Source organism: Desmodus rotundus, chromosome 2 (assembly GCF_022682495.2).
Source record: "Desmodus rotundus isolate HL8 chromosome 2, HLdesRot8A.1, whole genome shotgun sequence".
NCBI classification, from domain to species: domain Eukaryota; kingdom Metazoa; phylum Chordata; class Mammalia; order Chiroptera; family Phyllostomidae; genus Desmodus; species Desmodus rotundus.
In genome coordinates this window covers 119,366,565-119,427,512 of record NC_071388.1, presented here as the reverse complement: position 1 = coordinate 119,427,512, position 60,948 = coordinate 119,366,565, and the positions used below count along the sequence as shown (strand labels likewise).

General features: G+C 38.6%; 1 protein-coding gene across 6 annotated transcripts; it reads left to right on the top strand.

Annotated features, from left to right (window-relative positions):
• Positions 1 to 6,120: 6,120 nt before the first annotated feature.
• Positions 6,121 to 32,178, top strand: INSIG2 (insulin induced gene 2). Of its 6 annotated transcripts, none has more exons than XM_024569672.3 (6): positions 6,121 to 6,259; positions 14,837 to 15,215; positions 24,697 to 24,821; positions 28,744 to 28,910; positions 29,117 to 29,216; positions 30,302 to 32,178. In XM_024569672.3, exons 2-6 carry the CDS (start codon positions 14,972 to 14,974, stop codon positions 30,341 to 30,343), a joined length of 678 nt encoding a protein of 225 aa, XP_024425440.2. In that variant the 5' UTR covers positions 6,121 to 6,259; positions 14,837 to 14,971; the 3' UTR covers positions 30,344 to 32,178. The 6 variants fall into 6 exon arrangements, with proteins under 6 accessions (XP_024425440.2, XP_071076750.1, XP_053774569.1 ...); XM_071220649.1 differs by lacking the exon at positions 30,302 to 32,178 and adding an exon at positions 29,897 to 29,923; XM_045203070.2 differs by having other exon boundaries at positions 6,226 to 6,351.
• Positions 32,179 to 60,948: the final 28,770 nt, after the last annotated feature.

The following is a 60,948-nucleotide window of genomic DNA, read 5'->3' as shown; positions in this document are numbered from 1 at the left end:
CTATCTCTGGAGCTCACCATAGGCCTCTGTGCTTGGCACTGGATCACCCAAAATGCTTATTAAGGACTTGGAATAAGATTTTGATGGCATGATGGCATGTGGATGCAGGCTGAAGTTAACACAAAGCCGAGAGGGCTCATCACTAGGTACAATGGTGGAATTTGTACCAAACAGACCTTGATAGGTAGTAACTATGGACATGGTTTAAAAAGAAATTCAGTAGGAAAATCATAGACTCTCTTAGGTAGGCATCCACTCCTCAATCTCAGTGGAAAATATGGAAAAATCCAAACACCCAAAATTTGACCCACAACCATAAAAGAACAGGATATAGAAAATGTGATTTGTGCTTGTGGAGAGTATTTGTTTTTTAAATTTAATAACTTAATACAACTTCATAATGAGAGGTAGCTGCCAAAAGTGCTACTGTGAATGGATGTGTTAAAAGGAGGATCCAGAACAAGGGATGTGATGATGCAGCTCTGTTGTTTTCTCTGGAAGTGACTCTAGGGAGGGGATATTGTCAGATTAAAATTGTGATTTTCTTTGTCCATAAGAAAATAACAATTATGGTCAGGGGATGGAGAACCCTTCATATAGAAAATGACTAATGAAATGAGGTATATTTAGCCAGGACAAGAATCTGTGGTGAGTACACAGGGGGAGGAAGATTAAAGAATTTTAAGGGTAATCATGTGAAATGGAGTCAAGGGGTGGGTGCTGTAAAGGAGCTGAGTACAGATGAACCCCTAGGAAAACCTTTCTCACATCTGGAGTTATGTAAAGATGAGAATTACTACCTCAAGAGGTGATGAATTCCTAATCTTGCAGGCATTCAACAGAAATAAGGTCATTTGTCAAGAAGAATATCAAAGGGATTAATAATACCCACAAAACTATAACCTGTTTTGACTTCATTAGATGTATTCCCTATAACAAAAAGTACTTTAATGATGAGGAAATGAGGGCTCAGAGAAATCAAGTAGCTTGCCCAGCAGAGAACATAGAGTAGACTGGAAACCAGATCTGCCTCATTCTAAACAGGGCATCCTTTCCCACTTCCCAGCCTTCCTAAAATAGAACTGAGCTCTAGGAGAGGACATTGTATCAATCTTTCAGATAACCGAGGAGCTACTGGATCTACTGGAGCTTAAGTGTCTGATAAACCCTTTGAGACTAGTAAGCATCACTAGGACTTTCCGAGCCATCATTGAGCTACACCTATTGTGTCTCAGTTTGGAATGTCTTGTATGGTTCTATCATACTTCAACACTAAAATTAATTTTATAAATCTAAGATGTTTCTGAAAAGTTTAAGTTTTTTTAATTCTCTTTAAACATTATCAGAGCATTAATTTCTAGCCTTTAAAAAAATCAATCCTCAAATTAAAGAAATTAAATTTAAAATCACTTCAAATGATTAATTTCTTTGGACAATTCTTTCTTTCTTTCCTTTTTTCTTTCTTTCTTTCTTTTTTTTGTTTTTGGCAAATCTGAGTCCCAGAAGAAATCTAAATTCAAGCCCAAGAGTTTCTATAAGTATGTTTTATGCCTATTACATCACCTAGCTTTATATGTACTTCTCTTGGTAAGTTTTTAACTATTTGATCTTTTGGGTCCTCTATCTATTATTGGATAAAATCCTATGCTTTGTGAATCTCTCTCTCTCTACACACACACACACACACACACACACACACACAGTTGGCAAATCAGAGGAAATTCAATCTGAATGAGTGTCACAGAGATGAATCAGCATGTGAAAAGTCTTTTAGAGAACACCTTATGTTTTTTGACCTCAAATTGTGTGGGCCCTTGTAATAATAGCTAGTGTTGCCTCTTTATCTTTGGTCTCTATTATCACCTCTCTGACAAATAGTTTATAGTCTCTAAACTTTCCAGTTGTCTCCTCACCCTGATGTTTTACACCTCTGTTTTATACCTGGGGGACTTTGTCTTAGAGCTGTTCTGCATGTGTTTGCTCATCCATGGTGACCTTGTTTGGGCTTTGTTTAGTTTATTTGTTGCCTGATGATACATACCAAGCCTTACAGGGACCATTGACTTTATATACATTCAATTTATTGACTTTTAGTCATCACTGCTTCCTCACAGACTCAAAAAGCACCCCAAAAGGGGTGCACCAAGGTCACCCTTTAAAGGGGAATGCCCTTTTCACTGCTGTCTTCTTTCAGAGCTGTGGAGGTTCAACCTGTTCTATTCCCCATCCAGCCACAACCAGTCCCCTACTTTGGCCATGTTTTTTCTTTTTTCTTTTTTCAGATCAGCATTGATCTGACTGATAACCACAGATTGCAGCAATGCAACCATGAAAATTCAAGTTAGTTTGCCTGCTTGTGACTAGATTGATTTATAAGCACCTCTGTTACTCCCCCCACTGTTTTTTCAGTTTGTTTGAATGTGGTATAGAGTTTATCATTGATTTAAAAATTAAAATCAGGTCAGCAATAGCAGAAAACATTTAATGAATTTACATCTCAGATAAGCATCCCTATTAGGAAATTACCTCACAGTTGTTAACTACTACTGAATGGTGGGTGACCTCAGTATAGAGAGTTACAAGATGGTAACTTATACTGAATATTCTGGGTATATTATCAAGGAAATGTATAAAAGGTTTATCTACAAATATACCAAGAATTATCCATTATCATGTCAGAGTCTGTTAAATTAACAGAAAAAAATTTATTTTACATGAACTAAATGATTTAAAACATGGTCCTTGGTGAAAAAAATCACTGGATTAGGAATCAAAAAATCTTTTATCTATTTTGACCCAACTACTAGTAAACCTTGGGCTAACCCTTCCTCTCTGTGAGCCTCGTCTATCTCGCATCACTGACAAAAGGTGTAAGATGGTCCTGAGCTTAAAATGACAGCCTCTTTTCCCTGCTAGAGTCCATTCATTCCTGCAGCTAGTTGCCCCATGCACTTGTAGCCCAGCAACTAAGTTGTGTGTCCATTAAGAGTCTGTTGTGATTGTTGCCAGTTGTGTCCTTGTAACTACATATTGTAATACAAAATTTGTAAATTGTTGAACTGAAAATATAAAAGGGAAGTTTTATGTCTACGACAAATAAGTTAAAAGCTATGGAGACCTGGTTATGGTAAATGTTACAAAAGAAACGTGCATATGTATTAACTGTGAGCTAGATATTTGTATAAGACTGGACACAACATTTAGAAGGGTTCACTTCATAGGCATTTTGGACCCAATCAGTCTAAGACCATTTTAAACAAAATTAAAGACAGGAAGTTTTTGTATTTACTGAGCTGGGGTGTGAATTTGCAATGCCAATTTGCCCGAGGGCCAGCTTGTGGCCATGTTTCCACAGGTACTTATTTTTTATGCTTTTATTTCTCTCAGTTCTGGTCATTCTCCGCTGTGGGAGTGGTATACTTCATATTACTCAAATGGTGCTGTTCTTTGGGGTCCTGCCTTTTAAATCTGAGGCCTCTGAATCCCAAGTTTAGCAGGCCCAACAATTTTATATTTGTTTTCTTGTCTGAAAAAATCTATCAAAGCAGAATTTCAATATTTTCCAACCAGTAAAAGATTTCATGGTAAGAGTACCTTCCTTGCTATGTTTACTTTTCTAGGGTCCAAGTTCCCTTAGATTTGGCTTCATAATTCCTCTTCACTTTTTCAGCTCTTTGATGATACTTAAAATAAATTCCAAGAAACACTTGTTTTCAGCGGGAGGGTTTTTCTTTATAAACTGTTCCACATTACATGCCATAGACTTTCTACAAGCCACATACATGATTCTTGTTGAAAAACCAAACTGGCTTTTGAAATTGACACATCCCTCTGGAAGACGTTGGTACCAGGTAAAACTTAATGATTGCCATAACTCAAACTCTTCCCGAAGTAAAACTAAAACTACTGAACTCCTTTGCATTACCTAATTCTGTCCCCAATATGCTAAAAGACCTCATAAATTTAGGTGGCCTGATTGTTGGTAGGTAATGATTTCATTTCACCTCCATTTCTTGATTTTTTTTCTAACCTTGTCAGCATTTTGAGAAAGCTAAATTTATATAAATCATCTAATACAGTGCTTTCCAGTAAAACTTCACGTGAAGATAAAAATGTCCATGTAGGGCTTTTGCACACTCGTTATGTGGCTAGTGTGACCGAGGAATTTAATTTTAAATTTATTTTGTTCTAATTAATATAAATAAGCTGCACATGGCTAGTGTGTGCCCTACTGGACAGCACAGATTCTAAGACAAATTTATGATCCTGTAGGACAAATACCGGTTGTAGAAGAAGGCTTCATAAAAATACGTTTGTAACCATGGTAGAACCGCAAACACTACACTCAATCCTACTTATTTGGCTTTTAGTCTTTGTTGTGGTATTCTGATGAGGGCATCCATATTGACAGGGACACAAAAAGTCAAGGGATTTTTGTCCTTTTGAGGTTACAGGATGGACCATTTATTAATCTATTCATCCCTCAAAAGCTATCACCTGAACACCTAGCACATCCAAACACTCGGCACTGGACCTCTGAAGGAAAGCAAAACGAGGTTCCTACTCTTCTGCAGTTTTCAGTCTAGTTGGGGAAACATGCAGTAAACAGTTAATATATAATTTGAAATTGAGACAGGTGCTACAAAAGTGATAAATATCTCCATACATTTTTTTTTCCTGGATGTTTTTGAGTTAGGCATCCATCCAAGTCCAAGATTCTTAGAAGCTTAGTAAAGGCTTAGTAATGAATTCAACCCCTACACAACTATGTAAGCCTAACAATATCTCACTTCAACAAGACAAATAAACATGTGGGTGTTTGTATTAGTTAAGTAAAGAGGGTTTTTTTGGTTTGTTTTCTAGTTTACCTCTTGTCCCATTCAGTCAGAAGACCAAACATGTAGGGTTAAGGGAAAAAACTTTCTCTGAAGTCACAGATTTACCAAATCATAGATAATTTTGCCTCTCAAAAGGTCCCTAGAAATAATCTAGACTAATCCTTTATTGTATAAATGAGAAAGGAAGCCTAAAAATGAATTTACTGTACATGAATATGCACTTGCTGTCACAGCACCAGGTTTTAAGAATCCTTCATCAATGTTCTATACCATATTACACAAACTTCAGAGTAGGTAATCCAAATTAGTGCTGATTTCTCGAAGTTCTTAGTCAATTTACATTCTGTCATCAATTAATTTGAGATTTTAATGTTTCCATTAAGCTGTATCTTTTCGGGGTGAGTCTTTTAAATTCCTCATTTATTTAATATGTAATCAGCTCAGATTTTATTTATTTACTTATTTTTTACTGGTAGTGTAAAAACCTATAAAAGAGAAACTTAAGAGCTATAGGAAACATTACAGAAACAAGGTCATATAAATTTAATTTCTCCTTCAATTTCATAAATAAATGTACCCCTAAAAAGGTCAGAAACATAAAAATCCATCTTATCATTTACCAGTTCAAAGTAAAAACAACAAAGGAATTTCACCAATTGACACTTCTTTGCAAAGCTTTTAAGCAATTACTCTAGGCCCAAATTTCATCTAAAACTTTCCTCAAGCCCACTGTAACCTGACCACATCCATTCCACATCACTTTATGAGGATTCATTGACAATCATTCAGCAGATTTGACCAGGTAACACAGTTTTCATAGGAAGAGTTTGAGAGGTTTACAGCAAAGGAAAATACAGAATCTTATAGCTTCTTAATTATCAGGAGCATAATAATATGGATGTGGCCAGATTACAACGGTCTTGAGGAAGGAAAAAAAGGTAAACAGCAGAGCCCAACAAAAGCACAAAAGTACAGTCAGCATCCTTAGTGGGAGAACTCGACGGCCTGCACCTCAGAGCCCTCCATTCGGCTGCGAGGAGAGAGAGATGCTGACAGGGGCGCCTTCCAAAGCGCCTGCGTAGGTCAGTGCACACTACCTCACAGTGCTCACAGGGTCTGGGCACTCGTCACAACTCACGACGGCGTAGTCTGCGAGTAAGAACTGATCTGGAACCCTCCCACTACCTAGACCGCCCACGCCAACTACAAAGCGCCAATTTCGGCGGGACCGGAAACCCTTTTGCCTCGGTACACCGGCCTACCAACTAGTCATTTTAGAACCGGAAGCTCTTCTGCCCCGATCTTCCCGGCGCGTCTGCGTAGGCTGCACAGGCGCAGTAGCGCTCAGGCGAAGTTGTGGGAGGAGAAAAGGAAGAGGCGGAGGGGGGCGGGTCTGGTCCCAGAAGATGGCGGAGGCGGGGGTGAGTTGGGGTCCTCCGGCGAAGCGCCAGTGATTTGATCCTGAGGGAAGTGGCCCGAAGAAGTGGGTGGCCTTCGGGAAGAGGAACTGCTGGTGATTTTGCATTCTAGAAACTCTGCTGCCAAGGTCGGGGAGCCAGGACTACAGATGGGGCCTGAAAGCCGAGGGGTTCCACTCACCTGGAGACTGGTCGGCGAGGTTCAAGGGGACAGCGGGGTTGGGGAGAGGTAATAGGAGTGGCCGAGACTCCCCAGACAGTGAAAGAATGTCGTAGAGGAAAGAAGGCTGGAGGACCGCGGGAAGGGCGACCCTGGAGATCTGAGGGGGTGGAGAATGTCGGCGAGCTGTCTAGCATAGAGCTCAGGACTTGGGAGGCTTGTAGCCAGGGAGACTCAGGTTTGGGAGGGTGGTGGATCCAAAAAGGTAGATATCTACAGGATGGCAGTGTTGACAATGGGTTGAGTAGTGGGGCTTTGGCATTTAGGATTGGAATTGGAAACCTTTGGAGAAGGTGTGTGTATGCCAAAGAGAATTCTTGCCAAGACCCAGAAATCGGTTGGTGATAACTCTCACTACGCTATTTTAGAGTTGGTCAATGGAGATTAGCTCTTTGGAAAAGGGAGGAGGCAGTGTGGATGATGGGGCACGGGGAGAGGGTGCTAAAAGAAGTGACAAGGACCAATGCCCAGTTAGTGTTGGAAAGAAGTTATTAAAGTGTTAGCTAGATCTGAAAATATACCATGAAGAGCTTACTATTTTGTAGGATTGATGAAGAAATGCGTTAAGAATGAATTGATAGACTTGACAGCTGGGTCACTGGAACTGACCCGGATCAGTATTGCAGTGGAGCTGAGGATTGCAGGGAAGGCACGCTCCAATCCTGGATGCAGAAAGAATGAAGGCAGCCAAGCAGCAGATTGTATTTCCCAGCCTTTAGGTTTGAAATAAGCCACTTTGTGAAAATGAAGAGGATGCTGATACTAATAGCGTTCCCACAGAAAAAAAATCAACCATGTATTCTTTCTACTTTCCACGGTCATTCTTTCTCTGGACATTATGTCCAGTAGTGTGTTTTGTTAGAGTTCTCAGTAGATATCTGATATAAAGTGACCAAGCTGTGAATTGGGTACATTTGGGAAAGAGGTTGATTCTTTTTAAACTGACAATTGTTGCTTTTACATATGGTGGGCTGAAAAGGAAAGGATAAAATGTAACTCAGAAGTTTAAAGACAGCTTGTTTTCATTGTTATCAGGAAATTATTCCCAAACGGTGTAGGAACATTTTTAGAGAGTGAAATTTGACTTTTAAAAGCAGGAATGGAATGTAAATTCTGCTTGGTTAATGGTTTCTGTGTTTGAGTTTTAATGTGGAGAGGAAAGGTGAGTTTCAGTGTCTTCAAGGCAAACATTTTTCTTCCTGGAAGTTTTTAGTGTGTGTAGCCTATGACTCACATGTGTGTGCTTATATTTAAGAAGAGTTAAATTTTTTATTGATTTAAGTGTGTTTTTCCTAATGCTAATGCTTATTCTATTTTGGGAATGCCATTCTAATTAAGAGACATATGATGAAGAAGATGTGAGGTAGTAATTTAATTTAACTGTTGAATAGCCTCTGTGACCTAAGCACCTGAACAGACAGGGTAATCCAAGGGAGCAAACATACTTCTGTGACTACTAATCATTGGATGGTGAATGATCTTGTTTGATTTTGGGGGTTGTTGCAATTGTTAGAGGCAACTGGTTCATAAGGTCACTAGGAGATTTTGTTCGTGTGTTTGTTTTCAATAGCCAATTGCCTGAAATTGTTTTAGTGTCAAATGCCAATTTTGATTTTCATTCACAAAGTGCAGAATCACTTGTAATGCTCATTTATTTATCTAGAAGTAATTACTATCACTCCACTAGCAGGTAGTCATATACCTGGTATAATGTGTTTCCAGTTTTGATGATTTGTTATTTATCTATCCAAACTATTGGAACTGTTTTTCTTTTTGTTCAGTAATGTACTTTATAGAAATTGTAGGTGAGGGCTCAAGGTAGAATTTTTCATGCCCTCTGGAAGTTTTTCTTTGTCAGTTGAAAAAAAAAAGCTTATTTTGGTATTAACAGTAGTTTTATCAACATGACTTTAAAAACTGTTTCTTGTGTAGTGCTTAAATTGTTTCTGTATGGTGTTCGTAGATGGAGGTAAGGAAGTGAAATGGGAAGTGCTCTGGACATGGAGTCAGAATGCTTGAGGCTAATACTTGATCTCAGAAAGTTACTTAACCTATTTTATTTTATAAAATGGGGATTAAAAATACCTGCCTACCTACCAAGATTATGGTTGAGGATCTATTGAGATATTATCCTCTAAAGGGTGTCTTTATACCGGAGACTTCTTTCCTGATCAGCAAAGTGTTTCTCGAGTAATCAAAAATTTTCAAATATAGATCATTTTTTAATTTTGGAGAATTAAATTTATCATTGATGTAAGTAATATTTGAAGCTATATATATGGTTTGTTTAAAGAAAATAATTTCAACACATAATTGGAAAACCAAACTTTAAAACAAACAAACTAGGGAATACTTATTCTAAGAGATTTCGCTTTAAAATAATCCACTCCCTTTTTTTAGTATATGTGCTACCGAAGCGAGCACTCCACTCCCTTTTTTTTTTAATCATTGATGCTATTATAGCTGTCCCCAATTTTCCCCCACTTTGTCCCCTCCCAGCCAGTCTCCACCCCCCAGCCTTCACCACAAAAAAGCTTCTATGGTAATATTACATATATTTACAAAAAAAATCCACATCCTATAATTGTAATATGACTGAATATTTTTCTAGAGAATTTTGTGTTAGGATTGTTCACCTGCTCCTAACTAAGCCAACTATACTCCCTTTCCCATCACAATGGTTAGTACCAGTGGTAGGCAACTGGCTCAAAGAAGCCCTATAATAGTCTCTTATCTGAAGATTTGAAGTTAAGTTCCAGAGAGCCAAGACTATATCATTATTTAACAAAATCTACTGTTTAGCTAAATTTTAAGTATGTATACTCACAAAATTATAATAATAAATAAAGAGTACAGGAGACAACAACAAAATAAAATAACCCACTCCCTTAGAATGTGACTAATATTATAAACAATATTCTTTTTTAGTAACTTCATTGTTCCACAGTAGAGAATGAATGGTCTAGGGGAATTTCTTATCCCTTTGATGAATCTGGCCGTTTCCAAGAATTCATGTTTGTGGTAGCAAGATCCAGTAGAACACATTCTTGATCTTGTGATTTCACATGACCACATTGGGTCTCATTTGCTTTGCCAGCAAAATGAGAGAAAAGTCAGATCACTGGTTCTTAAGTTCTTTTTGAGTACTTGATATACATTGCAGAGCTCTCTTCCCAGAACAATGCACATATGCACAACTTTTTGTTTGTTTGTTTGTTTTTGTTCTGCATTAGGTTCACATACCCCTTGGAATAGATGATCACCCATTTCACTGTCATTTCTTAAATTTTAGGATACTGTGATTCTAAAGCATTTAACTTTTATTTTTGTCTACAGTAATTATATACTATTATGTAGTCAGAAAGTTAGGTTTTTAGACTTACAAAAAATCTTAAAAAAACTCATTCAAATTACCATCAAAGAAATGACATGCTATTTTTAAAGCAAACTTTTGGGGTGAAGGAGGAAACTATAAACAAGCACTACCAGGAAAGGCTGAATCAACAGCTATGGTAGAATAACATAAACAGTTTAGAAAGTCTCTAGCAGCCTTGAAATAGAATGAGGAAAGAGTCTCTAGCAATCAGTGGCTCTCAGTGGAGAGTATTGCATCTTTGGGGCATTTGGAAATCTGCAGGGACATTTTTAATTGTTTCAAATTGGGGAAGAGGCATGTAGTGGCATCTAGTGGGCACAAGCCAGGGATGCCCAGTGTTTTGCAATGTTTAGGGAGGTTCCACACAGTAAGGAATTGTCCAGCCCAAAATTACAAAGCCTTTTGACAGCCACTGGTGAGTGATTGTGAGATGGGGCCTACCACAACTGAAATAACTGCATGAACAAATGATTTACTAGAGCAGTTTGGGTAACTTAAAATGTATATACAGTTCAGCCTTGAACAACATGGGTTTGAACTGCATGAGCCCATTCATATGCAGATTCCACCCTCCCCCACAATAATAAAATTCATTTAGCCCTTGGTACTATGGGTTTTGTGTTCACAGATTCAACCAACCATGGATCGAAAACAGTGTTTCCAATCCTTGGTTGGGAATCACAGATGTGAGAACTGACTGTATGCATTGCTGTATGCCATATTATATAAGGAGGGTAAACATCGTGGATTTTGGTATCTGTGGGCAGTCCTGGAACCAATCCCTTGTGGATACTGAGAGCCAACTATAGTTAAGTTTTTTGGAGAGTCAGAAATTATACACAGATTTTCAACTGCAGGTATAGCACCCCTAACCCCTGTGTTGTACAAGGGTGAACTAGTTGTTTTAACAGCAAAACAGGGGTTTTGCTGTGTCTGCTGGAAGTTTGGAAAGTAAAGAGTCTACTCTTGGTCTAATGCAATATGTAAAATTGGCAATATGATTTTTTTTCTTTAAAACATTTTTTTTTACTCCTTGATCTAGTACATTTAAAGAAAATTTTGCCCTGGCTGGTGTGGCTCAGAGTGGACTGAGCGCTGACCTGCAGACTGAAAGAAAATTTCAAGATGTTTGTACATTTATTCTTATGGTCTTTGTGTTATTATATAGTCGCCTACTTATATTGTCATTAGTACCTTGAGAATATATTATAGTTGAGATTGTTTTCTAATGTCTACCTGTTAGCAGCAGTGTTAGACCTTGGTTCCTGAGTTCAGCAAAGAAAGAATTCAGAGCCAAGAACTCTAGTACAAGAAGTTTATTTAGAAAGTCACAGAGGTAGAAGAAGTGAGCCAGCTGGGCTACGTGGACTCAGGAAACAAGTTTGGAGGCAAAAGAAAGGCCCTTGGAGCTTAGAAAAAAGAAAGCAAAGGTATATGCCTGAGGGAAGAAAGTGGTAGAGGGGAGGCATGGACTTGCTCCAGAGAGAGAACATGCACTGGGTTCTGTGTCTTAGGGGTTTTTATCTGTTTTCTAAAGGTGGGAGTTTTAGGGGAGGTCTCAGGGGAAGACCTCAATAGAATATTGATCAACTTTCTAGGTGTGTCCTTTCAGCGTCATGGTCTCTACTGATTGGTCAGTTCTGGGGAAGGTTTCGTTAGTCATTGCGTCTGGTCCTGACATCATCTATGGCATTGAGTCATCTGGTTTTGCTGCTTTTCTGGGCCTGGAGCTGAAATACAGCTGTGGCCAGAGAGACAGAGTTTTGGTCAACAGACTCAAGGCTTTGTTCCTAAGATTATTTGATGCTTCTCGGAACCTCCTTGTCCTGTGGGCTTACTGCTTAAGTGAGTGGTCCTGTAAGGGAGAAGGAGGCAGGTGGGTCAGGGTGCTGGATGTGGCCAACTTGAATCAGCTTCTGCCCTGGCTGGTGTGGCTCAGTGGATTGAGTGCCGGCCTACAAACCAAAGGGTCGCCAGTTAGATTCCCAGTCAGGGTGCATGCCTGGGTTGCAGACCAGGTACCCGGGTCAGGGTTGTGTGAGAGGGAACCATACACTGATATTTCTCTCCCTCTGTTTCTCTCTCCCTTCCCCTCTCTCTAAAAATAAATAAATAAAATCTTTCTAAAAAATTTTTTTAAAACCTTATTAAAAAAAAAAAGAATCAGCTTCTGTCTCAGTTTCCTCATTTCACTTGCCAAGGAATTTTCCTAGCTTCTTACTACCCTGCTTCATATCCATCTTTTCAGTAACCAAATCCTCTTCTATAGAGGAGGTGCCTGAGGAGTTAGGCTGGAATGAGACTCAAGGTTTAGAGAGGAGAGAAGAGGCTTTGGAATCAGTCAGATGTAAGGAAAAATCCTAGTTCTAACATTGCATATCATGTGCAAGTTGCTAAATCTCTTTGACTTAATATCTTCATTTATAAAATGAGGATGATAATACTTATGTTTAGGGTTATTTTGAAGATTAGAGTTACTGTATGTCTGGCATGGACTAGGCCTTCTGTAAATGGGTGCTATATCAGTAGTGATGATGATGATGATAATGAAGAGGAAGAAGAATTCTGTAGCTGCTGAACACCTTGCTTAAGTGACTAGAACACATGACTTGCTGACATGCTGCATACTATAGCAAGGAATGGTCTGTGAGACCAGGTCAGGAGGAGATGTTTTCTGGGCATTTTCAAATTGTGTTCAGAGTCTACTTTTCCATGAATCAGCTGTAACGTGCACCATTTTCTCTAGTCCTCTAAGCTGTGTAGTGGTGTCCAACCTTTTGGTGTCTCTAGGCCACACTAGAATAAGAGTTGTCTTGGGCCACACATTGAATACATTGTGACACATAATCACAAAAAAATCTTACAATGTTTTAAGTAAATTTACAACTTTGTGTTGGGCCATATTCAGTGCCACCCTGAGCCTCATGTGGCCTGCAGGCCACAGGTTGGGCACCCCTGCTGAGAGTTTAGTTATGCTATAGACTAAGTAGGTTTGTGAGGCCTGGCTTGAGGACAGAATTCCTCCCTTGAGTGTTGAATACAGAACTTTGGGTGTGGCAGAGGCTTAGTAATAAAGTGTGTTGTCTGTTTTTATCGAATGAAACTGATAAGCTGTGAAAATTGCTAGTACTTAACAAATATTTTCATACCGATTATTTCTAAAGGCAGTACCCTTTCCTGCCAATTCACACTTGGGTTTTGTTCCAAAGTTCATTTGTAAGGTAATTTGAAACTTGGAAACTCAAGAAAAAACACATTGTACTTTCCCAATGTGGTCCTGTGTATAATACACACCCACGGTTTTAGCACTGCACATGTATAATGCACAGGAATCAGTACTACCCATATAGAATAAGCATCCTTATTTTTCCCTTAAAAATTTTGGGAAAAAAGTGTGCATTATACATGGCAAAATACGGTATTTTAAATGATGATCAAGTGTTCAGTTTGCTTTCCAAAAGGCCTGTTTAGCCCAGGGAGTTTGATTCAAAAAGAATTAACCCAATTTCTTTAAACAAATATGAATATATAGAGCTCCCACTGTGGTCTAGGCAGGTACCTTTCTGGATAATACATAGGCACAGCGGAGACTTAATAGTGAATAAGACCTATATAAAAGTTAATAGTTTATAAAACACTATACATATTATTATAAGATAGCTATTAGAAGTGCCATCCTAACCTTTTAAATAAACTGCTTGAGATTCAAAGGAAACATCATTTATGTGCTGACTTTTGTGATGATGCCCAAGATATGTTATTATTGGGTGGGATAAAAGTAAGTTATAAAAATAGTGTGTAATGTATTTTCCCATTAAAAATGATAATATTTATAGAAAACAGACTTTGGGAGGAATTTCATGATTAGAATGAGGGCTTTGGAGCAAGATGGCATGGGTTTGGATTCCAGCTCAGCCTCTTATTAGGTATGTAACTTGGTTAAATGACTTAACTTTTTTTTTTTTTTGGATTTCTTGCCTCACCTATAAAATGGACATAATAATTGCACTTACCTTTAGAGTTATTGTGAGAGTTCTATGAGTGACCATATGTCAAGTGCTTCGAACAGCTCATAGAAAGCCTCAAATGTTGTCTTAAACAAAAAAGAAAGATTACTCTGGTTAGAGGAGTGAACATATACCTACGCTGATTATACTAGCAAAGTTCTAGGTTTTAGAAGTCAGGATCTACGTAGATAAAACTCATTAGAATCTAGCTTCTTCGTTAGAATCTAGGTTATCCTTATTTCCTTAGCTTCCTTTCTTCTGCTTCCTACTCCAGCTTTCTCACAAAAGCTCCCATGATTTACAACAGGGGTGGATTGAGTCGAGGCTGGGGTGGGACACAGCTGTGACTCTGGAGAGAACAGGTCAGGTCTGGTTTCTGTGCCTGGTATATGTGTGGGTGACTGAGTGGTGGTCTACTTTTGGTAAGACACTTTGTACAGAAAGTCAAATATATATGCATTAAACATTAAAACACATCATTTTGTCCCCCACTAAAGGTTGTCCTCATGAGCAAGTCACAATTTATTGTGAACAATTCAATATTTTCTGTCAGAATGTGTTAATTTTCTGTAAAGTATAAATTTCTGTGAAGTGTAAAGATTTAGGTATAAGAAACAAATCTGAATCTTGATCTTTCAGATTCTAATGGAAGTGTCTCATATAACCTGTTCTAATTTTCTCTGAGGTCGGGGAAGCTGTTCTTACTATTATTCTTGCTTTTGTCTCTTAAGTTATTCTTATTCTGTCCTAGTAAATGTTAAGTGTTGCACTTTTAAAAAATTACATCATTCATATAGAAATTGTTTTAAACCTCAGAGAGGTTTAAATTGTTTTATTTAGTAACTAATTTAAACAACTATATGATTGTTAATTCATTATTTGTCCTTTTAAATTAATTAGTATTGAAATCAGGAAAATTATATAATCATTTATTCAGTATTAGACCCACATTGATTTTTTTTTCTTATCTCTTGCAGGATTTCTGGTAGGTCCTATTTTTAGGACAAGATGTGGTACTATTGAAACGCCAATCCACTTTGATTCACAGACACTTACCTTTTCAGCTGGGAAGCCTTTTTTTTTCCCCCCCAGCTTACTGAACCTATGAAACTATGGCGGAAGGAGAGACAGAGGCACCTGGGCCCAAAAAGCGTGGCCCCTATATCTCATCTGTGACTAGCCGGAGTGTAAATTTGATGATTCGAGGAGTAGTGCTGTTTTTTATTGGGGTATTTCTGGCATTAGTGTTAAATTTACTTCAGATTCAGAGAAATGTGACGCTTTTTCCACCTGATGTGATTGCAAGCATCTTTTCTTCAGCATGGTGGGTACCACCATGCTGTGGCACAGCTTCAGGTATGTGTAGGTTATTTCTGTAATGCTTAGAAAGAAAATGGGGTGAGTGTGGATGTTGTCAGAGCAACAGTTTGTTAAAAAATCAACTTTATTGAGGTATAATAACCTAAATGTAATAAATGTACCTGTTTTAAATGAACAATTTGATGAGTTAAAGCAAATGCATACAGTCATGTAGCTACCACCATAATCCAGTGATGGGACATTTCTATTACCCACAGATTCTCTTGTGCCTTCTTATAGTTTACTTCCCACCTCTGGCCTCAGGCTTCCACTGATTTTTCTATGACTAGTTTATTTTTGCATGTTATAAAATGTAATATGAATGGAATCTTGGAGTATGTACTCTTTTGTGTCTGATTTCTATCTGACCTGTGGCTTTAAAAAATATAATCCTAAAAACCTCATTCCCCTAGGGATGATGCTTTCAACCTCTTAATTTTGTTCTATCTTCAGCCCATCTCATGTAAGTCTTATTTTAAGTTATGTTGATGATCACCACTGTTTGGTTTGAAGGGTTTGGTTTTAAGGGTGTATTATGGTCTTCTTGCAGTAGATAAAAATTGGAAAGCCAGAATAGTTTTGTTCAAGTTTACAGCTTCATGTTGTTATTTTCTAGGTTTTTGTATGTTTCTTTCTTTGACATCGTGTTTTTAAATGTACCTTATAAATAATGAATGCTTAAAGAGATCAATAAGGTAAATTCTCTTTGCTTAAAATCATTATTATCTTACTGGATACTTTAGATCCCTTTTTGGTGGACAGTATGTAATGGATAAAGTTGTGCATTTCAGAAGCCCTATTGATGATGCTGATCTTTTGTAATGGGTAGCTCTTTAGCTTTTTCTGATGACTGAGACCAATAGATTAATGATATTTTATACGATAAGGTAATGGAAGCCATACTTGTGTGATAGAAGGGAATTCTGATGAGGGAGGAAATTGCTCATTTGAATTTCTGTTTTGTGTCTCCTACTTAATATACACGAATAATTTACAGTATAATGTAGATCCTTCTTGACTTACATCCTAGAGCTGGAGGTCGAAGGGTAAGGAGTTAGTTGTGAGATGTTTTGAACAACCTTGTAAAACCTACCAGGCAATTACATAATTCCATTGCTTGGATGGAAGGGCGTTGTCATAGTAAGGTTTCAGTGTAGTTTATGTTGATGTCTCACTATTATAATATTCACATCAAAGAGAAGTTATGAAGGTGATGATGATTCTTAGCTTCCACAGGGTTATTATTCTCTGAGAGGATAGGTAAAATAATCCAAACAAAGACAAGACAGCATAAATGATAATTTTTCATTCTCTGTTGTAGCATGTATACTTTCCTTTCTTTCCTTTTCATTTGGAAAAGAGGAAAAGTTTTCCCAACAACGTCTTCTAGTGCTTTCTTTATTTTCTACTGCAGTGTAACTGCCGTCTGGCTACCAGTAGAAACTTTTGGTGACTTGGCAGAACATGTCTTTTAAGAATAGACAAATGGAAGGTCAGAGGAGGGAAATAATTACTTACTGAATGTCTACTAATGTGCTAGACCACATCCCTTACCCCCAAGGATCTGCAGGACAACTTTGGGAGTGAAAAGTATGGCAATGTGCCTATTTTGGAGTGATGAGGAACCTGAAATGATGAGAGAATATTTTTTGTTTGTTTTTAATTTTAATATATTTTATTGATTATGGTATTATAGTTGTCCCATTTTTTTCTCCCCTTTATTCCCCTCCAACCTTTATCCCCCTCCCATCATCAGTCCCCCACCTTTGTTCATGTCCATGGGTCATATATATATACGTTCTTTGGCTTCTCCATTTCCCATATTATTCTTAATCTCCCCCCTGTCTATTTTGTACCTACCATTTATGCTTCCTGTCCCTTTACCTTTTCCCCCATTCTCCCACTTCCCCCTCCGCACTGAAAATCCTCCATGTGTTCTCTATTTCTGTGATTCTGTTCCTGTTCTAGTTGTTTGCTTAGTTTTTGTTTTTTTTTTTAGTTTCGGTGGTTGAAACTTGTGAGTTCATTGTCATTTTATGTTCGTGTTTTTGATCTTTTTCTTAGATGAGCCCCTTTAACATTTCATATAATGAGGGCTTGGTGATGATGTACTCCTTTAACTTGACCTTATCTGAGAAGCACTTTATCTGCCCTTGCATTCTAAATTATAGCTTTGCTGGATACAGTAATCTTGGATGTAGGTCTTTGTCTTTCATGAATACTTCTTCCCAGCCCCTTCTTGCCTGCAAGGTTGCTTTTGAGAAATCAGTTGATAGTCTTATGGGAACTCCTTTGTAGATAACTGTCTCCTTTTCTCTTGCTGCTTTTAAGATTCTCTACTCTTTCATCTTGAATTATGATGTGCCTTGGTGTGTGTTGTCCAACTTCTTTGGGACTCTCTGAGCTTCCTGGACTTCCTGGAAGTCTATTTCCTTTGCCAGATTAGGGAAGTTCTCCTTCATTAAGTTTTCAAATAAGTTTTCAGTTTCTTGGTCTTCCTCTTCTCCTTCTGGCATGATTCTGATGTTGGAACATTGAAAGTTTTCCTGGAGGTTCCTAAGCCTCTCCTCATATTTTTGAATTATTGTTTCTTCATTCTGTTCTGATTGAATGTTTATTTCTTCCTTCTGCTCCAAATTGTTGCTATGAGTCCCTGTTTCCTTCCTGTCAACTGCTGGTTCCCTGTGCATTTTCCTTTAATTCACTTTTTATAGCCTTCACTCTTTCCTCTATTTTGCAACCATACTCAACCATTTCTGTGTGCATGCTGATTACCAGTGTTTTGAACTGTGCATCTGATATGTTGGCAATCTCTTCATTGTTTAGTTGTATTTTTTCTGGAGTTTTGATCTGTTCTTTCATTTGGGCCATATTTTTTTGTCTCGGCATGCCTGTTTTGTAGTAAGAGGTGGAGCCTTAGGTATTCGCCAGGGTGGGGCAACCCAGGTCACTGTGTTGTGGTGCTACATGTGCAGGAGGGGTCTGAGAGGGAACAGTGCCACTTGCTGAGCTTTCTGCTGGCTTTCAGTCACTTCTGCTACCCATAAGCAAATTGGGCCCTTCTGGTGCTGATTCCCCCGGGTGGGTGGTTTTGTGTACATTCTAGGACCCTGTGAGTCTCTCCAACAAACTCTCCTATGAGGCTGGGAATTTCTCCTGCCCCCGCAAACCCCCACAGGTTTTTTAGAGGTTTGGAGCCTTTATTTTCCTGCACTGGAACCCTGGGTTGCATGGTCTCTCTGGCTCCCCAGTTGTTCTGATTTATCTGCATGCAAATGTGGGACCACCTGCTCTACCAGCTGCCACCTTACCTGCCTGTCCTCTAGCTGCTGCCTTGCTGTGAGTCCTCTCCACCCTGGTGCCCGTCTCTGCCCCTCGTACCGGTCTAGATGAATGTTTGTTTAATGACTTGGTTGTCTGACTTCCATACAGTTTGATTTTCTGGCAGTTTTACTTGTTTTTTGTTTTTACATTTGTTGTTGGCCTTTTGGTTGTGAGAGGAGGCAAAGTGTATCTACCTATGCCTCCATCTTGTCTGGAAGTCCCAAAATGATGAGAGGATATTAAGGAATCCAGGGTCCCAGAGGCAGTGAATGGTGTGGCTAGGTCAAATGTTCCATGCTGGTGAAGGGGAAAGAGGGAGCTATTCTACTCCTGGTGCCTCTTTTCAACACCTCCAGCCTCATAAGTGTGAGGGAGGCTTGGATGGAATATACTGTCATGGGTTGCCCATCCTCGGTTGGGGTAAGAGAACTTAACTGAGGTTATATTATACCTCCATTGCAGATGTGAATGGGGTGATGTGGGCACTTTTCTGCCACAAACTCACGATTAGGAAGGAAAATTCTGAATATTAATGTCAGTCACTTCGTCCCTATTTTCCTTCCTTTTCCCATCCACTCGGTTTCTCACACTTGCAAACTTAACATCACACCTTTTCATTTGGGGGGTTGCATTTCTTGCTTAACTGTTTCTTCTGAAAGCAGTGTATTCCATGATGCACCTGGGCAAAAGAAATTAAGAGGCATTAGGAGATTTAGACTTCATTTACATGTGCTACTGATTCTTTTTGGATAATTCATGTTGTTTAGTAGATGAGGATGAAGATATCAGATTTGTAGAAGTTGCCAAAGATGGGAAATGAATTCTTGCATAATTGCTGCTCCCCCACCCTCAATTTTAGGGAAAATATCAAGGAAAAATAAATGATGTAAGAAACATAGTGTGTACAAGTTTGCGTGTATGTAGCATGCATATTTTTTCTGTATATGTGTTGGTATACATTTTCAAAACTTTCTAGGCTCTCACCATCTTAAATCAGAAAAACTGGTGATTGTCCTTTGATTTTCCTGTCCAACTAATATTCATAGACTGAGCGGCTACCTCCTGGAGGGTCTCTACAATAACCACTTTATATATGTAAACAGAAGGGCCCCGGAATTTGCTATGGGTGCTTTTGGAGAGACAGCTAGTAGAGAACTCTGGTAAATTACTTTTGATACGATCTTCCTTTTCTTAGTTCTCTATTTTTAGTTTAATACTGACTAGTGTTTCAAGTTGATTAACTTCTGTATGTGAAATGCATTAGAATTGGCATTAGAAACCTCTTCAACGTCATTGAGGGCCTCTAAAGGAACCTTTCTGAAGAATAAATAGAAAGAAAAAGACAACTATAATTGTAGTGCAAAATAAGTAGAGAAGTTGATTCAAAAATCACAAGTTTTACCAGATGGTGTTCATACCTATGAAACCAATGTCTGATTTAAAAAGAAAAAAACAAGCCTTTCCTACTTAGTCATGCAGTCAGTTACCCAGTTTCTGGAGAGCCCTGAAAGACTCCTGCCTCTCTAATTCCCACATCCATTTTCCCATCTTTCCTCTCTCTCTTTCTTGGGCCAGGCCCTCAACCACTCTGCTTGGAATTTTCAGCTTTTTCTTTTTCTACCTCTAGTTTTATACCATCCTTCAGCCTCCCATGTAAGTAAGAGCAGTTGCCTTTCCATTGGTACAAGTGTGATGGCATTACTTTCCTGTCTCCCCGGCATCTGTAGTGTAAGGTTTCTGTGATATGGCTCTTTGCCTTTTCTTACCTTCCTCAGAGTCTTTCTGGATCCTGAGCTCCTTTTCTGCCTAATGCTTACAATCTCTAGGCAATACTGGGTATTTTCTGTTCCCAAATGCTTCACTTTGGTTAGAAAGTTCTTCCCATACCACTTATCTGATGAATGTTCCTGTCTGAAGCATCCCCTCTTCTGTGAAGCTTTTCTGACACCTCTCCTCCCCTCAGCGCATGCCAGGAGGAACCTGGGACCTCACTGGGCCCTGTCTGTGCTACCCCTAACACGTGTATTTAATTGTTTCTGTGGTCACTTTGGAAGCTTAAGTATTTGTTGAATGAAAATAAGCCTGTCCTATAGTATTCCATAGTTTTCCATGAAAGTACATCTCATTAAGTGGTTTTGTTTTTTCAGTCCCTTTTCCTGGCAAAATGGTTGATTTAACTGTTCCTTTTAGTTTATCACTGCATTGAACACATTACCATGAAAAAGATGACAATATTGATGTTTTACAAACTTGTTTTGCTTATAGCCTTGGTAGGCTGTCACTAGTCACTGGAAAATAAATACACAGGTGTACTTGGGAGATATTGTGGGTTTGATTCCAGACCACAGTAAAGCAAATACTTCAATGAAGTGAGTCACATGAATATTTTGGTTTCCTAGGGCATATAGAAATTATGTTTATATTATACTTTAATATGTTAAGTGTGCAATACCATTATGTCTAAAAAACAGTACATACCTTTATTAAAAATATAAAATACTAGTTAAAAAATGCTATCATCTGAGCTTGCAGTGAGTTAAAATCTTTTTGGTTCATTTGGTAAAAATCCCCCAATATCTGCAAAGCTCAATAAAACAAAGCATAATGAAAATGAGGTATGTGGGTATCCCAAGAAGTATGATTTTGCATCAGAGAACCATCTAATTAACCAGGATTTATTTGCATATGATTTTATACAGGCATGCTTGTAACAGTCTTTCTTGTTAAAATAGAGAAAGAGGAAAAGACCAAACATACCTGTGCTGAGCTTGTAAACAGGAGAGCTTCACTGTGCTGTAGATATTGCTATCAGACTCTGCCTTGCTTTTATTTAAAGGGGAGAGAGAAGACATTTAATGGGAAGTGACAAGCTTCCTCGAAATCTCTCTCAGTGAGCATTGGAGAACAGTGCACTCAATGGATTTGATTTTTATTGGCAAATCCCAAGGTTGGCAGCATGGCAGTTTAAATTCCTTTTGTGTTTTTGCTTTCTCTCCTCAGTTGTCTCTCACTTGTGAGTCAGATATCAAATGCATAAAAATATAGTCAATTTTACTTATTTATATCTTTGCACACATGTCAGTCCTCTCTATGTGATAATTCTTTACCTATGGCATCAACTGCTGAGGAAAATTGGCTTGGAATGCCTGATCTTAGTTGGTTTTTCTTAGAACAGACAAAGGGAGGAGAGGGCAAGAATGAGAGTGAGGAATGACATATGAGCTGTTAGTTTTATGACCCATTAAGAAAAAAAAAAGGTAATATTCATTTAGATATACTGCAGCTCTAGACATGCTTGTTGCCACTTTAATTTTGTAGAAATTTGGAAATGCTGTCAGTTAATTTTACAGGATTTTAGAGTATAGCTTTTTAAATAGAAATATGCAGTAAGTTCTCATTTAAAATCGTCAGTAGGTTCTGCAACTTTAATTGAAATAGCAGATAACAAAGCCAGTTTTATCACAGGCTTATTGGTATAAACAAGAGCTTAAGTTCCTACAGAGTTATGATGAAATGGCGGTGAATTAAGTAACCTTATTGAAGGACCTGTTGTAATGTAAAACTTTTAAATTTACTGGTAGTCTTTGGAGCTCTGCGTTACTGAAGTTTGTTGTTAATCTCTTGATAGTCTGTGAACCTATATTAAGCCAAAGCCTAACTCAAAAGAGCATATTCAAGTGTTTTCTGGATTAGAAAATGCATACATCATTGCAGCATCTCACCTCCAGATGGAAGGGTGATGGTACAGCCTCTTTTTCATGCTGCTCCTATGGTCTTCTAGCCTGTAATTTTTGATATTAATTGATTTCCATTTTCCTTGAAGATGGAATGCATCATTTTTGAGATATAGCTAGCCAGTATCAGGCCAGGCAGAAGCTTCTGACCCTCAGGCACATAGAGTTTGGTACAATAGTTTCATGATATGTCATAGGTGGTAGTGGATGTTTTAAACATGCTTTTCAACTGATGTGACAGTACTTGTTTCCTAATGGGAGCATAACCATTCTGTTTTTAGGAAGATTAATAGGAAATAGCTAGGCAGCTTTGATTTGCTAAATTTAATCTGTGGAAATACATTTTCCTTATAACTTGTTGAAGAAAGTTTTGGTTCATTAGTCTATTTTTTATGACTAAGCATTTTTAATCTTCGCCAACTAAATGAATTTAAAAAGTTGAGGTTTGACAAGTATTTAAGTTAAAAATTGGGTGAGACTAATATGTTCCCTAGAGCAAGGGACATAAAAGAAAGAATAAACAAATGGGACTTCATCAAAATAAAAAGCTTCTGCATGGCTAAAGAAAACATCAGCAAGATGAAAAGGGAACCAACTGTATGGGCAAATATGTTTGCAAATGGTAACTCAGGCAAGACTTTGATCTCCAAAATATATAAAGAACTCACATGACTCCACTCCAGGTAAACAACCCAAGTAAAAAATGGGCAAAGGACTTGAACAGACACTTGAACAGAACAAGGAGGACATACAGAGGGCCCAGAGACATATGAAAGGATGCCCAGCATCACTAGCCATCAGAGAGATGCAAATTAAAACCACAATGAGATACCACTTCATACTGGTCAGAATGGCCATCATAAACAAATCAACAAACAACAAGTGTTGGCCAGGTTTTGGAGAAAAAGGAACCCTATTGCACTGTTGGTGGGAATGCAGACTATTACAGCCACTGCAGAAAACAGTATGGAATTTTCTCAAAAACTAAAATGGAACTGCCTTTTGACCGGACAATTCCACTGCTGGGATTATACCCTAAGAATCCTGAAATACCAATTCAAGAGAACCTACACACCCAAATGTTCATAGCAGCACAACTTACAATAGTCAAGTGTTGGAAGCAACCTAAGTGCCCATCAGTAAATAAGTGGATCAAAAAACTATGGTACATTTACACAATGGAATGCTATGCAGCAGAAAGAAAGAAGGAGCTTATACCCTTTGCAACAGCATGGATGGAACTGGAGATCATTATGCTAAGTGAAATAAGCCAGGTGGTGAAAGACAAATACCATATGATCTCACCTATAAGTGGAACCTAATCAGCAAAACAAACAAGCAAAATATAACTAGAGACATTGAAATAAAGAACAAACTGACAGTAACCAGAGGGGATTCGGGAAAATAGAGGAAGGGTCATTAAAGAACATGTATAAAGGACACATGGACAAAGCCAAAGGGGGTAGGATTGAGGATGCGAGGCAGGGATGGGTGGGGCAGGGGCTAGTAATGGGAGGAAAATGGAGACAACTGTACTTGAACAACAATAAAAATTAAAGAAAATTGGGTGAGGATATTTTGAGTCTCAATCGTGGACATTTTGCATATACTTATTCATAATTAATTACACAATTAGCAGTCAAGGTGTTCTTTCCAAAAGTAAGAAATGTACTAAAATGGTATCTTGTATTTTAACAGTGAATTTAAATTTTTACCAAAACTTTAGAATTCTTATATAGACCATGTTTCCTCTATATTTTTCTGTGTGTGGAATGAATCTTATATGTAGATTTGTGTTGAGAGTTTTTCCACTTTGACATTATGACCTAGAGTCTCTTTAGAGGGCTAGGGTGGGAGGGAGTGTCAGATCAAGGCACTAGAAGCAGGAGGCTGAGACAAGAAGATGGAGAGGCAAAGATGATCTATGTAACAGGACAACCATAGCCATCTGCATATTGTATGTATGGTGAACTTATTGTATGTGTTTAGCTCCTAGCTTTTCTTTAGATATATGTCATGTAATACAGTGTTTCATGGTTATGTAGCTTAGAGAGAACATCACTTAACTGCCAACTGGTTTGATGCTTTTCAAGTCTCAGAGATATTAGTAGCAGAAAAGTAGAATGAATCATCTAATCTAGTCTGCTAAATTGTGAATCGTAGACTGAAAGAGTGTTGTGCCTTTTACAATTTTTAGAATACTGTTGTAATCATTTACAGTACTTACTTCAGTGGTGTTCTCATTTTTTTTTTTCCTCTTGGAAGGTAAGTTTAAAATATCATCTGTTGTCATTAAGTAACTTGAAGAGCTTTTTAAAAGAATCTTTCAAATGCTTATGGTGGTGGTTTTGACTCTTAGCTTTAAGTTTTGAGAGTATAGCATCGGAGATGACTTAATTTTTTTCTTTTTTTATCTGCAGCTGTGATTGGGTTATTATACCCCTGTATTGACAGGCATTTAGGAGAACCACATAAATTTAAAAGAGAGTGGTCCAGTGTAATGCGGTGCGTAGCTGTCTTTGTTGGTATAAATCATGCCAGCGCTGTATCCTTTTGCCATAATGAAATGCATAATAAGAAAGCAACTCCCAACAAACCAAAGGTTAACTGGTCCCTTGCAACTTCACTGTTGTCAAATTGTGATTATGCCCACTTAGTCATAAAAAGAATGTGTGTCCTATTGTTGAAACATCACGATAGCATCTGTATGATGCTGCTACTGTGTGGGGTTTAGCCTTTCATTTGAATCTCATTTTTTCAATATAACTTAGAAAATTGGCATGTTTAAAACACATGTTTTTCTTAAATTAGGCCACTAAACTACTTACATACAGGTTTTGTAAGTCTAGCATTTAAACGTAAATTTTCAAAGGATTCCTTTCTTCTCTCTTCACTTAATATTTGCCACTAAGGACATGTGGTGGCTTCAGGTGCTGGTTTTTTGTTTTTAATTTCAAGAACCTATAAATAAACCTCCCTCCCCCCTGACAGACTGTCATTTGTTGGTTTTGATTAACACCAGCAAACCACATAAATGTTCTTAAAGGTGGCATAGTAGAAATATCCAGCTTAGACCTTGTTTAAACAGAACTTTTTTCTCTAAGGTATATATTTTTATAGTTTGATCATTTAAGGATTCTCACGTTTGATTTAGTGATTAATGATCATTTTTATAGCTAGAAGGGCAAGGTAGCCTCCCTCTACTTCCCTTCTCCCCTTCTATCTTCTACCTCTCAGAAAAAAAATGTCTACTCCTAGAACAAAAGTTTTTGCCCTCATTAGGTTTTAATTCTATCATCCTCCCTACTTTCTTCTCTCTCACCCCCAACTTTCCTTTGTAGAAGAGGATCTGGGAAATGCCAGTTTAGTCTTCCCTTTTCTACAAGGGGTGGCTTAGAGAATGGACATGGCGGGAGTCTTTGGTACTGGGAAGAGCAGGAGGTGTGACTCAGACTGCCCCAGGTTTCCTCTTGTAACCCTGCACTGGGCTTAGGGCTGGCATTTAATTGGAGAGAGGGTGAGTCATGTGGCAAGTAGATTGCTGTGCCTTTTACAGAAGGTATTGACATATTTTGAAGAAGCTTGGGGAAGAGGCAGGGTCTTACATGCTGAGAACACGTCTGCCTTTCTGTTCCCATTGTGTGTGGCCCTTGGATATCTGTGGATTTGGAAGGCCCTCAGGGGCTGTTACTATGTTGGTTTTCCATTTCCTTTTGAATGAAACAATTTCCTAACATGTTTAGTTTGGGGAAATCTTTGATATTTAGAATTTTATAATGAACAAATCTAGTGGTTAGGAGGACTGAAAAAGGTTGACTCATAGAATATTGTATCTAGAAGAAGACTTGGAAATCACCTACTTCCACATTTTCTTTATAATGATGATAAGACAAATAAAAGCTAGAGTGGTTGGGTACTTTGCTATGTCATTCATACTGCAAGGCTGTGCCAGAGCTGAGACCAGACCCCAGAGATCCTGACTCCAATCTGGGAATGTTCACTCTCCTACCCAGGAGCCCCACAAGTGTGTAAATTTTCTCCATCTGGTAGATTAGACCATTCTTTCTCAGAAATTTTAGCTATTTTTAAAAAATATTTTATTTATTTATTTTTAGAGAGGGTAAGGGAGAAAGAGAAGGGGAGAAACCTCAATGTGTGATTGCTTCTTGCATACTCCCTACCGGGCATCTGGCCCACAACCCAGGTATGTGCCCTGACTGGGAATCGAACCAGTGACCCTTTGGTTCGCAGGCCAGCACTCAATCCACAGAGGTACACCAGCTAAGGCATTTTAGCCATTTTTAAGTTGAGAAATTTCAATAGCCTTTTTATGGAATTTAAAAATGTTTATGTATTTAAATTCTTTGCTTTGGTCTTTCTTTTTCTTAATGAAATACTTAAAGTGTTTCAGTCTTATACTTAAAGTATGACAGTCTTAGGTGGACATCCATTAAGCAAAATCCAACTGTTTACAAATTTGTAACATACAGTTAATTTGACTTCATAAAATCACATGGTACTATTTTTAAGATTGATGTGTTACCTGTTTACCCTAGAAGCTTCCTTATTTTGCACTGACTCTTAATGAAGTTAATTTAGTTAGCAAAGATAGTACCCAGTTAATGTCAAAGTCTACTCTTTATGTCGACGTAAGAAATGTCCAAACCTGTAAGGATTTTTATGAGTTTATTTGAGCCAAACCAATGACAATCGCTGGGGGAAAAAACCTCAACAGATTGAGAAAGTGCTCCAGAAAATGGCATTTTTGCACCTTATTTTATACCTCAGAATCAAAGGAGAAGACATAAAGGGGTTACATAAAATCTATCGATGATAGATTAGGGAGATGGGAGAAAGCAAAGCAGGGAAAACCTCTGGGATTAAATAAGAGGCAAACTGATAGACACTTTTACACAGGTGAGTAGAGGATAGTTACCAGTTAACAATTGACGTGATAACATTAACAATGAGAAGACTCGTGGTCTATCCTTGTGCAGTGCCTATGCTTTGAGGAGTCCTGAAAAAGAAAATTTGACATGCAAAAAGACAACAGATACTCTCAGTTAAGGTCCAGATTGACTTTTTGGGGGGATATTCTAGCCTAGAATAGTGACTGGCCACTATGACTTGCCTTTAGTTGAAAGTTTTTAATTTCAGACTATCCTCTGTGGTTACTTTCGGTCTCTGAGTTTGTAAGGCTATCATGCAGGCCTCCTCTGAGTTTGTCAGGTTTAGTATGTAGCCCTTTTTCTTCCACATTTACAAGATTGTTTATTGCATAGAGAAATTAGAATTCACAAGCTCTTCGTGGAGTTTTAGGTATGCTTTTTCCGAAAGCATACTCATAAACTATAGGTTTTTTGATAAATCAAGCCTCAACATGGAATGACCTTGGAGCGGCCCATAGCTGAGAAGTAAGCACACTGGGTGTTCAGGATACTAGCTGGTTGGGTAGGGGCGGGGGAGTGGTGGCAAACAACAGAGTGTTAAAGAAGTAGGGAGTGGTTTCCTATCTGTTTTTTTTTGCACTTCTACTCTCTCCTCTGTCGTTGCAGCATGGCTTGTTAGTTTCTGCTAGGGAGCTGGATATAAAACCAAGATGTGGGCTTTGGGACTTAGATACTGTCCTTTTAATGATACTTCAAATTAATTCCTTTAGTGTAATCCCGTAGCAAAGAAATGAGAAAACTGAATGTGTAAAGCTTCGTTTTGCTTAGAGATTTTGGAATAGGAAAGGGCTGTACATTTGTGAATAGATGCTTAAGTAGGCGATGGAAATAAAACATCATTTGAGCAAACTGTCCTATACCAGAGTGTCTCAGGCACCAAAATAACTTGACAGGTTGCAAGATAATGTTCACTTCAAGGCTTTATCCTCAACAAATTAAAACTAGAGCAGTTGACATAATAGAAAGGGATACTGTGTCCTTGGTACTCTTGTTTCCAAACTGCATTATTATAAAATGTGTCTGTCAGTAAATCATATAGAGAATGTAGACCCTTTTAAATAGCTGTCAACTCTTCTATTTTCAAGTTCCTGTATGGTTCTCAACTAATTCTCAACCTGTTTGAGAAGTAATATTGGTTTTCTTTTTAGCAAAAGTATGTTTCTTAGCAGAACTTGTGTTCTGAGGCTTCCCGTTAACACTTTTAGCAATGAAAGTGGTTCTCAAATAATGAGTCTGATCTTATAATTGGCAGTGTGTATAGAGTGTTTTTGTTTTGTTTTAGGAATTACAGGTTGGTAGGATCTATTAATGAAATGTTATGCCCTCTGTGTGTCTTTAATAAATATCAGAGACAATTTTAATCCCATCTAACCTCATACATTGTATTAAAAGACTGAATGCACTGTAGAATAAGCAATTAATTTCCTTTTTAACAGTAACATCTCTTATTTTAGAAAAATGAACAGGTGATATTATTTGGTTATAAATTTTAAGATGACTCTTTAACATTGACCTCAGAAAGTGGACTTTGATAACAACATACAGTTGTCTCTCACACTGGCTGCACTATCCATTGGACTGTGGTGGACTTTTGACAGATCTAGAACTGGTTTTGGCCTTGGAGTAGGAATTGCTTTTTTGGCAACATTGGTCACTCAACTGCTAGTCTACAATGGTGTTTATCAGTAAGTATTCTTTTTGGTGCTTGTTTGATAAAAGAGAGCAATGATAACTGAATTCAGAATTGAGATTTTAAAATTGGCTTAGCCAGGTTGATCTGAAAAGTAACTTATTTTTATTGTAATTATTTTAATAATTGTCATTGTGCACTTAAACATTTAAGTGTAAACATTAAAAACATTTAATGTTAAAAACATTTCTATTATTCTAGATATACATCTCCGGATTTTCTCTATGTTCGTTCTTGGTTACCATGTATATTTTTTGCTGGAGGCATAACAATGGGAAACATTGGCCGACAACTGGCAATGGTAAGCTAATGCTTATTTAATCACTTTTCTCTTATTGAGATGTAAGACAAGTTTTCTCCTAATGATAGTCACTTTTTAAGGGAAAGCAATTTGTGAAGACAGCATTCTTTGATTTCTCTCTGCAATTCCACTGAAATAAACCATTTAGATGAATTTAATCACAAGTATATTAAAAGTTGAAGGAACCACTGGATAGGAAAGCTAAAATGGGTTATGAATAGGGTGATATGATTTATTCCCCCTCTTTTTAGCCTAATTTTATAGGTTTCTACTCCTCAAAAGGGAACAATTTTAAAAGTGAAAAGAGGCTCTATTAATAAATGACATTGTGACAATAGATATAAATTAGAACTATCTCCAGCAAATCAAGATGTTTCATCATTTTAGTTGAGAAGGACAGGACATTGTTAACAACCCCAATTGTGAGTGGCAAAGGTTGGGGAGTAACATTCAGAGGCCACACCAGTTTCAAGAATAAGTGTTGTCACTTTTACCATTTTAATGAGTAGGGGAATTGGGTGGTGTACGTTGCTTTCTTTTTGATGATCCAAGTGCCCAGTTATTCTAAGTACATTTGTTTCCTTTATTTTGAATTGTGGGTATACATTTTTATAGTTGTACTTTTAAAGTATTGTTTTGAATAGAAGCTTTTGCTAATGTAATAAATATTTTCCTTTCAGTTTTAAAGTGATTTGAAAATAAATTATCTGAATTCACTGTGTAAGTCTTGTCCTTAAGTTCATAACCTTTCCTTTGCTGATTGACCTTACTGAGCACTCAGAGAAACGTCTTTCATATTCTAGGACTGATCTGAATCATAAACTGTCACTATTTGCTTGTAGAAGATGCAGAAACTTCATTTTCTGCTTTTGGCTATGGCTCTTTCACTTCTAGAATGTGATTTTTTTTTTTTTTTTGCCCTATCACATTTGTCATTTAATCCTAATAGTTGTGTAACTCTGTTAGTCTTTGAGGAATAAAGTAAGCATAGATTAATAAAGTATTAATTTTTAAAACTTTTAGTTTAAATTGCTATTCAGAATAAACCTTTATCTGTTAACATTTTAACCTTTTCAATTTTGCAGTATGAATGTAAAGTTATCGCAGAAAAATCTCATCAGGAATGAAGAAGGCAAAAGTGTACTTTTGGTACAGAAAAACAAGTCGAAAAGGGCATGTAAATGATAGATACACCAACGAAACTATGGACTCTAAAATTGCCAGGATGCAGTTTTTACCTTGATTGTTTTATATATATATATATATATATATACACACACATATATATATATGCAAATATTACTGCAATCTGTGATTGCTTCATCTGTAAATCAGTTACAAACCTTTATGTATTTGACTTAAATAACTGTAAAATATATATGTACTACATTAAAAATGTAGATTAATAAATGAAATTTTTTTAACTAATTTTTTAAGCATTCCATATATTGTATCATAATGTTGATGTGCCAAAATATTCTGTTACTGTCAATCGGAGTATAAGAATGATTTGAACAATTTATAAACATAGTGTAATAAAATAAGAGGAAAGCCAAAAAAAAAGGAAATGGAAAGCTGGTATTCTCTTCGCTTACTGTTGTGCCTGTTTATTTTTCTAATCACAACAGTATGAGTATGAGTGCCCTAATGTGTAGTTAGTGTCCACAGCGTGGGGCAAAAGTAGGTTTACAGTTGCTCATATGGAAAATAATACAATAATAAATAATACAAGAATAGCTATGTTCTACATACTCGGAACTGTAAACCTACTTTTACCCTACCCTGTATTTTAATATTGTTTCAGAGAACTTTGGATGTTTTAATTAAAATGTGATAAAAATGAACTTCCATAGAACATTTTTCGAACTTGTATTACTGAAGAGAGTTCAAAGAGTAATTCTTCCTTTGACAGATTTTACTGGAGGTAAAAGTGATGAGTGGGAAAGGCTATCAGCATTAAATTGTTTTTAGTCTAAACCTAAACCTATATAATTAAAACTAAGGACCTCTGGGGAATTTAGTTTTAGAAATACAAAATGAACTTCTTCAGCACTACAAAGTGTTAAGTAATAATAACTTTCATTTGCAAGATAGAAACCTGTTGCTTTTGCACAAGGAACACCTAAAAGCCCCTAAATAGATGTAAATGAAGTTTCTAATTCTGTTGGGTTCCGTTCAATAGATTATGAAATCTATTGGCTTGCATAAATTAAATCACTTTGGTTGGGCTGCCTCATATGACTGGTTGTCAGAAGAATGTCATCTGGGGAATGGATGAGCACATAATTTCTTATGTATTTCTATGCCCATTAGTGAGTAGTTCAAACCTGTTTAAGAATGTATTGAAATGGCATATTGTGCATGTTAGAGATCTTGTTAACAATTTTGTGCTTATCTTTCCAACAACTAGAGTCATTTAAATATGCTCGAATATATTTTTAGTTAATTTTTTCCCCACTTTTTATTTTTGAAATTGATGGCAATTATCAGATACACAAGGGTGAATGAACTCTTCTGCTTACTCTGTGTGTGTTTGTGTGTGTGTATGTGCTGAACTGAGTGAGAGAGAGAATATATATGTGTATTTGGATGTGATGTGCCTGTGTTCTCTTAACATGTCAACTATATATTTGTTTTTTGGTTTTAAAACCATTGCTGTCAGACTGAGGTCTTGTATGCCAAACTTTAATGTGCTTTTTACATTTTAAGGCTGAAAGTGTTAAAATCCTAAGAGCATTTTATATTGACTATATGTACACATTTGAGACTATAGTGCTGATAAACATATTGCTATAATTTATTATTCTGTCTTCCAGATAATGTTATTCATTTAGACCAAATAAGGTATATTTTTAGAATCAACTTTGTAAGCACTATAAATCTTTAATAAGTTATAAGGTCTATGATGTGTTTACTTTGAAAATTGCTGTTAAAAGCAAAGTGTATTAAATACATAATTATATTCTTGGTTAAGAGTCATTTTTTTCTTTTTCATGTTAAGTCATAGAATATAATCCTGAGGATTAATTTAATTGGTATTAACATGTATGGTTGAATTTACTAAGATATGAAAGGATGTTAAGTTTAGTATTACAGGAATTGAATGATGTCATTTTGAGTGTTCTTAAATTATTTTCAGATTATCTAGAAAACATGAAAATATCAAAAACAAAATTGTTTTGATATTTTGATAAGTATATAAATATATTATCTTTATTTTGCAATAAAAGTTAAGTAGTAAAATGTTTTAACATTGTTAAATTGGCAGTGCTTTCTTTTATTATTTACAGTTATAGAAATTAAGGGGTTGAAACTGAGACTAAATTCTACAAAAACACAAGAAAACAATTAAAATTAACTAGCTAGCCAGAACCCTGCTAATACTTTCATTATAAAATATTGTGCTGACCTATTTTAACATCTCTAATGTCGTTGAAACCTGAATGGTGCATAGACTTCACACATCTTGCATTTTCTAGATCGAATCCAGACTTGGTCATCATTTTTAAATACCTCTCTGGTTTTCTTGGCTCACTTACCCACATAATGAAGTGTATTCTTTGTCAGGCAATTCTTTCAGTGGTGATCTTTGAACAGTAGAGTCTTAGTTTGTGTGTCTGAAAAAGGTCTACCATATTTTGCCAGGTATAATGCTCACTTTGTTGCCCAAATTTTTGAGGGAAAAATAAGGGTGCACATATTACATGGGTATAATGATTACCTACTATGTGTGTAATAATGGATATAATAATCCTGTGTATAATGCACACAAAAATGTGGGAACACATGATATATGGCAAAATACAGTATTTCATTCTTGAGAAACAGTTTAGCAGGCCATAGAATTCTAGGTTCACTGTGTCCTCTCTACTGCCATCACTTCGAAGATTTTTAACTCTTTGTCTTGTCATTCAATGTTGCAGATGACAAGTCTACTATTGGTGTGATTTTCTTCCCTTTGTAGACAGTTTTTCTTTTCTCTCTAGGAACTCAATATAATTTTCTTTTTTAAAAAAAATATTTATTGATTATGCTATTACAGTTGTCCCATTTCCCCCCCTTCACTCATCTCCATCCTGCCCACCCCCTCCCTCCCACATTCCCTCCCTATAGTTCATGTCCATGGGTCATACTTATAAGTTCTTTGGCTAATACATTTCCTACACTGTTCTTACCCTCCCCCTGTCTATTTTCCACCTATAATTTGTGCTACTTATTCTCTGTACCTTTTCCCCCTCTCTACCCCTCCCAATCCCCTATTGATAACCCTCCATGTGATCTCCATTTCTGTGGTTCTGTTTCTGTTCTAGTTGTTTGCTTAGTTTTCTTTTGTTTGGGTTTTAGGTGTGGTTAATAACTGTGAGTTTGCTGTCATTTTTACTGTTCCTATTTTTTTATCTTCTTTTTCTGAGATAAGTCCCTTTAACATTTCATATAATAATGTCTTGGTGATGATGGACTTCTTTAACTTGACCTTATCTGAGAAGCACTTTATCTGCCCTTCCATTCTAAATGATAGCTTTGCTGGATACAGTAATCTTAGATGTAGGCCCTTGCCTTTCATGACTTGGAATACTTCTTGCCAGTCCCTTCTTCCCTGTAAGGTCTCTCTTGAGAAATCAGCTGACAGTCTTATGGGAACCCCTTTGTAGGTAACTGTGTCCTTTTCTCTTGCTGCTTCTAAGATTCTCTCCTTCTCTTTCATCTTGGGGAATGTAATTATGATGTGCCTTGGTGTGTTCCTCCTTGGGTCCAGCTTCTTTGGGACTCTCTGAGCTTCCTGGGCTTCCCGAAAGTCTATTTCCTTTGCCAGATTAGGGAAGTTCTCCTTCACTATTTGTTACAATAAGTTTTCAATTTTTTGTTCTTCCTCTTCTCCTTCTGGCACCCGTATAATTCAGATGTTGGAACGTTTCAAGATGTCCTGGAGGTTCCTAAGCCTCTCCTCATTTTTGTGAATTCTTGTTTCTTCATTCTTTTCTGGTTGGATGTTTCTTTCTTCCTTCTGGTCCACACCATTGATTTGAGTCCCAGTTTCCTTCGCATCACTATTGGTTCCCTGTACATTTTCCTTTGTTTCTTTTAGCATAGCCTTCATTTTTTCATCTAGTTTTTGACCAAATTCAACCAATTCTGTGAGCGTCCTAATTACCAGTGTTTTGAACTGTGCATCTGATAGGTTGGCTATCCGTTCGCTGCTTAGTTGAGTTATTTTTGGAGCTTTGAAGTGTTTTGTCATTTGGGCCTTTTTTTTTTTTTTTTGGTCTTGGCGCTTCTGTTACATAAAGGGGCGGAGCCTTAGGGGTAACGCTGGTCTCTGCATGTGGGGGAGGCGCTTGCTCCACCCTGCACTGGATTTCAGTCACTCCCTCTACTATCCACAATCAAATTGGGCCCCTCTGGTGCTGGTTCCTGAGTGGGTGGGCTTGTGCACGCTCTAGGTCCCTGTGGGTCTCTCCAACGACCTCTCCTGTGAGGCTGGGAGTTTCTCCTGCTGCCGTCCCAACCCCCACGGGTGTTTTCAATCAGAGGTTTGAGGCTTTATTTCCTTGAGCTGGAGCCCTGGGTTGCGTGGTCTGCTTTGCTCCCCCATCTTTCATCCTGGTTTATCTATGCGCGAATGTGGGGCCGCGGGGTGCTTCCCGCTGCACTGCCTTCCCAGTTCTCTGCCACTCTGAGTCTGGCCCTCTTGGTTTATCTGTGTGCGAATGTGGCGCCGCAGGGTCTACTGGTGGTCAGACTGCCTGCCCCGTTCGTCCCACACTCCGCCAGTCTCGGTCCCGCCACGGCAATCCGAGTCCTCTCTGCCCTGGCTGCCTGTCTCTGCCCGTCCTACCGGTCTGGATGAATGTTTCTTTTTTATCTCTTTGGTGTCAGACTTCCTTGCCGTTTGATTTTCTGTCAGTTCTGGTAGTGCGAGGAGGCGCAGTGTGTCTACCTATGCCTCCATCTTGGTTCTCCTATAATTTTTATTCACAAGGTTATTCATTTCCATTGTAAGTTGTAGGTTTCTTTTTAGTTTTCTTGCTTGGTATTTGGCATGCATTTTCAATCTGTGGACTCATGTCTTCAATTTGGGAAGATTCTTAAATCTGGCTGCTTATTGGAATCATGAGAACCTGTACAAATACTCCGATGCCTGGCTCAAATCCCCAGAGACTCTCATATAATTGGTCTGGAGTGTGTCCTAAGTGTTCCGAGTTCCCCAGGTGATTCTAATGTGCAGTTCATGTTGCTGATCACTGTTATAGATACATATAACACAAGGCGGAGGGTGAGAGAGTAGTGACTTTGGAAATGAAGAGTAAGAGACACATTGAGCTAAATTTTGGATTGAATCATCTGAACTTGGTGACTTGAATGTGAAGGTTAGGGATGAAGAAGTATCAAACGTAACTTAATTTTTCTTTCTTGAGAAAATAGGTAGATGGTATTTCCATTAACCATGCAGAGAAGTAGGTGAATGGATAAAGTTATTGAGTTGAGTTTATGTTGAAGTTGAGATATGTAGGAGACATCTGGTAAAGATGAGTCATAACAAGTTGGATATTTGAGTTACCAGCATTTGGCAGAAATAAATGAAGCTCTGGGAATGGATGAGATCATGTAGAGAGCATGTTACAGTGGAAAGAGATGAGATCTGAGGCATACTGGCTTGTTGGCAGAGGAACTAGTGAAGGAAATGAAGGGGGTGTGGTGAGAAGTGGGAGGGAAAACAGAAGAGGGGTATGGATAAAGCCAAGACAGGGAGGAGTTTCAAGCAAAGGCTACTTGGTAGTATAAAGTGCATTTGGAAGAAATAATTAACCTTAGAGATAAAGGAGTTACTGTCTGATGTTTTATGTTGAAAATGCTCTTTCTAACCTATTTTACCTTAACATTTAAAATATTATAAATCAGACTTCCAGCCAAGATGGAGGCGTAGGTAGACACACTCTGCCTCCTTGCACAACCAAAACAAGGACAACCATTTTAAAAACAAAAAACAACCAAAACTGACAGAAAACCAAACTGTATGGAAGTCCAACAACCAAGGAGTTAAAGAGGAAACATTCATCCAGACTGGTAAGAGGGGTGGAGACGGGCATCCAGGTAGAGAGGATTCGAAGCTAGGCAGCGGCTGGTAGGGCAGACAGTCCCACATTTGCGTGCAGATAAACCGGGAGGGACGACTGGGGAGTGAGACCACACAACCCAGGGTTCCAGTGCGAGGAAATAAAGCCTCAAACCTCTGATTGAAAACGCCGGTGGGGGTTGAGGCAGCAGCAGGAGAAACTCCCAGTCTCCCAGGAGAGTTCGTTGGAGAGACCCACAGGGTCCTGGAACATACACAAACCCACCTACCAGGAATCAGCACCAGAAAGGCCCAATTTGATTGTGGGTAGCCAGGGAAGTGACTGAAAGCTGGCAGAGAGCGGAGCAAACAGCACTGTTCCCTCTCCGACCCCCCCCTCCACATACAGCACCATAACACAGTGACCTGGGTTGCGCCACCCTGGTGAGCACCTAAGGCTCCACCCCTACTACATAACAGAGTGCCGAGACCAAAAAAACATGGCCCAAATGAAAGAACAGATCAAAGCTCCAGAAAAAATACAACTAAGCAACAAAGAGATAGCCAGTCTATCAGATACACAGTTCAAAACACTGGTTATCAGGATGCTACAGGAATTCATTGGTTACTTCAGTAGCATAAAAAAGACCCAGGCAGCAATGAAGGTCAAATTATGTGAAATAAAACATCTACAGGGAACCAACAGCAATGGGAAGGAAACCAGGACTCAAATCAATAGTTTGGAGCAGAAGGAAGAAATAAACATTTAACCAGAACAGAATGAAGAAACAAGAATTCAAAAAAATGAGGAGAGGCTTAGGAACCCCCAGGACATCTTCAAATGTTCCAACATCCGAAACAGGGGTGCCAGAAGGAGAAGAGGAAGACCAAGAAATTGAAAACTTATTTGAACAAATAATGAAGGAGAACTTTCCCAGTCTGGAAAAGAAAATAGACGTCCAGGAAGCTCAGGGAGTCCCAAAGAAGTTGGACCTGACCCAAGGAGGAACACACCAAGGCACATCATAATTACATTCCCCAAGATTAAAGAGAAGGAGAGAATCTTAAAAGCAGCAAGAGAAAAGGAGAGAGTTACTTATAAAGGAGTTCCCATAAGACTATCAGCTGATTTCTCAAAAGAGACCTTACAGGCAAGAAGGGGCTGGAAAGAAATATTTGAAGTCATGAAAGGCAAGGACCTCCATCCAGATTACTCTATCCAGCAAAGCTATCCAAAACAAGGACAACCAATTTAAAAACAAAACGAAATAAAAAACAGAACTGACAGAAAATCAAACTGTATGGAAGTCCGACAACCAAGGAGTTAAAGAGGAAACATTCATCCAGACTGGTAGGAGGGACAGAGATGGGCAGCTGGGTAGAGAGGACTAATAATGGAAGGGCAAAGAAAGTGCTTCCTAGATAAGGTCAAGTTAAAGGAGTTCATCATCACCCAGCCCCTATTATATGAAATGTTAAAAGGACTTATCTAAGAAAAAGAAGATAAAAAATATGAACATGAAAATGACAACTCATAGCTATTAATAACAACCTAAAAAAAAGAAAAAAACAAACTAAGCAAACAACTAAAACAGGAATACAATCACAGAAATGGAGATCACATGGAGGGTTATCAGTGGAGTGGGAGGGGGAGAAAGGGGGTAAAAGAACAGAGAATAGGTAGCATAAATGGTAGGTAGAAAATAGACAGGGGGAGGTTAAGAATAGTATAGGAAATGTAGAAGCCAAAAAACATATGTACAACCCATGGACATGAAGTAAAGCGGGGAGGAATGTGGGTGGGAGGGGGTGTGCAGGGCAGAGGGGAATAAAGGGAGGAAAATGGGACACTGTAATAGTATAATCAATAAAATGTATTTTTAAAATATAAATTAATAGTTTACAAAATACTTCTAAGAAAATCCCAATGATATACTAAGTCATTTATTGTGAGTGAGAGGAACTGGGAGCAGCTAGAGATTTTGAAATAATGGTGGAGATTTGGACAACCTCTGTGAAGAAGGGACACAGGAAATGACTAGAGATGAAAGAATTGCCAGACAGTTTTGAGGCCATCAGGGACCCAGGTGAAACGAGAGATCAGATCAATTTGGAGCCAGTTGACATGACTGCCCATCTAAGTGGACTCAGTAACCAAGGAATTTAGGCCAATTGTGTTGAAGTAGATTGATTGTAGTTGAGGATTCATTCATTGGTAGATGTGGCACAAGGCTACGTGAGAAATTAATGGAGGATCCAACTGAAGATCAAGAGATTTATTGTGGGATTCAGGCAAATTGGAGAAGGAAGTTGAATCAGCAGAGCTGACCTGACAGCATGAAAGAATAGGGTAAGGTAAAAGGACAGCAAGTCTTAAGGAGATTAAAATCCTCTTTAATAGGAAAGGGCGGTAGGTTTGGAGTTCTATAATCACAGAGGAATTCAGTGCAACATTTCCAGATCTTGAGATCCAGGGAGTGATGGTAACTTTTTATAGTTTACTGAAGTGGGTGGATATGAACCGCAGTGGAGTGGAGTTCAAAGGCCTGTATTACTAACTGAATACTAGTACCAGTGTTTCTTGGAATGATCCAGAGGTCGGATGGAAAGGTCTCATCTATAGTCTCATGACCATTTAAAGTGAAATACTTATCTAGATGCCTTGACTGTACAAGCATACCTTGGAGACGTTGTGGTTTTGGTTCCCAACCACCATAATAAAGCCAGTGTCGCAGAGTGAGTCATGTGAATATTTTGGTTTCTCAGTGCCTATAAAAGTTATGTTTGCACTAGACTGTAGTCTATTAAGTGTGCAATAGCATCATGTATAAAAAAAGTACATGCCTTACTTTAAAAATGCTTTATTGCTAAAAACAAAATGCTAACCATTATGACCCTTCAGGAAATCATAATCTTTTTGCTGGTAGAGGGTCCTGCCTCAGTGTTGATGAAAATGCAGCATCTGTGAAGCACAATAAAGTGAAGTACAATAAAACAAGGTATGCCTGTATTGGGGTTTTAATTAGAGTTTCTATTCACCTCCTGTTATTTATTTTTAGTATTTTTCCATTGTGTGAGGTGTTCTGAAATTTTCCCATAGATTGTTTAGGAGTGGGTCTTTTCCTGTTAATCCTGTTTGGTCAGACATCTCTTTAATTCTGGGCAATTAAATTTCTGTCTTTGCTTTTATTATTCCTTTGTTCACCTTTTTTTCCCCCCTAAAATTCCTTTATTCAAGAGATCTTTGACGTTTTGTTTCTGTTTTCTATGTATCCCATTAGCTTTTCTCTGTTATGCTACATTCTGGGGATTACTTAAGTGGATCTTCTGGCTCTAGAAGTTGCTCTTCAACTGTATCCATTCAGTGTTCAGGCCATCAGTTAAATTTTTAATTTCATTGATCACAATTTTAATTTCTAAGATCCCTCTTTTTTTTTTTGTGAGTGTGGAAGTATGTTGTCATTCTTGTGTTTTCTGAAGATATTAATTCTAAATTTCTACACTCTTTTAAAGAATAGTTGTAGGGAAGGGAAAGATGAACCTGACCAACCTTATCTCTGGATGTGAAGGTTCCCTGGTTTGCCTTGGGCACACTGCTGTGCCTGTCTGACCTAATGCTCACACTTACACTCACATCTATAGGCAGATACTGTGATATCTGCTGAGTCCAGGGTGGATCAGTGGAAGTGTGAGGGGTTGACCAGATAGCTGCTTCTGCAGGAGGCTGCTCAAACCTGTCAGATTATTTGCTTTTGTCATTTCTGGCTCTGGGCGTCACCCACCTCTGAGCTTTGAATGTCCCTGGTTTCATATTTAGCAAGTCTCCAGAGTGTTTTGGGCTTCAGTGTCTCTCCACCTATCTATTCTCAACGTTTTCTTGCTTTCAAGGATTTCTTGTAGTGTCAAATCAATGGAGGATAGTTTTCCTTATTTGGCAGAATAGTTGTGGATTTCTTTTCTTTTTAAAAATCTATTTTCTTGTTATTTCTATGGATTTGGAAAGGAGACAGGAGCTTGACTAGTCTGTTGCCCTGCTTCAACCTTCCCTACCACTGTTTTATACCACATAATCATGTCATCTGCCTGATCATTTGTCTTTACATTTCAAAAACATAATTTAGTTGAGAGCTGAGGTAAATAGGTGAAGTGTGTGGTTTCTTACTTGGTTTCAGTAAAAATTGGGGCATAGAGGTTTTTCTCCCTTGAAATACTTTTAGTTCATTGAGTTCATTGTGCCAGGAAGTGTAGTATACTAGTATCTGTTTCTTCATGTATGCCTCTTTTCTTTTTTATCACTGATAAAATCTGTGAAACCTGTCATTTTTCTTTGTGATTTACAAGACAGACTTTCCAGAGTATGTCAACTGTTCTGAAGACAATGTTGTTAAGTATCAGATTTGGCAGATCTGATAGATAATGATGTGCCTGGGAAAGACTGGGCTATTGATGAGCCCCTTGTCAAAACTGATCACCATGTACGGACAATTTTCCCTTTCACCGTTTCTCTGGTTACAGTCTCTGAGGATTTTCATCAACAAGGGGCAGTTTTGATTCCACATTGAAATTGTGTGTTGGCGCAACTGTGTCCTATTCTGCTTTCCCATGCCAGGATTTGTGACTGCTAATGTGCTCTGGCTTCCCCAAAGGTGGGCTTCAAAAGTAATGAGCATCCTGTTAAGGAAAGTATTGCCTTTTAAAAACAATCCTGTTACATTACAGTTCTGAGAACAAATTCATCCAGCTCTACTGTGTTTCCATGAGATTGTTCCATTTTCAAGATTTGTCTCTTCCAGAAACACTTCTTGAGGAAACTTGTACAGAATGTGATCATGGACCGATTCACTGTGATGAGCAATTGAGTAGACAAAGGAAAGAAAGAATTCAAGGGCTGCATCTGTTTGTTGTAGAAGAAAAGTTTCTAAAGTACATTACCTGGGAATTTCTGCCATTGAACAAAACTCATTTCTATTCCCTTTATAGTCATCACATGTCACTCCTAGATTTTACAGGAATGTCTGCTCAACCAAAGTATGATGGCAGCAGTTCTGTTTTGAAACAAGTCTTTCTGCTTTTATAAAAGCTTGAGATTTTCCAGCAGGACATTATAGAAAGACAAAGTGCTCCACCTTCATCTTAGGATCAGCTGGATGCAGCTGCTGTGCAGTCTCTGCACACTCAGCCTGGGAAGCCTGCAGACTGACACACAGCAGATGAAGTTTAAAGATGTGTGTAAAGACAGATCTTAGTGGGATTTTCTGTGCCTGAGACTTAGTGTGTGTCAATATGCCTGTGCAAGAGAAAGCAGGGCAGTGTATGTTGAAGCAACTCTTTCCAAGGTATATATAAAATATATAATGAAATTGAGTCAGGTTCAGCTTTTTATCTGAGAAAAAATAAACTACTGATCCTTAAAAGTTTGTTAGGATTAGTTCTGGTCCTATGGCCCCAACTAACTGCAAGGGGACTGGGCTGTGTGAGGCCTCCCCTGAGGGGCAGGAGCAGCAAGTACGGGTGATCACTGGTAATGTCTAACACAGTTGGAGTAAAGTGTTTTGTAGCACTCTCCTATTAGAAGATTTTTCTTCCTAGGTGATTCATAGTGAACACAACTCTAAGAAAATAAAATATAGTTTTTGGTGGTAAATTAAAAGTACAGTCTTTAAATTACATAAAATATAAACTCTATTCACATACTTGAAATGTGGGAAAGAAGAAAAGGGTTTGCTTTTGTCTTTTTTCATCATCTGAAAGGACAAGTGAGGGGCAGGAACAATTCAAGCTTTGCCTTTGTGTCTCCCATGAACATCTTCACCATACCCCTGCAGATGTTGACCAGTTTACAGCTGCCAGTGTCCACGTTTCTCTGAATGGCAGGACTAGGTTTCAAACCCTGTTCTGACTTCACTCCAAAGGACTCTCTACCATACTGTACTGTCTGCAAGTTCCTGCAAGTGGTTCTTTATATGCATTTCCAACAGATTTCCAAAGCCATCATTTCAACTAAGTTGACTTGGCACTGTAAGTGTTGCTGATGTGAATTCACCCTTGACTTCATAGACATATGTTTAATATGTTACTTCACTCTGGAATCTAGGTTCTTTTGGAAGTTAATATAAGCCTTCTTAGAAATAGCCTAATGACTTTAGCCCTCAGTGAATGCCTGGACTTGGACCTCAAGCTTCTCAATAACAGATGTTCTGCTGCAGCCTCCACAGGCACAGTCCCATATGGAAATCTGACAGAACAGAAGGAGATAAATTCTTTGAACAGGTTTTGACTTCTGACCTTTTAAAAAGTTCAGTGTGAGAGAAATCTGCATGAATTATTGTGCTGGTTGGTATAATTTTTGATGTGCCCTGTAATACATAAGTACAGGCCTTGTGGGATCCATGCAAATGGGTTGTATAGATGGTACTCTCTGTAAGAGGGAGAACAGATGCTAATGTGGTGGGCAGGAAAGGCCTCTGAAAGGTTGGGCGCAAGTACTTGACCAGGTTTGAAGAAAGAGTCTGAGTCAGCTTGAGGACCTAAGGGCATTTCTCTTTGGCATGGGATGGACAGGAAAACCACGAAGACAGGTAAATGTACTGAAGAATCCGTGGTCCAGTCTGGAAGTAGTGAAGATTGCAGGGGAGAACGTGGTGGAAGGTAGGACTTAACAGCAGGGATTTACTTCTCTTTGGGGATTTAAATGACTCCCATCAAGCCTAGAAGCAGGTATGCTTCCACTTAGGCAGTGTGCACAGTCACCCATGGGGGTCCTTTTAGGAAGCCTGCAAACTGAGGCTGCCACATTAGCACAGTTCATCGCATTCCCATTATTAACATCATTATCAGACTTTCACTGAAAAAGAATGTTCTGTGTCTGATGACGATATGGTCCTGAAGTGTAGCACAGTCAGGAAAGAGTACTGGGATCAGACAGCTCTATACTTGAACACTGGGACCCTGGACAAGTCTCCCAAGCTTTCTAACCTTCGGTTTTTCATCTGTAAAATGGAGATACACTACCACCTTTCTTTGAGGGCTGTTAACATTAAATACAATAATATGTAAATGAACATCAGTTAAATATTAGTTCCTTTCCTTTCCCTCTTTCTTCACTTCAGAGTATGGGTATGAGCCAGTACATTAGCATTTCCTTTGCATTAGAGTACTTTTCTAATGATTCTGTCAAAATGAACGGAAGCTTAATGCATGAATCCACTATGCACAGCTGCTCTCTTCAGGGTTAGTTAATGGAGCAGGTTCCTAAGGAAGTAGGCAGCAAACTGGCTAGTTGTTATGTTGAGTAATTGATTGGTGGGTTGGAGGCTTGGCCAGGTGCAGCTGGGGTGTTTTCCAGGAAGGGAAAGGCAAGGTGATACAGGATGGCATGAGGAAACCAGAGGAAAGGAAGGACGTGGGAAATAGGAGCTGGGTTTTGTTAGTATCTTATTTTTGCCTGGGGATAATGGCTCTGTTCTCATACTTTACAGTGTCACCTCTATGAGAGTGCAATTTCCTAATGAAGAGTTACATTTTAATTAGCCATAAGGTACCTGATTTCTAATGTATCAGTTCTTCAGGCCTCAGCGTTTCGGATTCCCACCACTTGCCGACTCCTTTCACGTGTATCAGGAGGAAACCACCAAGCAGCCTGTAACTCCTATTATGAGACTTCAGGATATTAATTGTCAAGTTCTCCTCCTTGGTTACACTAGTGCTGAAAAAGTGGTTCTCTTTCAATAGTGCCTTGTCAAAACGCCAGGCACAGTTTGTTTTTGACATTTGCTGCTACTGTTAAATAATAGTCTTGCTTCTGTCATAGCTAATGTTAACTTGAAGGCATTTGGAGGGCATTGCTCAACTCCAACCTCAACATTGAGACCTGGGTCTTGACAGGTATTTTTCTTTCTTGCTCATGGCAACTGAATGTAAGGGTTGTGACCTTTACTTTTCTGAACTCAACAAAATTTCAGATGGGTACACGCCACTTAAAACTTTAGATCTATCCCTCACCACCTGGCTTATACCATATGACCTCACCTTTAACTGGAACATAATCAACAAAAGAAAAAAGCAAACAAAATATAACCAGAGGCAATGAAATTAAGAACATTGTAACAATAGCCAGAGGGGAGTGGGGAGGGAGTAGTGGGGAGAGGGGTCTATAGGAGCTACTATAAAGGACACAAGGACAAAAGGGGGCGGGTAGAGGTGGGGGAGGGAGGTGGGACTGGCTGGGGTGGGGTGGAGGGATGGGGAGAAAATGCAGACAATTGTAACTGAATAAAAATAAATAAATAAATTTAAAATAAAAAAAACTTTAGATCTAATTGCGCACATGTTTTGTACTCACATGTAAACACACTAATGCACACACACAAGTTGGAGCTCTTCAAGTTTTGCCATTCTAGGAATGACATTTGTATCAATTTAACAGTATCTCAGTTGAAGACCCCTTAAAGCCTGGCTGTGTGCCTTGGTATACCTTTATCTGTTAGAATGCCACACTTAATTACAGATCTCTTTAAAAAATCAATAAGCAGTTTTATTGTTTCTGCATTTGCAATGGAGCAAGCCCCTGAGCACTGCCCAGCCAGCAGCATGCACTGCCTGCCATCTGTCAGAGGGAATCGGGGCTCTTCACACGCGGCATTTTCTTCTGTTGCTATGTCCATTAGAAATTTAATTATGCACCTTTTTTTCTAATGTTGTGTGAAGGCATCTTTTGAATTTTTTCTCCAGTGCCTTGCAGACAAACGTGTAGACACCTCTTTCTGATGGGATCATTATTTCTGAAATGTCCAACATTTATGAGTAATGAAGGGAAGGATTTTTAAAAAATGGGCAGAATGAGAACTGTATGAGAATTCTGCGGAACTGCATAGGAGTTGGCATCATTTGTATATGAAGAGGCTAAGGAATGTGTGGCTGGTTTCAAAATAAATAGCAAAGGAATGGTTAATTAGACAAGTCTGTTTTGCAGTTTCAGAAAAGTAGAAGTATACCAGTCATTAGGACTTCCAATAAGTAAGACAACTTGGACTTGGAACTTTGTATGTGGAGCAGCAGATTGTAAACCTAATGGATAAGTTTCTGTCACGCCCTGCAACACACTTTCTTTTAACTCTATGTCACCAAATTTATCTTCAAATTTTGAGATAAAATTTTTAGAGATTTCCCAAGTTACAAAATCTGAACATATGAATTCTTGTGCTATTTTCTCTGTCTTCTTTTTCCTGAGGATATTTGTTTGGGACCCTTGTTTTAAATTGCAGCAGTTTTTCTTCTGAGAAGAACATGGATTCATTTAGAATCAGGATATAATTATCACACGCCAATTCACATATATTACATAGCCACTTAACTGAATTATGAGATTCACAGAGAAGAATGGTAGAGCTGGAAGGGACCCTAAATTCACCTAGGGCTGTCCAGTCTTGTCATTTTACAAATGCAGAAGCAAAACTCACATTGGTTAAGTGCTTATCCATGGTCACAATGCCAATTAGTGGCAGAAAGAGACATTTTAGTAGCTTTAATGGGGCATTAACATTTCAATTCATGAAAAAAATGTAATTTAATTTTATAGCTATAGAAGATTTATGGCAATGTTGACAACTAGTAGGCAGTGAACATTCATGAATTATGAATGTTTGTATTATGAAGGACAATTATTTGTTACCTGAAATAACAGCTGGTAAATAACACTGAGTATCTATTATATGCTTTACATATACCACCTCATTTACTTGCCCCATTTAAGCTACGGGGTAAACATAGTTGTAAAGGTATAAAGTCCGTCCTTTATTTGTGAAGAAACACAGGCCTACAGAGATCAAGTATAACCTGCCCATGCCACACAGGGAGACTCTACTCTAAAAAAAGCTGCCATGGAGCCCAGCCCTTGTCCTCCCCAGGCTGCACCTGTACTGCTTGTGATGTCAGCACAGGAACCCGTGGGTGGAACCTGGTTCATTTCTATGAAATGTTGGATGTGGAACTTAAACAATATGTGGAAATCATGCCCTTGCCCTTCCTAAGCAATTTTAAATTTCATTTGGAGCCATGAACAACTTCACTGGTACAGTTCTTGGCTAAGGAATAGGTTCTGAGCCTGAATATCATTATTTTTTGATGAAATAAATTGGATGTCTTGAAAGAAGAGCTGTAGGGAAAGATTATTTGCATCATGACATTGAAATGCAGTTATTTTTAAATCAAGGAATTGGGTTAAATATTCCCATAATGAAATATGATAATACATTTTAATTAATGACAAATTTAAATCTCTAAGCCACTATTTTCTCCAAGTTTAAAATTAAAATTGACATACTTAAAAATTTTTAAATGTTGTTAGCATGTCCATAACAGAATAACAATGAAATAGTTATTATTTTCTAAATTTCCATTAGACTTGCACATGAAAAAAAACACACACATTTATGAAATTGGAAGTAATTGCTGCATATTATGCTTTATATTTTGAAGTTCATGACCTTAATGACAAGACAGAAAAAATATGATTAGGCTAATTATCAGATCAAAGACTAATTAATGAGTATAAGTGCAAGAGGTTAATTATTTTGTCTCCTTCTGCCCCACCTTTAGATCTGAAAAGGATAGTCCTACATACCATGTTAAGCTCCACTCATCTCCAACTGTGCCCTTCCTAACTAGGCCAGTCAGGAGACTAGAGCCACAAAGTCATGTGGAGGAGTGGGGTTGTCTCTGTGGGAATCCTACTGATCTTTCCCAGCTCTATCAGTTTGGGACTTTAGGGGTTATGCATGACAGAACACCTGATTCATCAATGACTTAAGCAAGAAAGAAAGTTATTGGCTCATAAACTGAAGAGCAGGACTGACTTCATGTATAGCTGGGATTCAGGTTGCAAAAAATGTCCATCACGATTTAGCTTCTTTCCATCCCTTTGTTCTATCTGCTGTGATGGCATTTGTCTCGGCTTCACAGAGGTGGGATGGTGTCAGCAACTCCAGCCTCAGATGCTCTTCCATTCAGGTCCCTATCTCAGAAGTCTCTGCAAAAGTCTCATCATACCTTGTTGGCTTTGGCCAGATCAGGCCCATTGCCAAATCAATCACCATGGCTGGTTATCCACAGAGAAGATAGGATATGATGACAAAAATAAGGATAAATATTTTTTTAAAAAGGTATTCTCTATTAGAGCCAAAAAGCCATAAGTAGAAGCTGAAAAAGCAATAGAAAGTTGCTAATTGTAGAGAGAATCAGAGACTGTAGACAATGAGGAAAGGAAAGAGAGAGGAAAACCATATGATGTCTTCCTATTCCCATGAAACCGACACTTCCCTCCAATAAACTCTTTAGAAAAGGATTTAAACCGAGTAGTTTTCTGTTCTTTTAACTAAATGACCAAGACTAAGATAGTGTGGTAGCATTCTCTTTATTGAATATGGCTGAATTCTGGGTAATATGTAAACTATAGCTGTCCTACAGATGAACTTGTGTTCCTCAATGGGAAGAGAAGCCTGCCTACTAAACAGATTATCCAAAGATTATGTGGAGCAATTAGATGTATGGTTTGAACTAAATGAGCTTGGAGGCCCCATGAAGCCAGAGGTTCTAAGGGTGTTTGGTTCTCAGAAAATATCTATACTCGGTTTCATGTAAAACCCACATTTTTTCAACCCTTTTATCACTTTTATCACTTTACCAGATATGTGGCCATTTACAACTTGAATTTCAAGCAAGTGCAAAAATTCCCAGCTAAACTTACTTGGTGTAATAGGAGGTCCCTGATAACCTACGTTTACAGCATGAATTGCCCGTATTTCCTTTCAAATAGGATCTTCTTTTGCAAATAACATTTAGTTAGGTCAATGGACCTAGAGACACCATTGAAAATTCCCTTGAATCTGAGCTAGGCCACAACTAAACCATTTCAGTCCCTTGAAAACTAGGAAGATTGGAAAAGGGAAGCATAGAGCCTCTCCAAGAAGTCCATCACAATTTTCCAGCAGCAATCATCCTCATTTGGCATTTACCAGTTAGTTGCTAGTTGCAAGGCTTGGGAGATCAATTTGCCCTTTAAGGTGATAGGAATGCATTTCATTCAGTTTCAGCTGCAGATTCCAAAGAACGCAGGTTGTAGGACAAATCTTTTCATGATGTCCTCATTCAAGAGAAAGATTAGTTTTTCTGTTCTTACACTTCACAGAGATTTTGTGCAACTAGACGACAGATTTCCAGGGCTGCTTGTTTAGCCTGTCTTGCTGGCTCATCATGAATGAATCCAAGTGGAACACCACCAACTCTAGTATCAGGATCAGGTTCTCTAATCTGAATTTTTAAAAGCCTCTGTGTGGAGTTGCACAGGAGTACCACCTCTAGTCATTTGGCTTAGATCCCTGCCCTAGCAAGTTATACAACTTTGATTATGGCAAGCCAATGAATTCCACTGGGGTAGGATGTCTTTACAATTTCAGAATGAAATTCTCTTGTTGCCAAAACCAATATGTCCTTTCTTAGTAAAGTTGATACAGTGGGTCAGACTCCCCCCAAATGTTATAAACTGCTTTCTCTTTTCTTAATTACTGAAATAAGTATGGAATGAAGAAAAAAAAATCTTGCCATATGAGGCCAAACAATGTGGGAAGATGTTAGATCACTTTTGGCAAGAGAGAAAGGCTCTGAGAGCTGGATGTAGATACAAGAAATATAAGAAACTCACTCGTTCATGTGCTGTTTTTTAATGATCATACTCACCCCTGAGGGTTTGTTAGTATTTTTTTCCCCCCATTTGCTATCTTTAGTTCCTACTTGTCCTGGGAAAGTGCCTGTTTTCACGCCTGACACCCATGATCCATAAGCAAAGAATAAAGGTCATGTGCATGGGAATAGGAGAGCACAGAAAATGCTATTAAAAATTCAGCCCCCTAGAAGGATTAGTCCCTTGTAGAATTTTAGTTTTTGTTACTTGGCATATCTTAATCATATTAAAAGTGAACTTATTCTATAACTGATTTGTTCAGGAGTCAAAAAGAATATGTTATTGGCTTCTGGCCAAGATGGCTGTGTAGGTAAATGAGATACTAGCATCCTCTCACAACCACATAAAAAATACAGCTAAACTATAGAATAAATATCATTTCAGAACCACCTGAAATCTAGCTACACACAAGTCCTACAACTAGGTACTTAGAAGAAGCTACACTGAGACTATAAGGAGGAGGGGCAGAGATGCTGATTGGGCTGGTCCCACACCCATGTGTGGTGGATAAAAATTGAGAGGGATTTCATCTGCAGTTTCTTCCTGAAGAGCAAAGGGGTCTGGGCCCATACCAGGCCCCCAGCCTAGGGCTCCAGTTCCAGAGAGAGAAGTCTCCATAACTTCTGGCTGTAAAAACCATGGAGTTCCAGGTGTTCCTCTTGAAGGGCCTGTGCATGCACTTACTCAGACTCACTCCTTCTGAGCTCCAGCACTGAGGCAGCAGCTTGAAAGGCTCCAGGGGCATAAGGGAAGGAATGGAAGTGTTGAGTATCAGTGTGAGAACTGAAGGGTCAAGTTTCACCAAGAGAGAACTGCTAGCAGAAGCCATTGTACTTTTTCTGAGCCCTTCTCTAACGACCCAGCAGGCAAGCACTATATCGGAGTCTCCACCAACCTGGCTAACATTGTTTGCCCTACCCCTAGTGATCTCCTGAGATCCCACCCCACCAACTTATGGGCCCACGCAAGCTGTTTTCAGTGGCTTTTTCACACAAATGGCCTGTCTTGGCTCATGCTTCAGACTTTCCTAAGATCTCTCAAACAAGCAGAATCTGGCCTCACTGTGCCCTGTACCTCTCACCAAGTGGCCCCAGGCCTAGCACTACTGGCAGCCAGCCTTGGTTCACAGGTTAGCCTCCTGGGCACCTCTAAGCCCAGCACAAGTAGCAGCCAACTTTAGATTGCTTTGTAGCTCATGCAGGGTGGCTCCAGGCAGAATACAGGTGGTGACTGATCTTAGCCTGCATTTCTTGAAAGGCCCAGAGCTGGCATTTGCAGTGGACAGCTTTAGACTATGTCAAAGTACCACCCAGTCACCTCCACAAAGTGATACACTGAAGGGGTGGACTCAGCAGGCACCAGAGACTTGCTAAAGTAAATAAAGGGGCTCCAGGAGGTGGGCCCTGAATAGTAATAGTAATCTCCAAAGTAGTCACAGCCAGTCCTTTCAGGTGATCAACCTGGGGATAAATCCCTCCTATTGACATGCAAAGAGCAGTCAAGGCTCAACTAGAAAAGGAGGTGTACACAGGTGTGGGGTACACCTGGAGTGCCACTGGGTTCTACAGGACACCTACTACATTGGGCTCAAACCTGGAAGTTGTAGCAGCTTTACCTAATACATAGAAAGAAACACAGGGAGGCTGCCAAAACGAGGAGACAAAGAAACAAACCCCAAATGGAAGAACAAAACTAAACTCCAGAAAAAGAAATAAACAAAATGGAGACAAGCAATCTACTAGATGTAGAGTTTAAAACACTGGTTATAAGAATCTTCAATAAACTTAGGGGAAAAGCAGATAGGGAGAATTTTAACAGCATAAAAAAGGCCATGAAAACCATAAAAAAGAACCAGTCAGAAATGAAGGATACACTAACTGCAATGAAGAATAATTACAGAGAATCAACAGTACAGTAGGTGAAGCTGAGAATCAAAACAGTGATTTGGAATATAGAGAAGCAAAAACAAAAAAACAAAAAACAAACAAACAAACAAACAAAAACAAAAACAAAAAACCCCACCCACTCAGAATAGCAAAAAGAACAAAAGAATTTAAAAAATGAGGATAGTATAAGGAGCCTCAGGCAAACTTCAAGCATATAAACATTCACATCATGGGGGTGCCAGAAGAAGAAAGACAGAGAGATTGATAACCTATTTTAAACAATGATGGAAAACTTCCCTAACCTGGTGAAGGAAATAGACATACAAGCCCAGGAAGGGCAGAGGGTCCAGAACAGGATGAACCTGAAGAGACTCACACCATGACACATCATAATTAAAATGCAGGAGGTTAAACAAAAGGAGAGAATCTTAAAAGCAGCAAGAGAAAGAGTTACCTATAAGGGAGTTCCCATTAGACTCTCAGCTGATTTCTGAACAGAAGCATTGCAGGCCAGAAGGAATTGTCCAGAAATATTCAAAGTGATGAACAGCAAGCACCTACAGCCACGATTATTCTACCCAGCAAAGCTATCATTTAGAATTGAAGAATATATAAAGAGCTTCCCAGACAAGAAAAAGCTAAATTAGTTCATCACCACCAAACCATTATTATATGAACCATTAAGAAGAAGAAGAAAAGGTAAAATATGAACAATAAAATGGCAATAAATACCTATCTATCAACAATTGAATCTAAAAAACAAAATAAACAATCAGAACAGAAACAGACTCATAGATACAGAGAACATTTTGATAGTTGCCAGGGGGAGAGGGCTTGAAGGGATGTATAAAAAAGGTGAAGGGATTAAGAAGTACAAATTGATAGTTGCAGAATGGTCACAGGGATGTAAAGTACATTATAGGGAATATAGTCAATATTTTAATACTGGATGGTGTCACATGGGTATGAGATTTATTGGGGCAATCACTTAGTAAGTTATATAATGTCTAGTCACTAGATTGTACACCTGAAACTAATATAATATTGTACGCCAACTGTCATTTAAAAATAAAAAAAAAGATTTTTAAAATGCATACATTACTTAGATAGCATTTGATTAAAACATCTTTGCATTGACTGTGTTGTTAGCCCTGCAGTCCTGTGAAGTGAGGCAGGCAGAGGTTGCTATTCAGTGATTAGCCTTTACCATCCAGCAAATTACAACCTCTTTGTATTACAAAATATTGATTCTTTGCATAGTCAGGGGTAGTGCTGTATGGTGAGAGGGGTCTGAATAAAGATCTGAATATCAGGGATATAGTTTTAGCTCTGCTGGTGCTGGCTGACTCAAGAACTTAATTTCACCTATAAAATGAAGCAACTGGATGAGCTGGTCTCTAAAAGAGGCAACAGATCATAATGACTAATTGGGGTCATGGCTCTGCCACTCAATAGCAGTTTGAACTTGAGAAAGTTATTTTACCTCCACTTGCCTTGTTTTTATTTTTTATTTTTTTACTTTTTGCCTTGTTGTTTAATCCATAAAATGGGGATATTATGAGTTGATGTGAGGATGAAATAATCTAAGACATAATAAGTCTCAGAAGAGTCCTTGGTTCATAGTAAGGTTAAAATGTTATTAGCAACGTCACCATCTAAAACCCTTCCAACTCATGGGAGGATCCTGTCCTACCCACCATAGTGGTATAAAAGGAGGGCTGGATTTTTCAAATCTGTCTAAGAAAAAATTAGAAAACAATACAAAATTACCTGATTAAATGAAACGTTCACTCTTCCTCCTTTTAAGTAATACCAATAGGAACTTAAAAAATGTATAGACCTTGGTCAAATTTAGGGAGCCCTTTTCATGATAAGAGTGTTTTTTTGTTGGTGATGATCTAATAGACAGCAACACACCTTATCACTTCTCCATACCCCACATCCCCTCAGAACTCGCTCCTCCTCAGCCTTCCCATATATCAAGAGATAGCAATACATCCTCTCAGATCAATTAAACCAAAATTAAATACGAACACAGAAGATCTCAGAAACATAAGCATAAAAGCATATGTGATGGGTATAAATCAAACTATGAGTCCTGAAGGTAGGGAATATATTTCTTGCTTTGAGTGCCCATGGAACAGCCACAGTAATTGACCACCATAAAGGAAACCACAATAAATTTCAAAACTAGAGATAATGTAGACATTATTTTATGTTCACAGTGCAGCAAACTTAGAAGTTAATTTAAAAAATCAGAGTTTTTAGATAGTTGTCATTTAAACACCTTTTGGGTTAAAGGGAAATTAAAAATCCAAATTACAGAAATTTTAAAAACTATTGATAATGAAAATATTACATATGACTTTCTGAATCTAGAGGATAAATCTAATGCAGCACTCATAGGAAATGTCATAGCATAAGATATATATAGTTATATAAAGCATAAAAGGAATAAAATTGGGACTTAACTAAGAAAGAGAAAAGAACAACAAAATAAATTCAAGGAAAGCAAAAGGAATAAAATAAAGATACATGGAGTAATGAGTTAAGATAATGGGGTTGGTGGAGACAAAGTAAGTGAATTCCTGAGTCATTGGGGCAAAATCAGTAAAACAGGTAAGCTGTCTCAGAAAGAAAATTGTAAAGGAGTTCATTTTTAAAAAGACACCAGGGCTAGCTGGGTGAAGAAATTTAAAAAAAAGAAAACCTCATAGACAACAGAATAGTGATTACTAGAAGGTAAGGGAGTGGGGGAGTTATGGGAGGGGATAAATGGTAATGGAAGGAGACTTGACTTGGGGTGGTGAACACACAATACAATATGCAGATGATGTGTTATAGATTATACCCCAATAAATTCAATTAAAAACTTAATTAATTAATTAATTAATTTAAAAGAAGCACCAGGGCTCAAAGTTCCCCAGGCAAATTTAACTAAATACTTAAAGGATGGATGATCTCAGTATTATTTAAATTGTTCCAGAACATAGACAAAGAAAAACAACTTCCAAATCCTTTTTATCCAGCAAGGATAGCATTGATAACCAAGGGTGTACAAAAAAGAAAAGATAAATGAATCTCACACATGAATATTAATGCATAAATGCTAAATAAAATATTAGTAATCAGAATGCAGTAGCACACTAACAGAACAATACTTCATGACCAAATGCAGCTTATTCTAAGAATGCAAAGTCAGTTCATCAAAATAGATCTAAGGAGAAAAATTACATGATCATCTCTATAGATACTGAAGATGCATTTGACAAAATTCCACACATGCTTATATTTGCATAAAGAAACACTGGGGGGACAGGGAAGAAACTAATGCAATGGGTGGTCATGGAGGCAGAGAGCAGAGGTAGAAAATGGGGCAGATACATCATGGGTGGGGCAAGATTCTTAGTGTACATCTTATATTGTTTTTCTTTTGAGCTATGTGGTCATTTTACCTGTTTGAAAATTAGAGTTCATTATAACTGTTAAATAGTATTATTTTAACTACCACTGTATTCTATGCTAGGCACTTTGAGCTGCTTTTGTTGAAAAACAAAGCTTCCAGTGAATCACTTGTAAGTGAGAGCTAACTAAAAATAAAAACCAAACATGCTTGTTACTCCTCTTCTAGACAGTCTCTCTGCACCATCTTGAGTACAGGATGGAGGCTGACTTTGGAGTTGCTGTAGCACAAACAACCCTACTTGTAGGCTATGATAAATCCTCTGTTGTCCCAAGCCCACATCGCTGGTCTAACCTGTCATTTGATAAGAGAGGAAAACAAAACCTTAAGTGATATACTTAAGTCATTCTGGCAGAGCCCCAGTGGGGCCTCCAATCTTTCTATTACTTCCATCTACCTTACTCTAAAAGGAACTGTGAAGTGTTTAATGGGCAGTGTTGTTCAGGCCTAGCAGGGGTGCCCAACCTGTGGCCCATGATGGCTGTGAAAGTGGCCCAATACAAAATCATAAATTTACTTAAAACATTAAGAGAGTTCTTTTGTGATTACATGTCAAAGTGTATTTAATGTGTGGCCCAAGACAACTTTTCTTTTCCCAGTGTGGTGCAGAGATGCCAAAATGTTGGACACCCCTGAAGTGTCCTTAGAAAGCCACTCCAGAATGCTACAGGTATTGCACTGTGTTTATCAAGGACCTTCTCTGTCCCGGCATGGGCTACAGGGTGCTAAAGGACTGCTCCCCTTCCTGCAGAAAGCTCAGACTAGTAGGGGACACTGTGTGGGTTACCTGCTAATACCTGCTCCAGCAGACATATGCAAAGGGCACAGAAGAACTGAGCCAGGGAGCTCAGGTCACCCAAACCTTCCCAAGTTTTAATGGGGAAGTTGGAGCTTGCAAGACAAAGAGGCAGGGAAGAGTGTTGAAAAAACTGAGTGAGAGCAAAGGCCTTTGCTCAAACCTCCCCTCTGCTGAAAAGGCCCTCCACCTCCCCTCTGACCACTCTATCCTTCAAGTCCCCTCCACAAAGACAATTAAAGAAGGACATCCTCTGACCTTCTCTCACCATGCTGGTGTGGTTGATTATGTCCACCATGTACTCCCAGACTGAACTCATTGCTAGCATCCAACTGGTGCTTGGTAAAGACTTGTTAAGTGGCAAATGAGTTGTGTTCTTGAAAGTTGGTGAGGAATTTGTGCCTCCTGTTTCTTTGGATCTCTATGGCAAATCTCTATGGCAAGCAGGAAAAATCATTCCAGTACTTTTTCATTTCCAAAAGAGACTATGTGGGACAGGGTGTTTGAGGGCAGAACTAAACTTAAAATCCTGGGCTTGAGACCACAGATGCCCTGACCAAGTCCACTTAATTCTTTTTGTTTCCTTTGCTCCACCTCCTCCTCTCTCTTTACTTCCCACACATAACTCCTCCTCTCCCCATAAATCATAGCAAGGATATCAAGGAAGTCAGTCATTTAGGTGAAAATACATTTCAAATGGCTGACTGAAGGCTCTACCCTTGGCAGGTAGCACACAGATATCCATTGCTATTTATTTATTGTGTGCTCTCCAGCTGCTCACTTAACTTCTCAAGCCTTAGTTTCTCCCCCTGTAAAAGAGAAATGCCATTTCTACTCTTTTTATTGGCAGTATTTGTAAAACTCATAATGAAACACCTGGTGCATAATAGCTGCTCAATAAACGAGAGATGGGACTCATCTAATAATAGGGGTTGCTATTATTATTGGTGATGGTGATGGTGTGTTTATTGGTTCATTCATCAGTCTCAGCACATTACAATCCAATTAGCAGAACCACCTCCTTTATCCTGTTATGTCTATGTGTGCAGGGAGCAGTAATGAGTAAACAAAGATATTGAGAAATTAATTGAACATACTAAATGAGTGGGGCAGTGAAATGGAAATCTAGGAAAATGAAGACTGGAAAAAATAAGACTGAAACCAAGGATGTTTTAAGCCACAAGGAACAACACCATCCTTTACATATCTAAGCTTGCATTTAAGTACTCAAAACTCTGTTGGTAGGAAATTCTTGATGTCTGAACTACATCCTCAACCTTCAATTTGCTTTGGTTTTGGGGAAAGCACTCACTTGTTTTCCTCCTTCCTCTCTGCTCACTCCTTCAGTTGTCTCTGGGCTCTGCCCCTATGCTCTTTCTTAAAGGTTAGTGCTTCCCAGATATTCCTCCTTAGGGCCTGCTGTATGACACTCTGACCTACCCATCATCTAGGCCAGGACACAGCAGTTGCTCTTGACTCCTTTTCTTTTTCTTTCATTAATCTGTTTCTTTTTTTTTTTTATTGTTGTTCAAGTACAGTTGTGTCGATTTTCATCCTGCCATGCCCCCTGCCCCACCCATCCCCACCTCCTACCTCAAACCTACCCACTTTGGCATTAATCTCTATCTTAATTTTCAAACTTTTCATCCCCACTGGCATAGTCCACTTTCAGACGCTAGTAGTAGGAATAACAGCTAGACTTCTAGGGTAGCCCCCAAACTGTCTCTCTGTCTCTCTATCACCCACTACCCTCTCCCAATATGTCCTTCATTCACCCTGCAGTCAGACCCACCATTTTGACAATCTCTGCTGCCCTCACGTGACGTGACAGTCAGGGCTCCTTAGCATGCATGCCCAAGGCCCTTCATGACCTGGCTCCTGCTCACTTCTCTGACCATATTCTGCTCCTCACCATTTTTCTCTCCTTGCCCTTCCATGCCCACAGTGCACGACAGAAGCTCTGCTCTCACCCCTCAGCATCTTTCTTCACATGCTCCTCTTGCTGAGCATACCTGTCCCCACTTTCTCACCAGAACTCAGCACAGGGACCATCTTTAAGAAGCCTTTGCTGACAACACCCCACCCCTTACTCAACTTACAAGCTCTTATTGTCCTGGACATCAAGTGCACTTACTATATCATAACACTCACAGCACTTGTGACATGTGTTAAGGTCACCTCTTGACTGTCTGTCTCCCAGCATAGGGTAGTGCTGAAAAGTGGGGTCTCTGGAGCACCTCCAGATATGAAAATGAAAGTCATCATGGCTCCTGCTTCTCAGGTTGTTGTGCATATGAAATGAGCTAGTACATGGAGAGTCCTGGGAACAGAGTATGGCACACAATCACCTCTGCATGAGTGTTAAGTATTATTATTAGACTATGACCACTCTGAGGACAGGGTCCTATTAGTCACCTCTGAATCTTCCACCTCCACCTGAGCCCCTGGTGCTGAATTGATGACTAATATTAACAGCACTACCAATGATGAGAGTAGCATTGAGTGGCTGCAGAGGTAGCACTTTATGTAGTCTGTATATATGTTCACATACTGAGTCTCAGTTCTCAGTACACTGCTGTCAGATACCTTTGATTACCTATTTCACAGGTGAGGATACTAAGTCTAAGAGAGTACTGGATTAGTCCAATTTGTTGGAGGAGTAAACAGTAGAGATAATATTCAAACAAGTTGTTCTGACTTTAATACTCATACTTTTGGAATTTGGGGGTTTCAGTGGCTGAGATTTGGCCAGCATCTTCTCTTTGCCTAGAAGTCCCTTGACCAGATTTCATCTGGCAAACTCTTGCTTGTACTTCAACTTTCAGCTTCATAGTCACTGCTCCTGGGGAGCCTCCCTGGCCCTTACCTTCTGTCCCAACTGTGTCATCTGTGCCACCCATGGCATTTCTGTGTTCCTTTCTTTTTCTGATGTATTCAGTACTCTGTGAGCTCTTTAAAAGCAAGGACCATTTATGATTCATCTCAGTATCTCCCATGCCTAGCATGGCACTGTCAAATGGTGGTGCCAGAACTAATGGTTCCTGAATTCAGCACGTGATGTACTAAATGGGTGGCATGGGATGTGGATTGTAGGTAGAGGTGCACTGTGGATGTCAGGAGCTGGACAGGACTCCTCTCTCCTGTTTGATCCCACCATTAAAGTTCCTGGGCATTGTTCCACAACTCCTTCTATAGTTTCTCAACCCTTACTTGGGAAAGCCACAATGACACCTCTGCTGGAGAGCTGGGCACAGCCCCTACTTCCCACCTTCTAGCACCTGTCCTGGCTTTTACTTACACAGGAAAACCTGCAAGTCTGAGGTAGTTTTGCTGAAAGTCACCAAGAGCAGCTGTCAGTGCCACTCCTCCACCCCTCTCTTCCCAAAAGAAAAACAAAAGGAAAGGGAAATTTGCTTTACCCTTTCTAAAGGCTGGTGACCCATTTTTGAGCTTCCATGGTAAGTATATAACCTCAAATTCATTGGTATAACTTATTGACTGAATGAAAAGGCAATGCTATGTATTCAAAATATTTTCTTCTCCTCAGAGTCTGGCTCTCAGTGTCATACAGGTCTCAGTAGCCTAACCCAGGAACTCATCACTCAATGCAATGATGAAAACAATGTGTGGTGAGGGTTTAGACCACTGACGAGGGACTGAGTCTGTCCTGCCATGTTTACAGCACATTAGCAACTGATACTGGTGTTTAGAGTTCAGTTTCCAGGGCTATGCAATGTGAAAGGACAGATCATTTTAAGCAGTTTTGGAAATTTATTAACTAATCTTTTTGAGCCGTGATATCCTCACCTATAAAAGAGACCCTACCAATGTTTTACAGAATACTGTAAAGATAAAATGATGAAAATGGATGTGGTTATTGCCACCAAAGAACCTCTTTTCAGCCAAACTGGAGAGCCAAGTCTTTGGCAGACCACGGTGATTGGGGCCTGTGGTGGACGATGTTAATGGTTCCCACCTTCCCATTATATGTATGCCCATTACCATGCATCTCTGCAGTGCTTTTCTACTCTGATTCTGAGCTCAACTTTGGGACTTAACTCTGGCCAATAGAAGGAGGCAGAAAAGGTAGTGCGCTAGTTCTGAGACTGGACCTCAAGAGCTTTTGCATGTTTCACTCTTCCTCTTGTACTGCATCCATCAATGTAAGGGCATGCATGAGCCAGCCCCACTGATTCCAGAGGAGGAAGAGACACTTCAGCAAAGGCCAGCCATGATCCACCGACACTTAACCAAGCTGAGATCCCAGCTGAGATCATCAAAACTGTTCTGTCAAGCCCAGTTTGGATCATCGCTGGGCCCTACAGACATGTGAGAATACATGTTTGTTGTTTTAGCTTCTGAGGTTTTGTGGGGTTTTTTGATTGTTTGTTTGTTTGTTGTACAACACTAGCTACATGATACCTGATATCATGTGTCATATCACTTGGAATAATGATGGGAGTGAGAACCCACAGGCTGGTTGGGGTGTGAGCAGTCTAGAATACCCACAGGTCCTCATAAACAGTTCACTATAAGTCTGTTTATAGGTTTGGTCATTTTGGTATGAGAGCTTGCCTGTATAAAGATTTTCAAATAAACTTAGTGATTGCAGAAGTGTTCTTAGGTGATAAATAGTGGTAGAAAGGAACTGCATGTAAAAGAGTTCCTTTTTTTAGATCAACAAATTACCCCTGTCTCTGGACAGCTAATCAGGATTTTTCTTGTCTCTGTCCTCTCTTCTTCTATTCCTCACTTGCTGTTTGTATTTGGAGGACTATCATATAATCAGTGTTAATGATCAATGTTAACTAAGATAAGGGATCAAATACTTCTTTTATCCAACATGCACATATCATGTATCTCACTTTTCAGTTGGGAGAAATTATGCCAAATTCTTTGTCTATTAGTTTCCAGCAAGTAAAATTTCAGATTTAACTAATATTATTGACTCTCTTTGAAGTTTTGTGGGAATATTGGTATGAGTGAAATTGTGCCATATACTAACATTGTTTACATAATTCTCCCTTTGTTCATACCTTCTTCTTGAATCCTCTTCATAGAACCTAAAAATTTATAAACAGTATTCAAATTGATGTTCTCATCTTATTTTACCACTGATCTCAATTCTAGTTGCTTAATAACATGAGTTTGGACATTAATCAACTTGGATATTAGCCTAGCCTGGCTATTTGCTGAGTGACCTTAATCAAGTTAAACTCTCTGAACCTCTGTTGTCTAATTTCTAATTGGAGTAAAAAGTACTTAACCCATTAGAGTTGTTGTGAACATCAACTGTGATGACAGATGCAAAGCACCCAGTGCAATGATGGGCACACAGTCACACTAAATAAATATTAGTTTTCCGTTGGGAATTTTTGAGTCCGAGGAACAGAAATAGAAAAGACTGAAGAACAGTGAACAGAGCCAGAGGGACATGCAGAACACCATAAACAGCAGACCAACATGTGCACTGTGGGAAAGAAAGAAGAGAGAGTAGAAAAAAGGCAAAAAGAATATTTGAAGAAATAATGGCTGGAAACTTCCCAAATTTGATGTAAGAAATAAATATAAGTATTCAAGAAGTCCAATTAAGTCTAAAATAAACCAAAGAGATCCACACTGAGACATATTATAATCAACTTTCCAACTGCAAAGAGAAAGAGAGAATCTTAAAAGCCGCAAGAGAAGTGACTCATCACATACAAGAGATTCTTATAAAATTTATTAGCAGATTTCTCATCAGAAACTTTGGAGGCCAGAAAGCAATGGGCCAATAGATTCAAAGTGCTAAAAGAAA

Bases quoted from the DNA above. Each gene is read 5' to 3' on its own strand.
- INSIG2 (XM_024569672.3), top strand. From the start codon at position 14,972: ATGGCGGAAGGAGAGACAGAGGCACCTGGGCCCAAAAAGCGTGGCCCC. The intron at 24,822-28,743 runs GTATCCTTTTGC...CATTGACCTCAG, and splicing joins GTATAAATCATGCCAGCGCT to AAAGTGGACTTTGATAACAA. The intron at 29,217-30,301 runs GTAAGCTAATGC...TCAATTTTGCAG, and splicing joins TTGGCCGACAACTGGCAATG to TATGAATGTAAAGTTATCGC.